The sequence below is a fragment of the Petaurus breviceps genome, unplaced genomic scaffold (assembly GCF_028583685.1).
Source record: "Petaurus breviceps papuanus isolate PSGF00001 unplaced genomic scaffold, PetGlider_PUasm1.0 174, whole genome shotgun sequence".
NCBI classification, from domain to species: Eukaryota; Metazoa; Chordata; class Mammalia; order Diprotodontia; family Petauridae; genus Petaurus; species Petaurus breviceps.
Genome location: NW_027185761.1, coordinates 46,142,260 through 46,214,348, shown reverse-complemented (window position 1 = coordinate 46,214,348; position 72,089 = coordinate 46,142,260). Strand labels below are relative to the sequence as shown.

Here is a 72,089-nt window from a genome sequence, read left to right as displayed (position 1 = left end):
CCTAAGACCTCCTGCCCACTGTATCGTGTAACAATAAACTTTTACCAACTTGACTCAGAATGCTCAAGCTTGTGAATTGATTCCAGACTGCCCACCAAGGGACTTTGGTCATTGGGGTCCCTGAAACACCTATCACTCCCTCATCAACTGGATTGTTGTAGGGATCAAATGAGATAATAATTGTAAAGCCTTAGCACAGTGCCTGGTATGTAATAAGCATTACACAAATGTCAGTTGGTATTATTATTAGAGATAGAAAGAGAAAGAGGTAGAGATACATGAGAAAGAGAGAGGTAATTGTTAAAGATAGAGAGATGATATAGGTCAGTGGGTCTATAGGTTAATATACATACTTATATGTCTATGCACATATATGTATATAAATGTTAATAAAATTATATTGATAAAATGAAATTGGCTTTGATGTCCTTCTGGGAAGTAATTCCAAGGAATCAGTCAACAAAAATTTATTAAGTAACCACTATATACCAAGGACTGTGCTGAACATGAAGGATCCCATGAAGGAACCTTGAAGGAATCCAATCCAACCTCACTTTACAAATGTGGGAACTGAGGCCTGAAAAGTTTGAGTCACTTGATCAGTCATACAGCTGACCAATCATTGCATCCAGTCCAACACCCCTACCTGACCAAAAATACCTTCTATAATACCCTTCGAGATACTCTCATCACTGCCTGAAACCCTCCTGTGATGAAGAATTTACTAGCTACAAGGGTAATTCCAGTTGTTAGGAAATTCTTCTTTAATTAAACCCAAATCTGCCTTTCTGTTAATTCTACAACTCCGTCCTCAGCACATACTTTTTAAATACTTACTATATGCAATGTGGAGCCTGTTCATGTTCCTGAGGGAGATATAAAGACCGAGGATACAGGTGTTCTCTGCCCTACCTACCCCTCCATTCCAGAGCTTCCAATGAGGGGAATGTCACATTAGGTCTCACACACCAAAGGTCAACAGTTCTCCTAAATCATGGCCAATGAATCACCTGCTCAAACAGCTGAAATTGCTGTTACACTTCATTTAAAAAGGGGAAGAAAGTATTTATTCATCTGGGCAAGAAATCTGTTAGGACGTTGCAACATTACAATGCAGTTTGTGTAACCTCATTTAGCTGATAAGAACTCGCACATAACCTTTGGTCCTTCACTCCTACAAGGCAAGCATCCATCCTTGCCCTCCTCCTCCCCTCTCCTCTAAAAGAGGACTGAAAATTAGGGGAGAGTCAGCAGTTTGAAAGTCTACATGAAGGGGCAAAGGTTTAACCTGTTTTCTTTTATAATATTTGTTTTTCTCACTGTCATTTCATGATTCTTTACTGAATAAAGAACTAGATACATTACAGAATACAAAATGCCACTGTAGGCAAGTTACCAAGAGAAGGCCTCCATCCTGTTGGGTTGGGCCGACACAGAAGATGTATGGGAGGCCATAGACAAGATCAGGACAGAAAGGAGAGCAGGTACTGCAAACTGCACCGTCGGGGAGGGGGCGCCCACATCGATGAGATCATCACTACATCCCAATAGCATATGTACAATACATTACAGAAATGAAGGGGTCCCACATTTCACAAAATAGAAAATTAGGGCCATGTCCTACTTCTGTGCTTTTGAAAAGCTGGTCTTTTCCTGTGTTGGCCATGATCTTCCTCTCACATCAGTCTCTTGGAATTCCTCACTACTGTCCAAGGTTAACTAAAATACCAGTTGGCAACAAACATTTAAGTGTATACTGTGTGCAAGACCTGGTACATCTCCAGCACAAGTCTTTTACACCAGCTGTTAGCCCTTTCTGTCTTCCTAAATATTTTGTATTTACTCACCTTGGTATGTACTGTATTCCCCAGGTAGAATATAAACTCCATTAGCACAGGGCTAGATTCCATATTTATATTTGTATCATTTTGTACCTATTACAATGCCTGGGTCCTAGGAAGCACTGGATAAGTCCTTACTGGATTGAATTGATTGATGGATAGACAAGAAAAAGGGAATGAGTAACTAGTTTGGGCTTAAAAGTATTGCTGATGAATGTAGAGTACGGTTATCCAAATCATTGCCAACCCAAGCCTATGCAACAGAATTCTACCTACAGAAAATAGTCCTCTTAATGTAGTTCCTATCAGGGATCAACTTATGTGTGGCTTACTGTGCACCCCCAACATACTCTATTTGGTGCTGGAGGCAATGGGTTTAGGACAGCACCGAACGGGCCTTCTCATAACCTTTCTCAAGGTAAAAGCTAGTTGCTCTATTTGGGAGCAAAAGACTACATTGCCATATAGGGATAGCAGGGCTATCCTGATTTACAGAAAGTCCTCTGTAGCAAAGTTGAAGGGAGTTGCTGTATTTAGCCTAGAGAAGAGGACTGTGAAAGATTACATATCAGAGAGCTAGCTCAAAGTAGAACAGGCCACCTTAAGAGGGGGATGAATGGATTCCCCTTCATCTGGTGTCCTAGCAAAGTCTGTAGGACTGTCTACTCTTTGTAGATGCTGGGGCAAATTCATGTTCAGTTAATAGTTGCACTAAACAACCTCTGAAGTCCCTCTAGACTGAGATTCTCTGATGAAATCATAAAGCACTGAAGAAAGAATAGAAAGGGAAGACTGTATTAGACAAGATTTACAGAGTACAAAGGGTACCATGAAAAGAGTACTATACCAGCAACCAGACACCTGGTTTCAGATTTGACCTTGTTACCCCTATGACCTTGTACAAATCACTTCTCTGGTCTCAGTTGCTATTTTCACTGAAATTAAGGGGTTGGACCAAACAACCACTAAGGCCTCTTCAAGCCTAAAATCTATGATACCAGAATGTTTACAATGAATTTGATAAAAATAAGAGTTGAGAAAGAATAGAGTTTGTTGGGAAATCCCTTCCCACTGAAAGCTTTAAGACAAGGTTAGTCAAGTATTTTCATGCCAGCTGGAAGATGAAAGTTTTAGATGGTTCCATAAAGCACATCCCAGCCCTACAACAATAGTAACAATAGCTACCACTGAGAGATTAAGAAACTCTGGCAAGGGTCTTATAGCTAGTATGTGTCAAAGGTGAGACTTGAACCCAGGCCTTCCTAATTGCCATAACTGATTCTGCTACACCACTCTGTTCTACTACAAAGAACTATTTTTGCCTTCCTTTCCCACACTGACTTCTATCCCTTATTTCCCCGTTTTAGCAGCACAGTCAATCAAACCATTGCTTTTCTTCTTTTCAGAGGTGATCTACAATTGATTCGTCCATTTCTTTTCCTCTCATTCTCTTCTTAGATCCCTGCAGTCTGGCTTCTGACCATCATTCAACAGAAACTGCTCTTTCCAAAGTCATTGATGCTTTCTTCATTGACAAACTGAATGGCCTTTTCTCAGTCCTCATTCTCCTTGACCTCTCTTCAGCTTCTGACACTGTGACCCACCCTTTTCTTGATAGTCTCTTCCTGGCAGGTTTTCATGACACTGTTCTTTCCTAGTTCCTCTCCTGCCTCGATGCCCACTTTGTCTTAGTCTCTTTTTCTAGTTCTTCATTCAGATCATTTTTCACCTGGCTGCACCACTCTGGGACTCCTCGATTGTCCCAGGGAGTTCACTATTGGGAAAACCTCCTCATTCTGGAAGATCCCATCTGCCTTGTTACTCTGGCTCCTCATCACCTGCTGCCCCTCTGATTGAAGGTTGGAGCTATGAACTCCCATCTGCCATTTGAGGATGGAACTTGCTCAGAGATCTCGTCTCTCACCTGGCTGCACTACTGTGGGACTTTTCTGATTTCTCCACTTCATCACTTTGATTACTTTGAGTACCTTCCCCCTCTTTATTTTTCACAGTTCTATACCAGGGCTTAGAACAGTGCATGTACATAATAGGTACATAATAAATGTTGATTTATTGTTTGGGCTCATAGGGCAAAGTCATGGATCCTTTTCCTTTACATTGTATTTGGAGCATATATGCAGCTTCAGAAACGTCCTAGCTGTGTGACACTGGGCAAGTCACTTAACCTTGTTTGCCTCAGTTTCTTTATCTGTAAAAATGAGTCGGAGAAGGAAATGGTAAACTACTCTAGTATCTTTGCCAAGAAAACCCTAAATGAGATCATGAAAAGTCAGATACAACTAAAAAATGACCGAATGACAAGGTATTTAATAAATACTTATTGATTGACAGATTGAATAACTACTTTTTAAAGTGAATTTGTGCAACATGTTTTTCATTCAGAATTTTTCTTATCTTTCTTCCCAACTTTTCTTCTGGGTCTACACAGGAACAATCAATCATCATGATGGACATAAATCAGAGTACCGAGATGGAAATGGTATATCAATCTTGTGTTTCTGCAATGTCCTCTTAACTTTGAGCACAGGATCACTTTAATTGTTCCCAACATTGAACTTTACCCAACTTTAGCTGAAAATAACTCTCCACAATTCAATTCAAACGAACAAAGCTTTATTGAGCAATTCCTAAACTCACGTCTGAGTCAGGTTATATACTAAACACAAAAAAGGGGCAATATATTCCCCCTGCCCACATGGAGCTTACAATCTCATAAGCAAGTACACCAATAGCTTTGTATCTTTCTTGTAAACCCCCCCCCCCATTTCCAGAATATCCACATGTCTCAGCTTTCCTTTTTATATCACCCACTCAAATCTATTTTAACCATTAGAAATGCAGTTGCTAATTTTTGTAAAGATTAAATAATGAATAGCATTTGATCACCTGAAAGTATTCTTCTTACTTTATTACAATAGTTATCAGCAATTTTAATTAGATGAGAAACTCCATCCTTTTTATGCATCCCACCTTACTGTCATAGGTATAGTAATAAGTATGATCACTTCTCAAATTTACATTTATTTAAAAAAAAAACAGAAAAGCAGTAAGGAGGGGGTGCTTGCAGATGTCATAATTAGCTAAAACTAAAAGCAACTCAAAAATCATTAGCAGTTCCTTTTTAATTTTCTTAAAAACCATAATGTGCATATCCTGCTTAAAATTGCATGAGTACTAATTCTGCACTCATTAATTAGCAATGAGACTGGGCAAGGACATTTCTCTGATCTGCTGGAGTCACCCACTGTCCTGTCTTTAGAATAAAGACAAAGGAAAAAACACATTTCTTCCCTCCTTCATCAATCAATAAGTGAACTCTGAATCCCAACCCTTCCTGCTCCTACCCACAGGCTTCTGTAAACTACGTGGCCTGTGGAAAGTGAAACTACCTAGGAGTCAGCCTCGAGCAGCACTTGGCTTCTGCCCGCTGTCTCTTTCTCAGCGCTTCCCGGATCTGCCAAGCTAGCCAAGTTTAGCGGCAGTGGCAGGGGCCGGGGCAGGAATCCCATCCCTCCATCCCTCGCCCCGTTATAACCAGAGCACCTTTCCTCACGATAACAGATTCCGCGCTGCAGGGGAGTTCTAAGCCCGTCCAGTCGAAGCCCTCATTTTGCAGGGGAATAAAGTGACTCTGGGCAGGGGTCCAGGGCTTGGCGACCAGGTCCGAGGATGGGCAGCCCTTCGGCTCGCTCTGCCCCTGGCGCCTCCAGGGTCCGTTTTAGGAACACGTGTCTGCTAAGTGGGTGGTTAGCTCGCCCGGCCGGCCGGTGCCCGCCAGCCTCGGGGGCAGCGGGTCCCTTCCGGGCCAGCCCAAGTGCGGGTGTGAACTGGGGCGCTCAGGAGTGCAGACGGGGCGAGGGTGCCCACCCCAGGGTCCCCAGGCCTCCCGAGCTCCGGGGCACCCCGCGGCGGCCAGCGGAGGGAGAGAAAGGAGGGGTGCGATGGGGCGGGATGGAGCGGGTAGGACTAGGGGAGGGGGGCAGGGGCAGCCCCACAGGCACGAAGCAGGAGGATCGGGGGCCGCGCTGCGAGGCCGGATCCCCACTCACCTGGGTCTGACCCAAGGGGAGGCACGGTCGGAGCGCCCACGCCGCCCGCAGAAGTTTCCCGGCCTGAGCTGCCATGGGGGACGCCATCTTAGACAGGAAAGTAGGCGGAGGGCCACTGGACTAGGGCTGGTCCCCGGGGGCAGGAGGGAGGAGGGAGGGGGAGGAGAAAGAGGAGGAGGAGGAGGAGGAGGAGGGGAAAAGAGGGAGGAGGGGAAAAGAGGGAGGAGGAGGAGGGAAAAGAAGAAAAAAGGGGGGAGGAGGAGGGAGGAAAGAGGAGGGGGAAAGGGGAAGAGAGGAGGGAGGAAAGAAGAAGGGAAAAGGGGAGGGGGAGAAGGGAAAGGAGAAAAAAAGAGGGAATGGGAAGGAGTGGAGAGGGAAAAGGGGGAGGAGGAGATGGGAAAGTCCATCATTTACTGGCATCCTTCAAGACCCAGCCTGAGCATCAGGATATGCGGCCTTCCTTGATCTCCACTAGTATTCACTACCATTTGTACTTTGTCTCTCTTGAAATTACTTTATATTACTTTGTGTGTGTTTTTTTTCCTGGTTCCTGTTGTATCCATCCAGAAGAGTAATTCTTTGGTGTTCAGAAGGATTTCCTTTTGTCTTAAATCCCTATGGCACCTCACAGGAGCCTTGCCTATGATGGGTCTTAATGGAATGAACAATGCCATATTTGGTTCCAAGGAATGAATGAATGAATGAAGTATCCAGTATACTCTTGGCTCACTATCCCATACTGGCTGCTATATCATCCCTACCTCAAGATTCTAGGGGTATCTAGAGGGGCTGTTTTCTTTTTTCTCTAGTCCTATTTTCTCAAACCCTCATTCTGTGTTACGCTCCATTGTAAACCACCAGTGAAGAGTACTTCAATTCTACTTCACTAAGTATTATCAATTAGCTTTATTTGAAGTATTTGCCTTAAAACAATAACAAGAACAGATGTGCAAATATTTCCCATCTCCACATACTTTTAGGGCACATATACCTCTATACCTCCTTGGTCTTTGGGGAAAGGAGGATCAGATTTAGCATAGTTTGTACATATCATTAATCACATCAAGTTTATGCCCAAATTCAGCATAACCACCTGTGGATGAAGCTTAGCCTCAGCTACCTGCTGTGCAAGTCCCTAAGGTCTCTGCTCTTGAGGGCATTGATTCTGGGCTGACTGCAAAGCTTGGTATAGAATTGATGCCTGCACACCTAGATCCTCAGATGTTTGGAGGATGTTTGCTCACTCTCCTATCCTTTCAAAACTACAAGGTCATAGCTGCTAACTTAACCTTCTTCATCTAAAACAAAAGAGTAGATGGTGGGGCAATGAACAGAGGCCCATTTGCTCAGGGTGACATGCCAGCCTCAGGTAGGGAGAGGACCCAAAGTCTTTACCCTTTCATCATCACCTCTCACTGAAACATCAAGCCAAGATGCCAAGATTACTCCCTCAAAGCCAAGCTTATTACCTCAAATAATAGCCCAAACAAAAGAGAGAAACAGAGGGTGATTGAGACATTTTGAAATATCCATTTCATTTGATTTCCAATTCCAGTTCTGTGGCTACAGCCAACCAAAGAGGTTGCCTTTCACCATATGGTTAGCAGCCTGGAAACTTACATTATGTCTACACATTCTCCAAAGTCACTTCAGGGTACTTATTTTAGACATCATCACAACTCTACTGAAAGCAGTCTCTCCAGCCTCTCTGCTGTGGGGAACCACAACATTGATGTGCTCTGTCCAAGATTTTAAGCACTTGGCTTGTTCACTGATCCCCCACTGTATTGTCCTCCCTATTTCTCTCACCACATGAGTAGACAACCAAAACCAGTTATAGAATGTCTATACTGGCTCCAAGGAACTTCCTTTAGACCTCATCACAACTGCTGCAGAAGTAGGTTCTCCAGACTCTTACATGTGGGGAACTTCACCACTGACACTCTGATCATGCTCAGAGAGACTGGACTTAATGAATGAACTTATCATATGCCAAGCGCTGTCTGTGTTAAGCATTGGAGACACACACAAAAAGAGCACTTGCCCTCAGGGATTATACATTCTCATATAGGGAGACAGCATATATAAGGGAGTAACGGCTAGATAAGATATTTTGGTCTAGAAGTCATGGATTCTTGAGTGAAGCAATAGGGCAATTGATTGGCAAGCCCTTTTTAAAAGTAAAAGTAAGGTTGATTTGATTATTGTTCCCAAAGCAAAAGGTAAAGGGTGGGATAACTTAAAGGGCAGATGACTGCCACAAAGCATGGAGTTCTGTTACTACCTTAGAAATAATAGATTCTCATGAATCAAGAAAGCTTGGGCCTTGGCCTCACCAAGACTTCTTGCATGCTGTACCTCTGTCCATTCTTGATTTCAGACCACTCTTGGCAGTCAAGGCAAACAGCTTCCTCTCTGACTATTGCTCTCCTCTGTCCATAACTTAGGTCATTTATCCTCCTTTGGTCCCTCCCTATTGCCAGGGTTCTTTCAACTTTGTGGGCATTCCTTTCCTCTTGTTTTCCTTATGCTCAGGAACGTCTCAGTACTCTTTGTGTACTCTTCCCCATCAGAGACCTGTAGTATTTTACCTTTTCTCACATAACCCTTTTGAATACAAAGTCCATTCTTTTCAGGTAGGCATCCCTGGTCTCTGTTTCAAGGAGGAGCCTTAAAACTTGGCAAGTCTTAATTTGTATGTAATGCATGACTCAAACAGACCCATGTGGAGACATGAGCCAATATATGGCACCTGTTACATATACCTCACAACAGATGTTTTTGGAATGCAAGCTCTTTGCAAGTAGGAATTGTTTCTTTCATTGTATTTGTATCCTCAGGTCCTGGCACATAGTAGGCACTTAAGATATAATCGTGGACTAAGTGTTTTTTTTATTTTTCTTTTTTTTAAAGTGTTTATATGGACAAGATTTCAACATACATATATCATCCTATTGCTGATATAATCTATGAATAATTTGCTTATGGCATATATAGGTTTCCACCACCATAATTTATATGGACTACATGTTTGAAATTAATGCTAAGACAATTTAAGAATTATTTTTAAGTAGAGGGGAGGAGTCAAAATGGACTTACTTTTACTACCTTAGAAGTAAATTAAATTCTTCATATGGGCTATCACACATAGTAACAATACATCAGAGCTTTATTATCTATTGGAAGAGAAGAGGAGATTTTTCTGAGGATGATGGGGATAATGCTGATTATTTAAATACTGGGTTCATTATTGGACTTGAGCAAGACCAGAGTTTGTCAGGACAGAAGCACCCCTTTTTTGTATTAAACAAAATCATGAAGCAAATATTTTGATCAGTATCTGATGATAAGCTCATGGGTACAGAGTATGTTTTGTTTTTGTCTTTGGATCCCCGACATCTCCTTCCCCTACAAACTCCTGTCTGAGGTCTAATTCTTTGTGTAATGGAGTTGCCCCTAGGTTCTGAAACCCAGGGCTAAGCACTGGTGAAACAATAGCTCCAGCATCATCTATCATGCAGGAACAGCTTTCAATTCCTGCAATACAGAGTGTGTCTGCTTTCTGAGGACCAGTCTATGTGAGTACAGAAAGTCACATTGCCATGATGCTGACCTTTTGATATCGAATTCTTTATCTATGGACACCTATGAAGCAAAGAAAAAAAATTGGAAAAAAAATCAATCTTGTGTGGCCTCTTTCCTCACTTGTAGTACCAGTGCTGTGTAAGAAAAAAGAACATAAAGTGCTAAAAAATAATACAGCTTTTACATCACTTGCAAATCTGAACTTAGCTTTTGGCACTTTAAATGTGATCCATGGTCAATTGGATTTAATCATGGAGGACTTTTCTCAGGTTAATCTTGATATTCTTATTATAACTAAATTCAGAAGAAAAAAATGAGGTGGCAACTAATGGAACACATGACTCAAGTGTTCATTGGAGAGAAAAACAAAAACAAACAAGAATGTTTTAAATCATGCACACAAGCAATAAAGAAACAGGATTTCATGAACATCTGGTCACCTTGGATTTAAATGCTCATGTTTAGCATTTACAAAAGGCCACCCTGGAAATAATTGAAGCTTATTCACCAACATCTTATGGAATTGGAGTTAGAGGCATTTAGGGTTAGAGTTGGAGGCACATTTAGGGTTAGAATTATAGAGGATGGAGATGTAGAAGATATTTTGCAAAGAATTCAATGATGAATTCTAAATTAAATTAATATCTACTTAGGTACTTGGTGATTTTGATAGAAACACTGTAATAGATAAGGCTAATGAGAAAAACATTAGGATATATGAAATAGGAACAAGAGAGATAAAATTCTAGCAGACCATGCCAAAGGATCATTAGAACTTTCTATGAGAAAAGACTTGGTAGGTTGTGGAAATGGCAAACAACCAATAATATCATGCAAAAAAAGAATCTGATTGATTATCTTTTTACAGATAGGAAATGACTTAGTGTCATGTGAGAATCATTCTTCTTTTTTTTTTAAAGCAATCGGGGTTAAGTAACTTGCTCAAGGTTACACAGCCAGTTATTTCTGGGTGTGGTGCTAAGTATCTGAGCCCGGATTTGATCCCCACGTCATCCCGACACTGGAGCCAGTGTTTTTACTTGCTGAGCCACCTGGCCGCCCCTGAGAATCATTCTTGAATCAACTTTTTAGGAAAAGAATCAAAATTAATACAAAGGTAGTAAAATAATAAAAAAATGAGAAAAAATATGACTTTTGAGTGAAAGCTTAATATTGACTTATTTAAATAATAGTAAAAATGAGATGAATGGAGAAAAGGATATAGATACATAATTCCCTAAAGAAATTTAATTCCCTAAAAAAATTAAATGCTTTCTGATACAAAATAGACTAAAAAGTAAAAAAAAGAGCCACTTCATTCAGCAACCACTTGAGTTTCAGCTTGAGCCAAGCAGAAAGATCTGCCAAGACAAAGGCAATGCCTATTTGAAATACAAATTCATTTGTAAAATTTTATGAAGAAGGATAATGGAAGATTGTGAGCAACATTGCCTCATTACATGGAGAGGAGCAGTAGAGAGTAAAAAAAAAATTAAAGAAACCAACAGAGCAAAGCAGTCAGCCTGAGATCATTTAACGATGAAGGACAAAAGATAGAAGAAAAATAGAAAAGATCTGTAAAGATTTATATAACATGCTTGCCTTACCATTGCAGAAATTAGAGTTGCTGGTCTAATGCCAAAGTCTTGGATGTGCTTTTTGAGGATGTAGGAATGGAATTCAATGGGGAGAACAGCTGGATTATATTGCATGAATGTACAGAAGCCATCTGGATAGGAGGCAACACAATTGTGAGGATGTTGAGGGATTGATTCAAAAGGTGTATGAAGAAAGGAAATTAAAAAATGGGAAAAACCTCTGACCATACCAATGCTGCCTCCCTTCCCATGACAACCTAGGAAATCATCAATGATTACTTATGTATGGGCCAAATTTGCCATAATGGTTCTGATAATGAACTATACCCACATCAACAAGGCAAGGACATGCTCAGTGAGACTGTTAAAAAGAGTAGGCAGAATCTTGTAACAATGTTCCATAATATCACATGATTGAAACTTGGAGACTACTGTCACATTGTGCTAACTTTTCAACTTCCATCTGAGGCTCTGCTTGCATTGGGTTTCACACAAGATAAGCTGATCATCTGAAATCATCATCACTGCTGAATGACCAGTTGGCTCCTCTCTGTTCCTCTCCTGCTTTTAAGCTTCCTTTTATGTGTTGTCTTTCCTCATTAGGCCTAAACTCCTTGAGGACAGAGACTGTATTTCATTTTTTTAAAATTTGCATTAGTCTAGCACATAATCAGTACTTAATAAATGTTTATTGAATTGAATAATTGATCATAGGAAAGTATTTGATTCAACATGACCTTAAAGGCTGTCTTCTGACAAGGTACCTCCAATCCATGCATTAGATAATTTGAGATTTCGGGAAAGAAATAAGAGAGGCAACATGGACTCTCTTATCGGAAATATCAGGAGAGGTATAAAACAGGGAAATGTATGCTTGCCAATGGTGGTATGTTATAAAGGAATCTATATTAGACAACAAATTAAAGAATGATTCTACTAATTCTTGAAATTTAAATTCTTTAAAAAATAGAGGGATTCTCTATAGATGACACCCTTTAGACATACCAATTTGTGGATTGTATTATGATGATTACAACAAGCCTTGGAATAATGCAAAACTACCTAGAAGAGATGTATAGCTATTCGACATTTGCTCTAACCATCTAAATAGGAAAAATCCAGAAATGAAGAATGCCAATTATCCAGCTTACATTGTGTAATTTGATGGACACATTCTAAATCTATGTCTTCTGCACATGTATCTTGGAGTGATGGAAGAGAGGAGGAAAATAAACATTTGTATAATGCCTACTAGTGCCAGGCATGATGCTAAGTGCATTTTACAAATATTATCTCATTTGATCCTTACAACAATCCTGTGAGGTAGTTGTTTTTACTATCCCCATTTTACAGTTGAGGAAACTGGGACAAACAGAAGTTAATTGACTTGTCTGACGTTACATAGCTAGAAAGTATCTAAGCCATTATTCAAGCATAAGCCTTCTTGTCTCCAGGCTTAGCACTCTGTTCATTGCATCATCAGTTGCCAATAGTAGAAATAGTAGTAGATAGTAGAAATGGACAGTGAGTTGGGCCCAAAATCATATAGTAAGAGAATGCCTTGCTTGCCTTTGGGGAATTGGAAAGTTCCTTTCTTTATCCCAAAGATCTCTCTGAAATAAAGACTCATATTTCTAATACTCATATTCCACAGGGATCATCATAGATTTGTGAATCATGAAATATGGCCATCTCCAAAGAATTATAAATGAATATCACAAGAAGACAAAGGGCAGGTGCTTTGGGCTTTGCACAGGCAGAAAAAAATATAAGAAATAATTGTCTTTGAAGAAGAGCTGGAGTAATTGATGCCATTAAATGAAGCAAGGTAACACCATACATGCCATCAAAGAAAAGTATACTTGAAGAATAAGATGAACTGATTATCTGAGAGGAACTATAGATGACAAAGAGGAAGACCATGTGTCCCAGTAATATCCTTGTGATGCAAAGAGAAAGCAAGAAAGACTCCCAATATATTCAGTGGATCCTCTGTGCCAATGTTATAGGAAAACATCAACAAGAATCCCAGAAGATGGTCAGTCATGGATAAATGTTATTCTGCCTTCTAAGAGGGAACACCCACACTGAAGGGATCAGAATCCATTCTTGTAATCTCAAGAACAAAGACATTGACTTGTACAGATAGTAGATACTTAAAAAATGTTGACTGAGTTTAATTGAGAAAACATTTTGAATTTTAAAATATGCCAACTGAGATTTTGTAATGAAAATCTCTTGAAATGGCAAAGGACCCATGTATAAAATGTTTATTAGTTGGAAAATGTCTTGTGAAGTCATTTTTTAAATTGCTTTTCCATTTGCTACCAGCAAGAAACCACATTGACAACAATAACATCAAAGAAATGACAGTGGTTGGCAACTGTCCTCTGTCTGGAATTCTTTGGATGGACTGATAGTGTGAAATAAATAGCAAGAATAATCAGACTGAGAAAACTGTTGCAATGGAGCAGATGAGCAGAAAGTTGAAAGGGAATGAGTCAACCTTACTCTCATTGGATTTGGCTTAAGGAGGGAATAACATACACACTCAATTGGCTATTTTACCCTACAGGAAAGTAAAGGGGAAAAGGGATACGAAGGGGGATGAAAGAAGGGAGGGCAGATTGGGGAAGAGGGTAGTTAGAAGCAAACACTCTGTAAAGGGACAGGGTCAAAGGAGAAAATAGAATTAATGGGGGTGGGATAGGATGGAGGGAAATATAGTCTTTTATGTTTTGGGTAGCTACACATGTACAACCCATATTGAATTGCTTGTCTTCACAGTGGGGTGGGTGAAGAGAGAAGAAGGGAAAGAACCTGGGAATCCAAGTTTTAAAAGGAAATGTTAATTTGTTTTTTACATGCAACCGGGAAATAAGACATACAGGCAATGGGATATAGAAATCCATCTTGGACTACAAGAAAATAAGGGGAGGGATGGGGGATGACATAAAAAAGAACATATTGGGGGAAGGAGTATTCAGTATGCTTGCTGTTTTGGGGTGGGGGATAGGGATAGGGAGAGACAGGGAGAAAATTTGTAACTCAAAATCTTGTAGAAATGAATGTTGAAAACTAAAAAGTAAATAAATAAATTCGTGTATAAAAAAGAATAATCAGACTGGTTGTCTTCACTTTCTGAATGTTTCAATATTATGTCTGTATTATATAGTATTTATGCATTATAAATATGTAAATATACTTAAATATATAATAATATTGATAAAAATATATGATACATATGTAAATATACTTACCATTAAGTATAATTTAGTAATTTGAATTGATCTTACTGTCATTAAAAATAATAAATGAGGGCAGAGACATTCTCTCTTGTTATTTAGGGGAAAAAATAATTCCAGAAGTTTCAGTTGTTTTTGCCAGTTTGGGTATCTCCTTCCACCAATATTTATGATTTAGTAATTAAGATCTATAAAAGGCACACAGAGGGTAAGTGACTTGGCTAGGGTAACACAGATAGTCTGAAGCTAGATTTCAAACCATTCCTTCCTGATTCCAAGTCCTGCACCACATTGAACCTCTCTATAATATATATATATATCCTATATGATTTTTGACATATTGATATTTTACATATTTGCATATGTAATATATATTACATATATTATGTTTGAAATATTACATTTTTGTTATATTACATTTGATACATTTCACAGAGTTAAAAATGGGAAAATAATGTTGTAGTTTGAAGTTAGTTCATTTGGATGATACAAAATATTTCAACCTTAACATGGCAACATACAAAATTCAAACTTGAGGGTTTGACTGTTATATGTTGCAACAGAATAGTTAGAAAATGCGAACACTCTCTTGGTCTCTTACAGACTCTTTCTTCCTCTCCAGCCCTGAATGCGTTTCATAGAAAAATGTCCATTAGTGCACATCTATGAGAAGACCCTGTCCCAGAATCCCTTAACCGTAAAGCATTGAGTCCCACAGTATAATGTCGATCCTATACGAGAAAGGCCAATGTGGTTTATCTATTCTGTTGCCAAAGTCTTGTGCCTATAACTTTGCATAATTATACACTTGGACCAGATAGTATGGCTGCACAATTTGAAATCCATTCCCACTACTGAAAAATATAAAAGCACTAGCCCTACTTATGGGAGATCAAATCACAAATCTCATCAGTTTTGACTTGTGAAGATATCTTAATACTCACTTTAAGGGTCTATGAGTTCTTTGGTATGAACTTCTTCCACAACAATGCAGATTGTAATTTCTCTACAACTTAACACATGATCTTTGAGTATATCTGTAGCTGAACAATTTGTCACCAAAATAAGTCACCAGAGTCTTCCCAAACATAGCAAGCTTGGTCTTTATCAAATTTGAATATAATATATTACTTGACCCATACTCAATCTCTTCCCAGATTAGCGGGATCTCTCCAAGGCTATAATATCAATGCCTGTACAAGCCCAATGTCACCTCCATGCCATGAAGAGGCAACAGAGTAGAATTTTAGTTAAGGGGAGTAAAGTAATCTTGGCCGATATACTTAATTTCCCCAAACTTCAGTTTCTTCAAGTCAAAAATGAAGAGATTAAACTAGATGGCTTCTGAGGCCTCATTCAGGAAAGTTGTGATCAGATTCTTGAAGGCCTTGATTATACTAGACTCTGAATTTTATTTGATTGGTTGTAAGAAACCATCTTCTTAGTACTCAAAGTTAGTGAAACATAGGCTAGACCAAAATGGGAAAATTGAAATCTGGAAAGTAAATATACCTCTTGGATCTGGAAGGCTTTAGGCAATGGAATGGTTTTGAAAGGAGAAGAAACCAGAGTGGGTGATGAATTAGTTGTACCAGGTAAAAAGGCAGTGAGGCCTTGTTAGGTCACTGGTAGTGATCTTGGGAAATTCACGTGATGATAGTGACAAATTCAAAATATATTGCAGATATCTTGGTGGTTCATTAGATATGGAGGATGAGAAAGAGATGAGTAAAGGATATATTTGAAGTTCTGAACCTTGATCACTTAGTGTTTCCATTAATAGAAAAAAGAGAATCTGAGAGAGAAATTGGTTTGAAGTAATGATGTATTTGGTTTTGATATAATAAATTTAAAATAGGTAGCCAAAGTGATCCATTGGTATTCAAATGATGTTGGAAGAAAGCAAGAAAGAACTCCAGCTTTTTAGGTGGAATCCTATTGGCATGCTTTTGGAAGGACATGGACAAGAGTTACATAGGAAGGACAGGTATGGATGGGATACAATCTGCATGATGTAAGGGAACTTGCAAACCAATGAGATCATAGATCCATTTTAGTATTTAAGTTTAAGCAGATAGTAGATGCTTAATAAGTATTTATTGAGTGAGTGACAGATATATGGAGATGTCTAATAGGTAGCTGACAATATGGATGACACTTTAGGAGAGAGACTGAAACTGATGATTGACAAACAGGTCATGATTGAAACTGAGAGTAGATGAGGTCACGAAAGGAGAATCATAGTGAAATAAGGGAAGGTTGAAAACACAGTCTTAGAAAATACCTAAATTTATGTAGTAAAGGATGAAGGTAGAGGAGGAATAGTTAAAAATCAGAAAAGAACAATGAGTGCATTGTCATAGAAATGAAAGCAGGAGTTGAAAGAAGCCAGTGTGACCAACATCATCAAATCCTGAAGTGTTAGACCCTGGGGATATCTGCCAGGGATGAGAGGAGTGGTAAGAACCACTTGATGTCCCAGACATTATGGGCATCTGTAATGTAATGCCAAAAGAAAGGCAACTTCCCAGGTTCAAAATACCAGCATAGGTGCTCTCCATTTTATTCAGTGACAAACCAAGAACAGAGAAGATCAAAACATGACATCATTCAAAATACAGCATTTACTAAGTGTGATTAAATAATCTCCAAGTACTACCCCACCCCAGGACCTTCCAATCATTCAATCAATTACAAAGTCCCTGTTCTAAAGACTTCTCCACCCCTAGGCTATACCTTAATTAAGTCCACCACAAAGCCCCTCTTCTCAAATGGAGATTAGTTTCCAAACATAAGGTCAAAAGTTCCCCACCCCTGGATCACAATTGAATCTACCCCAGAGTTACATCAAGTTTAAACACAGCACTTAATACCCAAATGGAGGTCTTTTCTTCATCTTGACACGAGGCAAGTTCTCAGCAATCTTAGTTCCTGGGGAGACAAGGCTTAGCAAGGCCATAAGATACATTGCCAGTCCCTTCATGAATTTATCCTCTGTCTGTAGAACAGTCCTAGAACCCCTGAACACATTAGCAAAGCCCTCTCCCAGGATTTCTGTAAACATACAACAAGAAAATCCTTCTTCAGGGCTTCGGAACCAACAGAAAGGCTCCCAGACCCCTGCAACAACAGCACTGTCCTTCACCAGTGGACAGTATTCATTCTGTCTGCAGGACAGTCTCCAGACCCCTGCAACAACAGCACTGTCCCTCACCAGTGGACAGTATTCACTCTCTGTCTGCAGGACAGTCTCAGGGCTTCTTAGCGAACAGCCAGGTTCCAGGACTTCTTCAACAAAAGGACTGTCTTTCACCAGTGGACAAATCTGGCAAAACAACATCAAAACAGACAGACAAAGTACCAGCAAAACAGCCATGTCTCCTCAGTCCTTGGCAGCTCAGGGGGCAGGTCTCAAAAGTCCAGGGCAATTCAAAGCGGCCACCAGCAATTCTCTCAGTCTCTCTCTCTCTCCACGAGGTGCTGCTTCCAAAAAGGTCTTCCACCTCTCTCTTGTCTCTCCAAATCTACGTCACCAGCTCCTCCCAGTTCAGGACTTTCTTTTCACATCAAAAAGTCCATCCCACAGGTGGGATTAACAAGCTCTGGGTTTTAACACAATCAATTTGAAAACCAAGCTAATACAGGGGAATCTTTAATTGCCATTACTATCACAGCATCTGACTGCACACACTTGTCAAGACCTCCTCAGACTCGTTTAGGAAGCAGTGAGAGAAGTCTTAATTCAGGTGAATCTTGCTGGTGCAATCTATCCTGGTTGAAGTCAGACCCTGGAATATGAAATCAGTGGGTAGGACAAAGGGACTTTGGTTTTAGTGAATAGTTAAGATGTAGAAATGTTGGTGAGAAGGAAAAGAGTGTGAGTGGGTATCAGTGAATACTGTGTTCAGAGCTTAGTTGTGTATACAGAATCAGTCAGTAAGTGTGACTGAATGTAGGAGGGGGAATGAGTAGTCCACAGGATTTGGGGTGATTATACAAGAGATTTGAGGATATCTTATTTTGGGAATTTGGTCTGTGTTTAAGGTCTTAGAGATCCTCTCCCATGCAACACAACTAGTATTGGAAACCATGATAGGAAATTCTGATCAGATGTTTTATATATATAAATGGTAAATATATGGAGTCATTTCATGGGAAGAGAGTTTGGTTGGGTGAGGAGATGTGACCCAGGAGGTAGAATTGGACCCAGATCTCAAGGGAGTGAGTACCATTGAGTCATTGACATATTTATGTCCAGGAGTAGGAAGACTAAAGACACATTATGAGGTATGCTAATTAGATAATCATTGTTAAACTTTTATAAGTTTCAGTGCGAGGTATAAGACTCAGTAGTTGATGAAGTATTTGACTCAACATAAAAAAATCTTTCAAGAAGTCCAACAGTGAAAAATCATTCTGATCCTCATACTTATGTTTCAAAATGTTTAATGTAAATTTCATTTTAACTAACAAGTAAATGCCCATTAAGCATCTGTTGTATTCAAGGTTCTATAATATACATGGACAAAGACAAAAAGGAGGCAGTCATTGCCCTCAAAGAGCTTATATTCTTATGTAAATTTCAGAAATCTTGTGAGGATAAAAAATATTGACAAAAATCAGTCTGTTTATATATATATACATATATATATATATAAACATATATATATATAATCAAGGATACCTAGGATATATATATATATATATATATAAATCATTCATATTAAGATTCTTTTTTAGAGAAGGTAGATAGGCATAGAGGTTAAATATATTTTCCTGCTAATAATTTTTTTAAACATAATACTATTACTGATTCTCTTCCCATTCATTTGTTAATCTTCTACTCTTTGATATCATGTATAGTAGAAATAGCATGAATAATACTACCCAGGAAATATCTGGTTAGAAAAGAAAGTAGACTGGTCATGAAACAAGAATGAAAGAAAATAGAAAAGCTGAGTGCTACATGTGAAATACCGAAACCCACAAAATATTTTCGACATACATACATAGGTACACACATACATAAACAAATGCAAACATGCATCATATATTATATGTAATGTTTGGGGGGGATCCATTATCAGGAAGTCAGTAGATTTAGGAAACACATTTTCATGAGAAGGAAGAGAGTGTGAATGGGTATCCAAACTTTTTATTGTTGTTCAATTACGTCTGACTCTTTGTGACCCCATTTAGGATTTCTTTGACAGGAATACTGGAGTGGTTTGCCATTTTATTCTCCAGGTCATTTTACAAATGAGGAAATAAGGTAAACATGGTTAAGTGACTTGCCCAAGGTCACACAGTTAGTAAGTATCTGAGGCCAAAACTGAACTCAAGAAGAAAAGTCTCCCTGACTCCTGGTCTGTACTCACTACTCTATTCACCGCACCACCTGGTTGCTCCCTGTATGCAAATACACATATACATATATGCTCGCATGTATACATACTTATACAAACATATATATAGACACATATATATACATACATATCTATCTTTCCATCTATGTATTTATCTATATCATAAGTAGCAAGCTCACTGATCACTGCCTCCAAGTGGCCATGTATTTTGAATCAGAGTAAAATATAATTGAGAAATATTTAGCAAAATAACTAAAAATAGGATAGAGCATAGATATTAATTTGTGGTTTTCTAAGTAAATATGATGGCCACCAGGATACATTTCTGTCTAGGTTTGACACCAATGCCCCAGAGGAAGGCCTCTAGTGATTTATGGCAGTTCTTGGGCAAAATCATACAGCATAGGAAGGCATGGGAAGTTTGTGATCTACACTGTTGAAGGGAACATCCCCATCAAGATGACCAAGTCCTTTAAATAGTGTGGAAGGATAAAAGTACAGCTTGAGGGGAGAGGTGGCTTACATGATTACCAAATAGTGCTGGTCAGTACCTCAGATTGAGGAATTTCTTAAACACTGTTGGGATTTGTATGTGAGGATATAGATTGAGTGTTTGTTTACATTTAATTCAACAATCATTTAGGTATGACATCACATGGTCACCCCAGGACTAGAACAAGTCTTATACTCCCCCTCCTGAACAACAACGGACTTCTTTTCCCATCAGCCTTTCTGGTGGTTTAATGTATAGTTACAGAAGTGGTTGTCTTTTGGTTGCTGCTGTTGTTTTAATAAGTCTAGAAGAAAGCATATAAGTGGGTAGGTCTAGGGAAACTGAGATGAAGGAAAATCTGACCTCCCTTTAACTGAAATGGAATCAGTTTGTAAGATGGAGTTACTCATGCCAAAAAAGGGAAGGATACAGGGCCCCTCTCTTTTTGCCTCCACAACAACTAAGATTAGAATTAATTGACTGAGTCGATAGTGTTCCTTGGATGCATTGTAACCTTATACAAATATTAAAAAAATTCAAGCCTTTGTTTCCCAATCTGGACAGCAAAAATCTCATTTGGATTGAGTGATGATTAAAGGGAACATGTATCACTTACTCAATCAATCAAGCATTTATTAAAATACCTAGCATTTTTGCAAGATGACAGTTTAATAAACATTTGAAGGATTGTTGTGTACTATCTGACTCAGTGGTGAAACATTTGACTTTAAAGACTTTGATAAACTTTTTCAATGATTAGATACCAAAAAAACCCCTAGAATTAATAAGAAGGGCTAGGGAAAACAAACAAACAAAAATCAGTGTTCTCCCATGCTTTCTCTGTCATCTTGGCAGTTCATGTTTACGGTGAAATAATGTCCTCATTTTCATATCCACGTAGATTCCCTCAGGGGCCATTGTTTGCTAAAGATGGATGTCATGTAACCCAGCACATGGATGGTGGGTGCATTGAGCAGTTCAGAAAGCTTGTTTATCATTAACTTTTCATCTAAGCATAAACCCATTTGACAAATACAAACTCATTATAAGCAGCAGCGCTGAATAGAATTTGAAAGAACAACCCTAATTTTCATGAATAACATATTTGAATTCTTGCTGATATATGTCAAGAATGAAATCCCTATTACTTCAATGAAACAAAGAACATTTATAGTTTTTATGGATAACACAGTTCTCTAATTTACAAGGAAAGTGACTTGGTCCTTTCATTTTGCTTATGGGTCATATTATGGTCCTTGTTTCTTGTAACAGCTTTTAGCCCATGCCTCCATTGTGCTTTTGGGGAACAGAACTCCAATTATCCTATAATTACCTCTTTCCCCAATAACACAACACTAAAAAGGATTAATTTCAATAGTATTGCTGGGCATTGATGTCTACATGATACAGTGCAGAGGAGAAAAGAAGAAGACATTCAAAAATCCCTCTAGCAGGCCTGCAGCACACTCTGCAAGGACTCACTCAATCACCGAGAGATTCAAGGGAGGCAAGGTTAGCACAGTAATGACATAACAGGTCAAAGTCAGGATGAAAAAGTAAGAAGAGGAAGGAGCATCATTAACACAAGGAAGGAGCAGTCAGTAACAAGGGCAGCTGAATAGGCTGAAAGTGGAAAACAAGATTTCCTGGGAATGGCAGGCATTAAAGATACAAGGACATAGGTATTCTGTCAAGTGGAAACAAGTTGGGTACAGCCAAGGGGAGACGGATAAAGAAAATGGGAGAAGACAAGGGAAGATCATTTATAATAAAGACAATGGAGGGAAAGGGAATGAAAAGGAAGAAAGATAACTTGGGAGGGATTTGGGAAAAGGAGATTTTCTTTAAAACAGTTGTATAAAATAAAATTAAAATGCCTGTTCCAATTGGGAATAATGCTACCTATCCAACCAAATATAACCAATATATCTTATGGTTGTTTTCAAGTCAGCTGCCAATACTGCTCCCAAATTTTAAAAATAAAAACTATGATGCACGTTATACATCTCTCTCTCTCTCTCTCTCTCTCTCTCTCTCTCTCTCTCTCTCTCTCTCTCTCTCTCTCTCTCTCTCTCTCTCTCTCTCTCTCTCTCTCTCTCTCCATACACATACACACACTATATTATATATATTATGTGTGTGTTTCATTAATATTTCCTGGTCACATTTTTCAAAATTTTAACATTTGCTTACAAAATTGAATTTCAAATTCTGTCCCTTCCTCCTACCCCTATGCCACCCTTTGAGAAGGCAAGCCAGCAGCTAGGAGGCAAAGTGGATAGAGTATGGGACCTGAAGTCAGGAAGACCCAGTTTCCTGAGTTCAAATCTGGCTTCAGATGCTTCTTAGTTGTGAGACTCTTGGCAAGTCACTTTACCCTGTTTGTTGAAGTTCTTTATCTGTAAAATGAGCTAGAGAAGGAAATGGCAAACCACTACAGTATCTGCCAAGAAAACCTAAAATGGAGTCATGAAGAGTTGGCTATGACCGAAGCCATTAAAGAAATTTCTTTAGAATGCAAACATCTGGAAAAGAGGTTCTTATCTTGGGATCTACATCCTCCAAAGGGTCTATGGATAGGAGCCAGATGTGAAGGTGGGGGGGGGGGCCGAAAGCTGATATCTTTATATTCAATAATCTCTTATAGAAACTATTTTGTTCAGTTATAATTAAAAATAAATACATGCCACATTATTCTGAGAAGGGATCTATGAGTTTCACCAGACTGCCAAAGGGATCCATGACATAGATATAAATAGGTTAAATACCCTTAATGTAAGGGGAAGAGAAGGGAATGAGTTATCATTATCTTTATTGTTATTATTATTTGGTGTGAACAGGAGGATGGAACAAGGGAATATAAAATCCACGTCCCCCACTTTCAAGTGGATGCCTATCCAACAACAGCACTATTAACTCAATAATAAAATGCTGTCATTTAAGAAGCACTGAAATAATAATAGCCTCAGGACAAATGTTATTAACCCTATGTCACAGGAGAGGACCCTGAGGCATCCTGTTTTGGTAGATACTTGTTCATGGTCACATGGCTAGTATTCAAATTGGGCTGTCATTACCCCAAGTCTGCCCTTCCCATATTCTCTTACCACGTTTTTTTTTTTTTTGCCTTTACCTCACATTTTGTCTCCTTTTCTTCATTTTCCCCTATCCTATTTATCTTCCCCCTATCCTATTCATCTTTCCTCTTCCCTTTTCTAAACCTAAAATATCATATAAGGAGAGTCAAGAGCTAAGGGCATAAGCAAGTTTGGGGCAAAGGGACAACATTTAATTCCTTTCTTCCAAACCACTGACCCCACCCAACCACTCTGCAGCATCTTGCTGAAAGGGGAAAAAGCATTGGCTTTGATAGGAGAAGCTGGGGTCAAATCCTGGCTCTAAATATGACCCCATTGTTCTCACATATACAATGGGGGGTTTGGGCTAAATGAGCTCTGAGGGCCCTTCTGGCTCTAATTGTATCATCTCATTATCTTTCCATGCACCATATATCTTCCAGCATAGTAGACGTTAAAAAAATGAAGTATCCTTCATTAGGCCACTGTCATTTGCAAAGGAATAGCGCCAACAGTAGATATTATTTATAGGAATAATGAGAAATAAAATATATATATAACAATTTTTTATAAAAGGAAAATATGAAAAATAACAAGAGAGAGCTTGTTTCTTCCAAGGTCTTCCTTCTTAATCCAGTTGCCGATATCTTCTCTAAGCTTGCCTTATATGCTTTCTGCATGTTTCTCATATGAGACTGTGCAAGTAAATGTTTTAACAATTCATTCTCTTAAAAGTGTATGTATGGCATCTGTTTAAGTTTCATCTTCATTATTCACATTTTTCCATCACTTTCTCAAGTCTGAACCATTAGCAAAACAAAAAATCCAGTCCTGCTTTATAACATTTGCTGATTTCTCACACTCACACTGAAAATTTAACAAATGACTCTTTCCAGTGGGTTCAAACTGGCCCCAGCATACCTCTAGTTTTAACTAGTTCTAATGAGTTTTGTTATACTTGTATGTGTACATGTGGTCTCTTCTCTGAGAGTTGAGCTCATGAGGACAGCGACCTCTTTTGTCTTTGAGGTCCCAGAACTCAGTGCTCTAAGGATCAAAAGACACTTTTGTCTTTGAGGTCCCAGAACTCAGTGCTCTAAGGATCTAGGAACCTAATAAATAGGAAATAGGAACCTAATAAATCTTTGCTTGTTTGTATGGTATTGATTTAAGCCATACTTTAAATTTAAAAAAATAAGGTTAAAGCAGAAAAAGATCAAATTAATGATTCCTCACTCCTTCTTCCTCTACTCAGTTCCAGGAAAAACAAACATGGAATTAGGAGAGAACTGAATTGACTAGAGACAGAAATGAAGATCAACCACTGATGATGCACTTGCTTTGGCAAAGAAAAATAATAAAGCAGGATGAATAGCACTGGCTCCTCCTTGACAGAGATCAGCTGCTGGTCTCTGTAACCTTGAGTTACAAGAATGAAAAGAAATCTTGATATTGCCAGCAGAGAGAAGGTTATCGAAATCCTGTCAGAGACAATAGTTGCCCATGAATGCTGTTAAGAGTTTAACTGCAGCAAAGGACAATGCCCACAGAAAAGTGAGCCACATTGAAAATACAAAAACACTCAAATTTCCTTTTACCAGTTGAAGGAAAGGACAGTCATCTAGAGGAAGGAAAGTTATTTCTCAAAGGTAACCCTGAGAATAATACGAGGTGAAAAAACGGAGTCCAAAGGAAAACTATAACAGTCCATGGATGGATGCATTCATTCATTCATTCATTCGTTCATTCATTCATTCAATATTTCTTTGAGGTGCCACCATGCAGGCATTAGCTGAAGAAGCAAACAACTAGGGAATTGGTGTTATCTTCTGTCTTTTCTTCACCATCATTCCATATAGATTTAACTTCTACAAGAGAATAACTACAAGATTTTCTCTTTGCCCTTTCAGTCTATCTCTTGCTACTTGATAATTCACCAGGTGATTTAAAGGGAACTGACTGTGAAATATTACAGAGGACCATAGATTCTAAGAGGGCACAGGGGGCAGATTTTATAAAAACAACTAAAAAGTATAACATTTTGAAAGTTGCAAAGATTATTGGAATTTAAATCTGGTCCTTAGCACCAAGCACTGGATACTTGTTCTTTTCTTAAAAAATGTATTCAAAGTCCTACAAAAAATTAATATTTTATTTAAAAAAACATGAAAATCAATAGAAGCAACTAAATTTCCTAAGGAATTATGTTATTTAAATTAATTAATTTCCAAAAGGTATAATTTTTTGAAGCAAATTCCTTAAATACCCACTAGGATTGCTTGTCCATTTATTTTCTTTTGAATTTTTAAATTCCTTATCAATTTAACAAACATCAAAAAACATAAACATTTCAACATATAAAGAACAGGAAAATATTTCCTAGTTATTTATATGAAACTGAATTTATGTAATCTTTTAAAATGTATAATGAATTTAAGTAGCTTAGGAGGCATGGTAGATAGAATACAGATTGTTTTGTTGCTTAGTCATGTCCAACTTTCATGCCATACCTTCTCCAGCTCATTTTACAGATGAGGAGAGTGAAACAAGCAGGATTATGTGACTTAACCAAGATCAGACAGCTTATAAGTGACTCAGATTATATTTGAATTCAGGACCTCCTGATTCCAGAGCCAGCATTTTATTCATTGCGCCACCTAGCAACTTTTAGTTTGACTGCAGTACCTAGAGTCAAAAATAACTGAGTTCAAATCCAGCCTCCTCACCAAGTGTAAGAATTGGATATTGGAGTAGGAATTTTTGGAGAAGTAGTTATTTCTTTCTAGAGTTTGTGATAATAAAATAGAGAAAAAGAAGGCACAATTTGGTTTTTATGCACCCTAGATTTGGGGAGAGGAGATTTAAGAGTGTTCAGATGAAGGTTAGGTGGGATCCAATAGACTAAGATTCTTTGGGAGAAGTCATGCCAGGAGACAGAAAACTTAAGAAATTCTGAGGAAAATTATTCCAAAGGAAGAAGAAATGTGACAATTTTCTCTAGAGACCAATGTGAAGGAATAGAAAACTTAACAAATAATATATATATTTTTTTAGTGACAGAGGCTATGAAAGCAAAGGAAAATAACAAACTGACTGCAAAGGGTAGCATAATTATACAAGAATAATGTAGGTATGGTAAAGAAGTAAACTGGTTAGTTTATTCTTAACCTTAATCATCATCTTTATCTTTTTATTATGATTATGCTGCTTCTGCTATTCCAATACTGGGGAAGAGGAAGATCAAAGAAAGGACAGGACTAAAGTAGAGAATGGAAGGGACAATGATAACTGATCAGAGACAGAAAGAACAGATGTTCATTTTTTTCTTTCTAGCCAAAGAGAATTACTATTGGCCTGAAAAAAAAAACAGAACAAATGTGGGTGAGAAGGAGTTAATGCCCAAAATAATTAGGGAGATTGAAATCACCTAGTTGCTTCCAAATTTTCTAATTCAAGTCTTCTGACTCAACTAAGCTACTTCCTCACATACTGAAAGAACTGGCTGATGGGATTGCTTAAATATTCCCCTACTGTAGGAAAAATCATCATTTGGAAAGATATCACAGTACTGGAGAAGGGAGTGAGTTTCCTTTTTTTTTGTTCTCTATGGGCAAAATCTGTCATTGAGATTAAGTTGGATGTGGCAACTTTTATTTTTGGTTCTCTTTACGTAAAACATTGTAGTCGTGCACTTTGCTGATTCCGCTAACTTCACTTTGCATTAACTCATGCAGGTACTATAGTTGTCAATTCCCCATGTTTAAGACTAGCAAGTAGCTCTTATAATTACTAATTTGTTTAAGATAATTAGCAATTGCTTAAAATTTTAGAGATAGGGAAGAAATAGCAGTGGGCTTGGTTTCTCTGGAAGCTCTCCTTAATTGACTTTATATATACATATACAAACATATGTTGTATGTATGTATATACATACTTATATTTTATTGCTACCTTTTCTTTTTATATCACATTTACCCCCAAGGAAAGAAACAACTTTATGAAGAAAAAACCCCAATTTTATCAATTAATAACCATTTATTTCCTATCCTTTCTCTTCCCCCACTGAACAACAAAAGAAAAATAAAACCCTCATAACCAATATTCATAGTTAAACAAATTGAATTCTTTCATTGATTGTGTCCCCATAAATGTATGTCTCATTCTGTATTTTGAGTCTATCAACTCTGTTATGGTTGTATACTTCATCATTGGTCCTCTGGAATTGTTTGTCATTGTCTAGATTAGTATTCTACAATTTTTGAAAGTAAAAAGTGATTTAAAAATGTTCTTATTAGAGAAAATGTTCTTTTTCTGTTCATTCCACTCTGCATTATTTCATAGAGGTCAATCAGGCAGTTAATGAACACTTATTAAGTACTTACTATGTAACAGACAATCAAGTAAGTCCTGGGAGTATAAACACAAAGAAAGATAGTCCCTACCCTCAAAGAATTTACCATTCAGAGGAGACAGTCCATGAAAGGAAGTTAAAATAAAAGGAATAGGGAAAAAGTACCTAGCTTGGGGACATGACGGAGCAGTACAAAGAAATCCAAAAGCAATTTTGCTCTTGGAAAATGAGAAACTAATTCATGTTGCCCCCAACCCCCATTAAATGGAAGTTTTGGAGTTCATGGCTCTGTCCTGGAATTACAGGACCTATTAGAGAAGAGGGTACTAATTAGAAGTGAGTACTAAGGTAGAGTTGGTCTTGAAGGATGATGAGATTTCTCAGTGATAAGTTTCCAGGGATAAGAAGAAAGTCTAAAAGCAGTATACCTAATGGAAAATGAGAAGCTGACTCTCCTCGACCCCCTCCTTCCTAGTCTCCTCTGAAATTATCCATTTAGTGATTTTTTCATACCATAATGATTAGTGTTCTCAAAGTATTTTTATTTCTTTTTATATATTTGAGGCTCAATCAAGTAAATCAATCTCCCCACTCCAAAAAAGTATTTAGCAAGATGCTACACCTGATGCCTTTGTCAGGCATCTTCAATGAGTCAATTAATCAATGAGAGGTATGACCCATATATCAAAAACATCCTCAATATCTCTCTCAAATCAATCCATAACACTTCAATAGCTTCCACAGACAGCATATTAGCATTGGTTAGTCGAGAAGACTTGGCCATATCCTGAAGATCTTCTGTAAAACAGCAGGCCAGTTTGGAATAGATCATCATTCCGGTTTCTGACTGATAAATGTAGAAGTGATCCCAGCTAAGTCTCTGAAGAAGGAACCATTTGGAAGGGGAGGGAATATCTCTGTCTTATTATCTCCTTTTCCAAAGGACATCTTTGTGAGTTTTGGAGGTTTGGAAGATTATAACTTCTCATGGGCATTCTAGCAGTATCTCTGCGAGAATGATATCTGCATGTAGAGATGAGGACAAGCCAGAAGCCGATGAAAAGCAGTTTAAATATCTTACAATAAACTTAGCAGAAAGCTGAAATATGGATGCCAGGGGGAATCTTGAGGACTTTAGCAAAAGGATTCAAGGAACAGTGAGTTATCTACTTTTTCACAAATGCTTTAATGTTGAGCCCACTTTTCCCTGGCCTATGGATGTAATTGTGAGAGAGTGTTTTAGGGTTTTGAGTTTTTTTTTGGTGTGGAATATTTTACATCAATATCCCTTTATAAAAATTAATTACAGACTTATTTTAATAGTAGTGTCATTCCCTAAGTTACTCACTAGAAAAATGAAACGTTGCCTTCCTCCTCTCCTCCATTAGCTATGAACTTTTGACAATGTTTCTCAGTGGTTGTTTTTTTCGGGGGTGGGGTGGGGAGTGGGGGGGGAAGGTGATGATTCAGAATGAGATAGAGTCCTACTCTAGGAAAGCCACAACTTTCATTCAGTGCTACACAATGGAACGAGTGTGGTGTTATCATGAGTAATATATTTGAAGTTAGAGGACCTGGTTTCAATTACATAATTGACTTTTGGCAAGTCACTTATCCTCCCTTGGCTTCATTTTCATCATTTGTAAAATGAAAGCACTGGGTGAGATAGACTCTAAGGTTCTGTCTAGTGCTTTATCTATGATCCTATGAACCAGCTAACAAAGCAGCAATATACTAGTGCTTTTTAATTCTTTTTTTGGGTGAAGCTCTAATTTAATCCTCATAATATCCCTGGGAGCTATGTAGTGTTGGTATTGTTATTGTCATTTCCCAGATGAGAACCCAGAGGTTTATAAACTCATGATCACACTGTGAGTATTCAATGAAGAATTCAACCATTGTTTCTCTTGACTTTGTTTTTATTGTCCACAAAAAATACATCAATTTGAGTATAAACCTAAAATATAGGTAAAATCGTAGGATTATAGGTCTTGATCTCAAAGGACACGAACAAGTGAATCTAACTTCTCATATTATAGATGAAGAAACTGAAGTGAGGAGAACTGAGATGATTGGCCTAAGGTCACAAAGTCCAGAAGTGACTGAATTGGGTTTTGAATGTAGGTCCTCTGACTCCAAATTCAAAATAACAGACCATGAAACTTTGAACTAAGAAGAAAGGCCAAACATACATGAATTCTCTTATCCCCTAAAATTCCTTGAAGGGGAGGGGACAATGCCTATTTGCCTAGGGGAGTTGGTTTTTTAAATAACCAGATAATATAAGACAATGTATATCTTCCTCTTATGTTTCCTATGGATAATAATCAAGATTTTTCCCTTCCATGCTATTAGATAGTACCATTGCAAGTAACTTATTTGTGGTTATTAATATTTATCCTGCAACCCAACATGGAAAGAACTTGTTCATCTCTGTTATTGTTCCAGGAATTCTCAGTCATTAATCCATCAAGGAACAAGAATTTATTAAGTGCCTACTAAATGATATGCACGTTAGGTGTTGGAGATTCAAAGACAAAAATAAAGCAATGCCTTCAGGAAACTCATGTGTTATTTGCAGAGAGGTTTAGCAGGTACAGAAATGAACATACACAAAATGTTGAAAGCATTAATTAAAGGTAAGGAGTGAGGTGTAGTCCTAGCAGTAGAATCAGGAAAGGCTGGTTGCAGAAAGTGGTGCTTTGAAAGATCCTATGATCCATTATACATTTAGAGCCAGAAGGTCCTGGAGTCTACCCTCTTTGTGTTACAAATGAGTGAATCAAAGCACATAAAATTATGTGAGTTGCCTGAGCTGTCACAATCACTAAATATTTGAGTAAATATTTAAAGACCAGTCTTTCTGACCTTTATCTCAATTAGTCTTTTCTACATGACATCATCACTTTTATAGGATCGACCTCATTTCCAATAGTTTCCTACTCATCACTCTGTAATTAATTTCCATTAACTGATGTGAATGATAAGGAACAGGTAGCTGCACTCTCTGGGTTTAGATATTCCTCTTTCATTCCCTTCCATATATTGGCATTGACCCATAAATACCCCCATACATCTCTTTTAAAAAAGTATGCTTTTTGAAGATGCAAAAAAACAAGCCTAAACCAAGTCTAGAAACAAAATAGACTTATTGGGGAATGACAAAAACATGTGGCATATGAATGTAATTGAACATTATAATGCCAAGAAAGAATAAGTATTAGAAATTCTTAGAACCACTTGCATGAATGTATGCACAATGAAGTCAGCAGAGTCAGGAAACACTATGCACAATGATTAAAATGATCTAAAGGAAAATATATCTGAAAAGTATCCAAATTCTAATTAATTATATTGCTCAGTCTTGGTCCCAGATGATGGAACATAACTTCCTAAAGTTGGTAGAAAGGTGAAGGACTATGAGTTCAATATGTTAGTAGTTGTGCTAGTTTGTGTAGTGGTTTAACTCTTTTTCTTCATTACAAGGAAGGGTTCAATGTATGTGGGTAGTGGGGGATGGGGAAGGAAATTGGAAATGATTTCTCAAAACAAAAGGTACCAATATAACTTTTGAAATCTCCCAAACATACTAAAAGTAGAGCTACAATAATGGTGGAGTTAATCTTAAAGCCATTCTTTTAATCTTGAAAGATTCTTTCTTATTTTGATTCCTAGTCAAACACAGCCCATTTTCTTAAAAATGCACCAAAGACTATATTAGTCTTGAGTAAACTGAGAAATGATGAGTTGGCTGCCCTGGGCACCCTCCTTAAATGGAGGCTATGGGAGAAGCTCTCTGATGTCTATTCTTCACCCTCCCTAATCAGAGTTAGGAAGGAATCCCTGGGGTAGGAGGTAGGGAACATGTGATCTAGAAAGGTGCTGGATTTCTGGAGACCATAGAGAAGTCCAAGAGAACAGATGAGAGGGAAATGAACAAGTGATCCCATTCTATCATATTTTCACCATTAGATTGATTGCCCCTTCTATCATCCCTATACACTCATCTTCAATCTCTTTTTTTTTGATCCACCCAGAGGATCTTTTTTATTTTTTTATTAATTTGTTTGTTTACTTTTAATTTACAAGATTCAATTCCACAATTCCTTGAGTTTCAGATTTTGTCCCACTCTCTCCTCTCCCCTCCCCCCATGGTGGCATACAATCCAGTATAGGATCTGAAAACACCTTCACATTAGACATTAGTCAGATTATAAAGACAGATTGCATCAGATGGAATGAAAAATGGGAAAGAGGAAACAAAACCAAATAAGAAAAAGAAAAGATCAGATGGTTTGCTTCAATCTGGATTGAAACTCAATTCTTTCTAGCTCTTTCTCTGGATGTAGACATCTCTCTCCATCAAGAGTGTTTTGGGATTGACATATCATTGCATTGCTGAGAAGAGCCCAGTCTATTAAAGTTGGTCATCACACATATGTTGTGTCTGTAATTGTGTACAAATTTCTCCTGGCTCTACTCCTCTCACTCAGCATCAGTTCATATAAGCCTCTCCGGGTAAATATGAAGTCCATCAGCTCCCCGTTTCTTATAGCACAATAGTATTCCATTACATGCACATACCACAAATTGTTCAGCCATTCCCCAATTGATGGGCACCTCCTTTATTTCCAATTCTTTGCCACCACAAAAAGAGCTGCTATAAATATTTTTGTACATATTGGTCTTCCTCCCACTTCCATGATCTCTTTGGGATATAACCCTAGAAGTTGTATTGCTGGGTCAAAGGGTATGAAATTATTTATAGCCCTTTGGGCATAATTCCAGATTGTTCTCGAGAAAGGTTGGATCAGTTCACAACTCCACCTGTAACGCATTAGTGTTCCACTTTGCCCACATCCTCTCCAGCATTTGTCATTTTTCTGATTTGTCATCTTAGCCAGTCTGACTGGTGAGATGTGGTACCTCAGAGTTGCTTTGATTTGCATTTCTCTAATCAATAGTGATTTGGAACATTTCTTCATATGCTTATAGATATTTTTAATTTTTTTCTCTGAAAACTGCCTGTTCACATCCTTTGACCATTTATCAATTGAGGAATGACTTGTATTCTTATAGATTTAACTCAGTTTTCTGCATATTTTAGAAATGAGTCCTTTATCAGAGACTTAGGTTGTAAATATTCTTTCCCAATTTCTTGCCTCCCTCTTAATTTTGGTTATATTGTCTTTGTTTGTACAGAAGGTTTTCAATTTAATGCAATCAACATTATCCATTTTGCATTTTATAATGCTCTCTAATTCTTGTTTAATCATAAAGTCTTTCCCTCTCCACAAATCTGACAGGTAAGCTATTCCTTGCTTTCTGAGATTACTTATAGTATCAAACTTTATACCTAGATCATGCACCCATTTAGACTTGATTTTGGTATATGGTGTTAGATAATGGTGTATGCCCAGTTCCTGCCATACAATATTCCAGTTTTCCCAGCAGTTTTTGTCAAATAGTGTGTTCTTATCTCCAAAACTGGGGTCTTTGCGTTTATCAAACTATACTAGATTACTATAGTCATTGATTGCTGAGTCTCGTGCGCCCAATCTATTCCATTGATCCACTACTCTATTCCTCAGCCAGTACTAAGTAGTTTTGATGACTACTGCTTTATAATACAGATTGAAATCTGGTATAGCTAGTTTACCTTCCCTAGCATTTCTTTTCATTAATTCCCTTGATATTCTGGACCGTTTGTTCTTCCCAATTAATTTTGTTATGATTTTTTCTAGCTCTAAAGTAGTTTTTTGGTAAATTGATTGGTATGGCACTAAAAATATAATTTAATTTGGGTAAAATTGTCATTTTATTATGTTAGCTTGACCCAGCCACAAGCAATTGATATTTTTCCAATTAGTTAGATCTGACTTTATTTGTGTGAAAAGTGTTTGGTAGTTGCGGTCATATAGGTCCTGGGTTTGTTTTGCCAGGTAGATACCCAACTATTTTATAATGTCTACAGTAACTTTAAATGGGATTTCTCTTTCTATCTCTTTCTGTTGAATTTCATTAGAAATATACAAGAATGCCAAGGATTTATGTGGGTTTATTTTATATCCTGCAATTTTGCCAAATTTATTTATTGTCTCAAGTACCTTTTTACTTGATTCTTTAGGATTCTTTAAGTATGTTATCATATCATCTGCAAAGAGTGATAGCTTGGTCTCTTTTTTGCCTAACTTGATTCCTTTGATTTCTTTTTCTTCTCTATTTGCTACTACTAACATTTCTAGTACCAGATTGAATAAGAGGGGTGATAGTGGATTGTAATGGGAATGTAAATTTTTAAGATCTTCCCTGCCCCTAGGCTAAAGTGCACCTGGAGCCTAGGGTGGGAGGCTTGTTTTTCAGTAGATACTTTTTGATTGGCCAGTGGGTCCAGAAGATGAACATTCTCTGATCCAGGAGAAGGCTATATAAACCCTGATTTGAGGCTTTGTTTTGGGGCTCACTTTGAGAAGTGTTCTGTGATTTGATCAGATGAGACTCTGGGAAGCCATTGTTGAGAGCCCCCCCTCAGCTTTGAAAAACCCAGATGTTGATTTGGTATGGATGTAATGGTTGCACAGTTTGGAAACCTGTCTACTTGATCTGTTTCTCTGTCTTGATAATTCTGTCTGTATACTCTGAAGTTTGGGATGCTGACCTTTTTCCCCTGAACTAGGTAAAAGATACATATTTGACTGATTAAAGTAAGCTTGTTAACCCATTTTGAGTTGCTTTCCTTTATCAAAGCAGATCCAGTAACCTGTGTTGGCAGCCACCCTGGGGATTCTGGGGTGCTTGCTGCTACATGGACACCGTTGTTTCACCCCTAATCTTATTGGAAATGCTTCCAGCTTATCCCCATTACATATAACACTTGCTGATGGTTTTAAATAGATGCTACCTATTATTTTAAGGAAGGCTCCATTAATTCTTATACTTCCTAGTGTTTTTAATAGGAATGGATGTTGTATTTTGTCAAAAGCCTTTTCTGCATCTATTGAGATAATCATGTGGTTTCTGCTAGTTTTATTGTTGATATCATCAATTATATTGATGGTTTTCCTAATATGAAACCATCCTTACATTCCTGGAATAAATCCTACCTGATCAAAATGTATTATTCTAAAGATAAGTTGCTATAGTCTTTTAGCTAATATTTTATTTAAAATTTTTGCATCTATATTCATGAGGGAAATTGGTCTATAATTTTCTTTCTCTGATTTATCTCTTCCTGGTTTAGGTTTCAGTACCACATTTGTGTCATAAAAAGAATTTGGTAGGACTCCTTCTTCACTAATTTTCCCAAATAGTTTGTAGCATATTAGAATCAATTGTTCTTTAAATGTTTGATAGAGTTCACTAGTAAATCCATCTGGTCCTGGAGATTTTTTTCCTAGGGAGTTCATTGATGGCTTGTTCAATTTCTTTTTCTGAGATGGGCTTATTTAAGTAATTTACTTCTACTTCACTTAATCTGGGCAACTTGTATTTTTGTAAATATTCATCCATTTCCCCAAGATTGTCAAATTTATGTGCATATAATTGGGAAAAATAATTCCTTATTATTGTTTTGATTTCCTCTTCATTGGAGGTAGATTCACCCTTTTCATTTTTGATACTCATAATTTGGTTTTCTTCTTTATATTTTTATCATATTGACTAAGGGTCTATCAATTTTATCGTTTTATTTTTCATAAAACCAGCTCTTAGTTTTACTTATTAATTCAATAGTTTTCTTAATTTCAGTTTTATTAATCTCTCCTTTGGTTTTCAATATTTCTAATTTATTATTTGTTTGGGGATTTTGAATTTGTTCTTTTTCTAGGTTTTTCAATTGCATGCCCAATTTGTTGACCTCCTTTTTCTCTAATTTAATTATGTATGCATGATTAGAACTAAGAACTGTCTTTAATGCATCCCACAGATTTTGGTATGTTGTCTCATTTTTATCATTCTCTTGAATGAAATTACTGATTGTTTCTATAATTTCTTGTTTGACCCTCTCATTCTTTAGGATTAAGTTGTTTAATTTCCAATTAGTTTTTAATCTATCTTTCATGGCTCTTTATTGCATATAATTTTTATTGCATCATGATCTCAGAAGGATGCATTTAATATTTCTGCCTTTCTGCACTGAATTGTAAGGTTTTTATGCCCTAGAATATTGTCAATTTTTTGAGTATGTGCCATAAACTGCTGAGAAGAGAATATATTCCTTTTAATCCCCATTCAGTTTTCTCCAGAGATCTATCATTTCTAGCCTCTCTAAAATTCTATTCGCCACCTTAACTTCTTTCTTGATTATTTTGAGATTAGATTTATCAAGTCCAGATAGAGGGAGATTAAGGTCTCCCACTAGTATAGTTTTGCTATTTCTATTTCTTCCTCTAATTCCCTTAACTTCTCCTCTAGGAATTTGGACACTATACAAGTTGGTGCATGTATGTTAAGTAATGGTATTGCTTCATTCTTGATGGTGACTTTTAGCAGGATATAGTTTCCTTCCTTATCTCTTTTAATTAAATCTATTTTTGCTTTATCTGAGAAAAGGATTTCTACCCCTGCTTTTTTTTTTACTTTAGCTGAGGCATATCATCTTCAATCTCTTATTGTGTCCAGGATGTTTCCCTTCTGCCTCACATCACTCCCATATATCTCCATCCTCAGAACAACCTTCACTTGATTCATCTATCCCTGATACCTATCATGTTACAATCATCTTACGTCTTTTGTCTCTTCTCTGGCTAAATTCTTGTTCAGAAAGCTATCTTCAATTCTTTCCCCATATTCTTTCTTCTCATTTCCTTCTTAACACTGTATTCTGATTTTTGATCTCATAATTCAACTGAAATTATCAGTGATCTCAATTATTAAATCAAATGGCAAGTTCTCATCCTTCTTGGCTTCTCTTCAGCTTTTGACACGATCACATCTCAACAAAAGTCCAACCTTCTGCAAGAATCATTTTTTTTCTGATCTTCCTTAATGCTAATTTGTTCCCTTTGTTGATATATATTCTTCTTGTTCATATTCTCTAATCATTTATCTTTTGGAGAATAGCTATTTTGATGTTTAATTATTTCAAACATCAAACATTTATCAAAGAAATTTGACACAAAGATTTTTTTTATATTCAACTACTTCCCTTATTATTTTAAGTGAATTTGTTTTGTCTGTTCAGAAACTTTTCATTTTCACACAATCAAAGATATGTTTTATCTTTTGTAATACCATTTATCCCTTGTGGTTTAGTATAACTCCTTCTCATAGCTGTGAGAGGCAGATTATCTGCTTCTCTATTTTGTTATAATATGGTCTTTAATATCCATTTAGAATGTATTGTGAAATGGCATAAGCTGTTGGTCAAGCCTAATTCCTGCCAGACTGCTTTCCAGGTTTCTCAGAAAGTTTTTATAAAATAGGGGACCTTTTTTGTAGATAATTTATGTTTCATTTTATCAAACAATTTGTGATTGAGTTTCACTATTTCTTATTCTCCCTTGTGTAGTCTGTTCCATTGATTTATCTCTTTGTTTTGTAACCAATACTTGATAATTTTCATCATTGCTGCTTTAAAGTATAACTTGCAGTTTGGTACTATTATTCTATTTTCATTATTTCATTTGATAGCATAGTTCTTTAATTTTTAAATGAATTTTATTTTTATCAAGTTTCATAAAGTATCCCATTGATAACTTTATTAGTATATAAAAATGTACATTAACTTAATAGTATTGTCACTTTTATTACATTGGCATGTCCCAGGCATGAGCAATGAAAATTCTGCCAGTTATTTAAGCACTTCTTACTGTTGTTAAATAGTACATTTTACAAATTTTAAAAAATATTTTTGGTGCTTTGTTAATCTGATCTCCAGATTCTTTATGCATTTTATGGTTATATGGAATAAAGCTTCTACTTTCTATTATGGCCACTTGAATTTTCTTATAATAAAAAAGCAATAAAAATATTGAGGCTTATTTTTAGCCAGCAATTTTGCTAAATGTATTGTCTCAATTAGTATTTTTGATGATTCTCTAGCATTTTCCAAGTATACATTTGTATTATCAGCAAATAAGTATCTTATTTACTCTTTACCTATCTTTATGCTTTTAATTTCCTTCTCTTATCTTATTGCTGTTATTTGAATTTCCATAAATATATAAAATATAGTGGGAAGAGTATGTTGAGTCCCAGGTATTTTATCCATTTTTTGGTTATTTGGGATGGAATTTTCCTTTTTTTTTCTCATTTATTGTGATTTGTTATTACTACATACAATGCTGTTAATTTTTGAGGATTTGATGGCTTATAATTTTGTTAATGCTATAGTCTCGTATAGTATTTTTGCAGATTCCCTAAAATTTTCCAGGTAAATCATCATACCACCAACAAATAGATTATCTACTCTTTATCTCTTTTTATGCCTTTCATTTCTTTCTATGTCTTACTACTGTTGCTAGCATTTTTGGAATTATTGCAAATAATAGAGTGGAGACTAGACATCCTAACTTCACTAAAACATTTACTGAAAAAGACTCAAATATTTTTCCATTGTCCATGATACTTGCTTTTATTTTTATTTATTTTTGCTTTTTGGAGGGCAATTGGGGTTAAGTGACTTGTCCAAGGTCACATGGCTATTTTCTGTGTTGTGTCTGAGGCCAGATCTGAACCCAGGTCCTCCTGACTCCAGGGCCAGTGCTCTATTCACTGCAGCACCTGGCCTCCCCCATGATACTTGATGTTAGATGCTTTTAAAATCATATTAAAAACATTTATCTTTTCATATACTTTGGAAGATTTGTATTATGAAAGAATTCTGTACTTTGTCAGAGACTTTTTCTGCTTCAATTAAAATCATTATGTGGTCTTGGATTTTTGTTTAAATAGGATTGATTCTATTGATTATATTCCTAATGTTGAACCATCCTTGAATACCTGATATAAATACAACTTGGCAATAATGAATGATTTCTTGGATAAATTACTATAACTAGTTTGATAAGATTTTGTTTAAAATTTTTCAATCAATGTTCATTCCCTTCTGTGTTTTATTTTTCCTTGGGTTTGGTATTTGAACTCTGCCTCAGAAAAAGGATTCTGGTAGTGTCTTTTCTTTTTAAATTTTAGAGACTGATTTGTACAGCATGAGTGATAATTTTTCTTTAAAACTTTGATAGAATTCTCCTATGAAGCCCTTAGAGCCAGGAGATTTTTTCTTTAGTAGTTCCTTTACAACTAATCCTATTTTTTGTTCTTAAATTTAGTTATTTAAAAGCTCTATTTGCTTTTCCTTAAGTATGGATATTTTACATTTTGAATATAATCCTCTTTTTCTTTTGTATTTTTGTTTTGCTTGCATATAACTGTGTATAATATGTTCTTATTATTTTTATTTCTTGTTTTGTCATAATTTTATTTTGCTTATTTGCTGTTTTGTTTTATTTTCTGCCCTCTTTTAAAACATATTAGCCCAAAAGTTTACCAATTTTATTAGGCTCTTCAAAGAAACAGCTATTAGCTTTATAATTTCTGATTTTTATTTCCACTTTAATTTTTCTCCTCTAATTTTTAATATCTTTTCCTTGTGTTTACTTTATGGTTTTTATATTTTAGTGTCTAATAAATACATGTGTAGATAATTAATCCAATATTTTCTCCTTTTTGCTAATTTATATTTGTAGGAATATAGATTTTTTTCCCATGAGGACAGCTTTAGCTGCATCCAAGAAATTTGGTAATTCATTTTATTGTTCTTATTTTCTTTCACATACTTATTATTACTAAGAATTTTGCTTTGACCTACTCATTATTTTGAAATTCATTATTAAGTTTTCATTTAGCTCTGTTTATTTTGTTTTTGTTCCCTAAACTAATATCTTATTTTTTAATTATGGTCTGTAAAGAATGCATTTACTACTTCTGCCCTTTGAAATTTGTTTGAAATATCTATATGGTATTTTTTTCTTGGTAAAACTTCCATGTGGTGTTGAGAAATACATGTATTCTTTTGTATTCTTACTTGAATGATATAATCTGTCTTTAAATTCTACTTTTGCCAGCAATTTGTATAGTTCTGTGCTTTACATTTTTTTCTCTTTCTCTTTGACTTATCCAGAACTGAGAGAGTGAAATTCAAATTTCATGTTACTATCATGTCATTGTCCATGTATTTTTCTAGTTCAGTTAGTGTTAATTTTCGTGCTAAGGCATTTTAAGCTTATGCTTTTAATAATGATATTGGTTTGTTGTGTTTAATTCCTTTCACCATAATTTAGTTTCCTTGTTTATCTCTTTTAATGTTTTAAGAGTTTGATTTTGCTTTGCCTTGGCTTCACTCGATGCATAGTAAAGATTTTTTTTTTCCAGTTCCTCATTTTTATTCTGGGTATTATTTTAAATATGCTTCTTATAAATAACAGGTTGCAAGGCTTTTTATTCCTATCTGTTTTTCCTTCTTTTTCATGTTACTGAATTAATTAGTCCATACACGTTTAAAGTTATAAGAATTAGGTTTATATATTCCTCCATTTATCTATATTAGCATTTCCCCCAAGTTATGTATTTCTCCTCTTTCACTATAAACATGGTACTGTCGGGTATGTTAGCTTTATCTTTTTTTAGATTGTCTTATTCTCACTGGCTTTCTTCCCCTCACCTTCAAGCCCCCTCCCATTTATTATTTCTTTCTCTAGTTTTGGTTATTGTTCCTTTTTCTCCCTTGATTTTTATCTGTGCATTCATTCCCTGCTTCGTTTTTTTCTCTGTGAAATATTAAAGTAGAATCCCTTGTTCTCCTTTCTTTCAATTTCTTTTGTTCATTAATTTTCAAAAGTTCATCTTCCTTGTTTTTTTTTTCTAGAAGGGATTCCTTTCTCTTGTTCCCTTCATTATTTATCTTGCCAATCTATTGTAGGCTTTTCTTCATTGGTACATGATCTTCATACTTACTTATTCTTTTATTTTCTCCTTTATTCATGGAATTTTAATTTTGAGGTCTTTATTTTGGGTACTCTTTTCTAAAGAGTTTCTGTTATTGCCTTGGATGATTTTCCTCTAGCCTCATTTTTTTTAAAATTTTGTGTCTCACTCTTACAAAAATGCCACTTCCTACAATCAATGGAGAGATTGCCTCATGGAAGGATTCTTTTTATATTCCTGATTGTGTAGTTCATTATTCCTTTATTTTTTTACTTTAAACTTAAATTCATAAAGACAAAAAAGAGAACATCTCCATGTATTCAGCATAACCAAAAAAGAAGATTGAATATAAAACCATAAATTTCCATTTCACATTGTTTAAATTTTTTAAAACTATGTACCAAGTACTATATATTGTTTTCAAAGCTACCCTGCTTTTCTGCGCTTCCTTCTAAGTTTTCTTTCCTTTTCTGCACTATACATTTTATTTTTTCTCCATCCCTTGCCACCCTGGTCTAGAGGAGAATGCCATTAGACATAAATATGTAAATATGTAAACACAAACTATATATACTTCTATTTATCAGTTCTTTCTCTAGATATGGATGGCATCTTACAGGTCCTTTGTAGTTGATTTGAGTATTTATAATATTCCTTAACCTTTGTTTTTATTCTTGCTGTTATGAAAAGAATATATTAAAAAAAAGTTACATCAAGGGAGTAGTCATGGGTCAATTACCATATAATGTAATGAAAATAAAGAAGAGGATCTAAACCCCAAAAGTGCAACTACCTGTTACCATTGACTTCAGCTAATGGAAATAAGTCTTAAAGGGATGGATAGTTAGTTAATGGCAATGAAGTCAATCCTACAGAGATGATGATATCAGGTAAAAAAGACTCATCAAAAGATAAAATAATTTCTGTCATAGTGGTCTTCACATCTGTAAATGGGTGTGTGTGTGGTGCTTACACAAGACCAAATTTGTTCATACCCAAGTGGGACACACAAGCTGGTGGTTTTGCAGCTCCAAAGTTTGCTTAGAGTCCTCACAAAGTGCTTTTTAGCATAGTAAATATTTAATAAATATTTGTTCATTGACTGGGTGACACCAAAGTTAGCTTGGATATAATGATTTATTCTTAGAGCAGATAGTCATTGGCTCTGGTCATCATTCTGCTCAGGACATGATTATACCAGAAAAGTGGGTTAAAAAAACAAACAAACTAGTTTTGGAATCAAGAACACTGAGGCCAGGGGGCGGAGCCAAGATGGCAGAGTAGAAGCACGACCTTCCCGCAGCTCCAGCTCCCAACCTCTCCAATCCATGTAAAAAGGGGACTCTAAACAAACTTTGGGGCTGCAGAACCCACAAAATGACACAGAGAAGCTAACCTCCCGCTGAGGACTGCCCGGCAGGCTGGCAGGAATCCAGCACAGTGCTTTGGGAGCCAAGCCCAGCCCCACAGGAGTCTTTAGCCCCAGGGCGCGCCTGACTAGCCCCTGGCCAGAGGGACTCCAGATCAGCAGCAGCTGTGGCCTTTCCAGAATTATCAACACATAGACACAAAGGACAAAGTGAGAGGTCAGTACAGTCTGGACTTTGGGACCAATAAGTGGGAATGCATGGCTTTTACCCCCAGGGCGAAAAGCTGCTGAGATGCCGGCACAGCCAGCCAGCGCAAGGTGGAGGTTTCAGCTCTTGGCATGCAGAGTGTAGGGGGACCAAGCCCAGTCTGAGGGGTAATCGCTCTTGCTTTAACCTGCTTGGATCTGGATTGCAGTGTAGGGTGGAGGTTCTGGGGTGTGTGTCCAGCTTGCCAGAGCATTTGGAAACCTCTGAGAGGGCACTCATCTAATACCTCCAGCAGCTGAGAAAACCCCAGCGTTTGGGACAAAAGCACCCCTGTCTGGTGGCAGAGTCCTACTGTGGCAAAAAGCCCCAAAGTCAAATCATTGAGTGGCAAAATGAGCATGCAAAGGAAACAAAGCAGACAGAAGATTCCAACAATACACTCCTATTTTGGGGACAAAAAGGAGCAAAGCATGGAACAGGAGGAAAGCAGTGAAGTCAGAACTCCTGCACCAAAAGGTTCAAAGGAAAATAAAAGCTGGTTACAGGCCATAGAGGACCTTAAGAAGCAGGTAAGAGAAGTGCAAGAAAAATTGGGAAGAGAAATGAGAACAATGTAAGAAAATTATGAAATGAGAGTCAACAGCCTAACTGAGGAAAATACCATGTTTCCCCGATAATAAGACACTGTCTTATTATTTTTTTGGACAGATAAACACCAAAGGGCTTATTTTCAGGGGAGGGCTTATTTTAATGAACATTGACAGCAATTTTAATAAACAGGTAAATGTGAACAAAAAAATGTACCTTTATTCAATAAGCAAATCACTGGGGAAGAACAGGATGACACGCTCACTGCTGCAGCTCTGAGCGCGGCATGCGTTTCCCGGGGGGGGGGAAATGATGCATACAGAGGGTACTGTAATGTAGCACAGGGGATCACCTTCACTACAGTAGCAATCTCAATAGGGCTTATTTTGGGGTGAGGGCTTATTTTAGAGGAATCTTACACAGTAAGGGGAGGGCTTATTTTCGGGATAGGTCTTATTATTGCTGAAACACGGTAATACCTTAAAAAACAGACTGACTCAAATGGCAAAGGACGCCCAAAAAGGCAATGAGGAGAAGAATGCCTTAAAAAGCCAAATTTGCCTGATAGAAAAAGAATCTCAAAAACTCAATGAGGAGAATCATTGCTTCAGAATTAGATTGGAGCAAAGGGAAGCTAATGACTTTATGAGAAATCAAGATGCTGTTAAACAGATCCAAACAAATGCAAGAATAGAAGGCAATGTGAAATATCTCATGGGAAAAACCACTGACCTGGAAAATAGATCCAGGAGGGATAATTTAAAAATTATTGGACTGCCTGAAAGCCATGACCAAAGTAAGAACCTAGAAATCATCCTCCAGGAAGTTCTCAAAGAAAACTGCCCTGATGTTTTAGTACCAGAGGGCAAAATAGAGGTTGAAAGAATCCACCGATCACCTCCTGAAAAAGATCCCAAAAAGAAAACTCCTAGGAATATTATAGCCAGGTTCTGGAATTCCCAGATTAAGGAGAGAATATTACAAGCAGCCAGGAAGAAATTGAATATTGTGGAAACACAATCAGGATAACCCAGAATCTGGCAGCTTCTACAGTGAGGGATCGAAGGGCTTGGAATATGATATTCCGAAGCGCAAAGGAGCTGGGATTAAAGCCAAGAGTCACCTACCCAGCAAAACTGAGTATCATGTTTCAGGGGAAAATATGGTCATTCAGTGGAATAGAGGACTTTCAAGCATTCTTGCTGAAAAAACCAGAATTGAATAGAAAATTTGACATTCAGGTACAAGAAGCAAGAGAAGCATGAGAAGGTGAACAGGGAAAAGGAATCATAAGGAACTTATCAAAGTTGAACTATTAACATTCCTACTTGGAAAAACAATAATTGTAACTTATGAAACTTTTCTCAGTAGTTGAAGGGATTAGAAATATATATATATATATATTTTTTTTTTCTATATATGAGGGTATATGGGCATATTAATACATATGTGAATATGTGTATATATGTTTACAGGTATATATAGATAGAGGGCACAGGTCCAATTTATCAGGAAGGAATGATACTTAAAAAGTGAAATTAAGAGGTGAGAGGAATATAATGAGAGGAGATGGGGAGAGACAGATTGGGGTAAACTATCTCATATAGAAGAGGCAAGGGAAAATGGTTACAATGGAGGGGAAGAATAGGAAGGCAAAAGGAAATGGGTCAACCTTATTCCCATTGAATTTGGCTTGAGGAGGGAGTTAAATACACACTAAATAGGGTATCTCACCCTCCAGGAGAATGGGGGGAAGGGTATGAGAAGGGGAATGATAGAAGGGAGGGTAGGCTGGGGGGGAGGGAGGTTGGAAGCACCCATTTTTAAAATAGATGGGATCAAAGTGGAGAGTAGAGCAGTTGGAAGGTGCGATGGGAGGGAGGGAAGTGTAATCAGTCTTTTCCAATGTATCTACTGTGTTATTGTTTTGCATTAGCCACACATGTGCAACCTATACTGAAATGCGTATCTTCCCAGTAGGGGTGGGTGACAGGGAAGGGGGGGAATGAATCTGGAATTGAAAGTTTTGAAATTAAATATTCAAATATGTGTGTACATATATGTATATGTGTGTGTATATATATGTTTATGTATATATATATATATATATACACTATAATTAATACCATCTTACATGTAATTGGGAAATGGGATGTGCAGGCATTGAGGCATAGAGATCCACTGGAAAAGTGGAAAGGGTTATGGGGGAAAATGTGGGAGAGAACAGATTGGAGGAGGGGATATCCTGTGGGACTGCTATTTTGGGGTGGTGGGTGGGGGAGAAATGGGGAGGAAATTTGTAACTCAAAATCTGGCGGAAACGGATGATGTAAATCAGAAGTTAATAAAGCATTAAAAAAAGAATTAACTAAAAAAAATAAATAAAATGATGAAAAAAATAAAATTAAAAAAAGAAACAACAACACCGAGGCCAGGTCCTACTATGGCCTATGCTGATTAGGTGATCCTTGGAAAGTTACTTAACCTTTCAGTGACCAAGAATATGCACTAACATCCTTTGATTAAGGGAGTTTCCTCAACCCAGAATTCCCTACACTAATGAAATAAGAGTTCTAGAAAAAAATCCATTACCTATCATTTATCATCCATCTTTCTATTTTTATAATTTCTATTATCTATCTATCATATAAGAACTTAGATTGCAAAAATTAGCATGCAAATCCAAAATTCTTTCAAGTTATACCTTAAAAAAATCCTGTGGAAGCATTTTAATGTCAATTTGCCTGACATCATTGAATGGGTTAAACAGAGAGAAACAATCAGGGAGAAAAAAAAATTCAAGTCATCATGCAATTATTAAATGAATTAAAATGGTAATTCTCATGCCATTAGTCTGAATTTAGTAAAGCTTAGAAAATTCCATTCGAACATTCTGCATGAAATAGCAATTTTGAGTTAAAAAATTCTCTGAGCAGTTAATGGTTCTGCTATCAGTCTGATTTAGTAAAGGTTCAGAGCTCTTGTGAGCTAAACTTTCTTGGGAAGTCATTTTCATACCATCAGCTTTAGTCTGTGCCATTAAGATCATTTTTCCTTGATAAAGTGAATTTTTGTGTTATTGTTCTGGGTTTTGGGGGAAAAAGTATAATTTTTTTTCATGGGATAAAAGTAAGATTAAATTCAAAATCCCTGCATTATATTTTCAGATCATCAGTCTATGCTAAAGGAAAGATAGATTTTTTTCCCAAGGAAAGTCAATGAACTCCAGGTTATTAAACCATTGCCCTGGGAGAGTGTCTTGTTCTTGAGAGTCATTTATGTGGAACTCAAATTGCAAAGTATGTTTAACATTTATGAATGACAGTGAAATCTACTGTGGGCCCTAATTTTGAAAGGCCATAATGACCTTGATCTTGCCTTTTCATAATGGACAACAGAACCAGTGACAGACAGGGCTGTGATGATTTGTTAGGATCACACCTCATGTCAAGGATCAGAAGGCCCCAGTGCCATCGCTCACATTGACCAAACCTCATGTCAAGGATAAGAAGGCCCCAGTGCCATGGCACATCTGCCCCCAGTGCATTGGATTAGCCAGATATCATCCTATTCTCTTGGAGCCATATGATTCTCTAGAGTTATAAGCAATTCCATTAGTTTCTTTTCCTGGTTAATATTGTTTGGAGTGTGCCCAGACCCAGAATATTATCAAGCTTCTCCAGTGAGGGGGAAGGGAAAGGAATAGACATTTATATAGCATTTACTATGTGCTAGGTATTTTGCTAATCCCTTTTTACAGGTATTATCTTACTGAGCTTCACTACAACTTTATAAGACTCATGCTCTTATTTTCTCTATTTTATAGTTAAGGAAAGTGAGACAAACAGATTTAAGTGACTTGTCCTGGGTCACACATAGCTAGTAAAAATCTGAGGTTAGATTTGAACTGATGTTTTTTCTGACTCCTGGCCCAGCACTCCACCCATTTTAACATAAGCTGCCTCTCAATGAGATCCGTGGTCATTTAAAACAGATTGATCCAATAATCTACATAGAGGAAAAGAAATCAAATAAAGTATGCGTATTGCCTATGTTAGACTATAACATGTAGTTGGGTGAGCTATCCATTGACTTAGTAAGCATCTTATAAATGCCTGTTGGCTTGACTTGATTTGATCAACAGACTATGTGCCAAACAGTGAGTTGAGTATTTAGAAGATAAAGGCAAACACATTCATTCTTCTCAAGGAACATATATTTTAGTGTGAGAGATAACTTGCAAACAATGATATACATATCAATATACACAGTGTAAATTGGATGCAATCTAAAAGGGAAAGCATGGGGTAGAGGTGGGGAGTCATTCTTAAGTATTGAAGGAAACCAGAAAGCAAAGACCAGCAGGAAGAAGAATTCTAGGCATGAGGGCAAACTAATGAAAAGAACTGAAGTTAAGAAATGGAGGGTCATGTGTAGAGAACAGCAAGAAAATTTCCCAAAAATGAACAATGAGCCAGGCCTTAAACCCAATGGAAGGAACAGTATAATCAGGATTGAATTAGGGAATTGGGAAGCATCTTCAGTGATCTCACAGTGTTTCCTTTCACAAATCCTCATTTTAAAAATGTTCCATTCTTGGGGTGGCTAGGTGGCACAGTGAATGGCCCTGGAGTCAGGAGGACCTGAGTTCAAATCCAGTCTCAGACAGACACTTAACACTTACTAGCCATGTGACCTCAGGCAAGTCACGTAACCCCAATTGCCCTGCCCTTCCCCCTCCACAAAGCAAAAAAAAAAATGTCCCTTTCTCCACGTGATGCTATGAGACTTTTAAAAATGGAATACAGTTATCCTTTTCACATCATGACTTTCCCCATCACGGTTTCAATATATCATGAGTCAGAATATGAAGTTGAATGGGAATTTTGTGGAGATTTCACAGAAGCTGCAGATGACGAGAGACCAGTAGATGACACAGAGCCTATGACCAAATTCCTAACCCAAATTTTGCAATAAGGTACTGTAAACACCCCCTAAAAGAAAAGAAAAATTAATTCAGAATTCTTCTTTGGTGTGAAAGGAAGGCCAGAAATCTTCCACACATTTCCATATCTCAGGGGCACTGTTTCCCTAATGCCCTCAATGTACAAAGAATATTTGTGTTATAATTTCTAAAGAATCGTGATTATGAGTGACCCAAAGGGCAAGAAAGAGATGCATAGTGAGTGTAAGAATACTGTACCATATTACTAACAATGACTTACACACAAGTGTTTGCAATGGTGCCACCTAAGAAATTTATGATCACAAGAGGAGGGGAATGAACCATGTCATGGTGCACAAGATAACAGTGATGCACTGGTAACTTGTGGAGTGTTTGAAAAGAATTTGAAGAAGGCCATAAGTGTGTGTAGTGGAGCCTTTTGGGAAGATTTGTGGGAGAATGTGGGCTAAGATTCCTATGGAATAAGAAGGAATATGGGTGATGATCTGCATTTTGAGAGATGGTTCTCAGATCAGTGATATCATGCAGCCACTGAGGTGTTCACATACTGTATTTCCCACTTTCTAGATTTTATCATATTGACAAACCTAGACAATGGGTACCTCCAGCAACTCATAGGCTAAACCTGGATGTCCCAGCTAGAAGAACCAAAGCAAAATGTTCTGCACTTAAGTCTAGCATTCGTTGTTGTTGAGTCAATTCACTCAAGTCCAAATCTTTAGAACTTGTTTTGGGTTTTCTTTTTTTTCATACGTTGGCATTTATTATTTAAGCTGAAGAACAGGTTATGAGGGGAGTGGGGCAAAGGAGGAGCCAGGGACCAGAGAGCCTCTCATCTGTGTCTGCTCCAAAGGGGGTTGTTCCTGATTTCTGAGCCTTGTTCCAGGGCACACAAGGAAGCACACGCTAAGATGAGGTTCCAGGGGTATGGGTTAAGGAAAACAGCGGGGGGAGAGGGGGTGGTGGTGGCCAGAGTTATACATCCAGCCAGAGGTGGGGGCTGGGATTCTCCTTAGGTCAGCAGCACCGCTTCCTTTTGGGAACTGAAGCCTAGCAATGAGTCCCATCCCACATATTTCTTATAAAACGTTCTTGTCATTTAAATCTTTGTGCTAAAGAATTCTTTCATCGCCTCTCTAACTTCTTGTACTTTGCTTCTAGTTTCTTTGAATATGCGTCCAACTTGTAAGCTGCCTGCTGGAGAGCAGCTACCTGCTCCTCAATTAAAGTGACCTGATCCAGATAAGGCTGAAGGGCGGCATATTTCTGGTTTAAGTCCTTTAGGTTTCTACTTATGTTTACTGCAATATCTTTCATTTCTAGATACTTCAAGCTAGTCAGTTTGTTCATATTTTCCAGAAGTTTATAATCTTCACTGGTGGCTGTCAGCTCACCCATCAGGTACGTGGCCATTTTGGAGAACATGTCCTGGCACAGCCCCATGATGTTTGCCTCGGTGGGCTCTGTGGCCTCCTCGGCTGTCTCGACCACAGCATCGTCTAAGCTGGGGAAGGGAGGAAGGAGAAAGGATAGGGAGGGGGAGGGGAAGAGGCACAGGGAAGGGAAAGGAGACAAGGAAGGGGGAAAAGGGGAAGGGTGAGCAATGGGAGAGGGAGATGAGGGGAAGGGGCGAGGAGGGGGCAGCAGATCCTATTTTGGGTTTTCTTGGCAAAGATATTGAAGTGTTTTGCTATTTCCTTCTCTAACTCATTTTTATATATGAGGAACTGATGCAAACAGGGTAAAAGTGACTTGCCTAGGGTCACACAGCTAGTAAGTGTCTGAGGTCAGATTTGAACTCAGATACTCTTGACTCCAGGGCCAGTGCTCTATCCACTGTACCACTTGCATAACCTCCTATATAAACATATAAATGAATGTATACATACACACACACACACATGCACGCACACACACACATATATTCCCTTCAACTATTCTCATACTGAGAAAAGTCTCCTGAGTTAAAATTATCATTTTTCCATGTAGGTATGTAAATAGTTCAGCTTTAATAAGTTCCTTATGATTACTTTTTCCTATTTACCTTCTCATGCTTCTCTTGATTCTTGTATTTGAGAGTCAAATTTTCTGTTCAGCTCTGGTTTTTTCATCAAGAATATTTGAAAGTGGCGGGGCAGGGCCAAGATGGCAGTGTAAAAGAAGGTAAACTCCCTGCACTCCCCCCATACCCACCTCATATACCTATAAAAATGACTCTAAACAAACTTTAGGGCTACAGAACCCACAATGTGACAGAAAGAAACAAATCTCCCACTGAAGACAGTCTGGCCAGTGGACAGGAAGGGCTCATCACAGCTCACTGGGAGCAGAGCCCAGCACCTAGTGAGCTTGTGGTTTTAGCCTCAGGGGTGCCCGACCAGCTGCAGCTAGAGGGATATGGTGAGAGTAGATCACCAGCAGCTATGGTGGTTTCAGAATTATAAACCCATAAATGCCAAACACAAAGTAAGAGGTCTGTGTAGACTTTGAGAACAGGGAGTCTGGGAGTGCGGTCCAGCCTCTGACCCGAGAGGGAGAAGCAGCTGAGGTGCAGCGACCACAGCCGCATGGCTGCTTCAGAGTTCCTGGCCTACAGATTGTGGAGGAACCAAGCAACCATTCTGAGGGGTAATTGCTCTTGCTTTAACCTGCTTTAATCTAGATTACTGTCTAGAGTGGAGGTCCTGGGGTGTGTGAGAAGTGAGCCAGAGAGTGTGGAGGTTTCAGAGAGGGTAGCCAACTAATAGCTCCAGCAGCTGGGAAAACCCCAGCAATATGGGACAAAGCTCTCTTCTACTGTGGCAAAAAGCTCAAAAGTCAAGTAACTGACTGGCAACAAGAGCCATCAAAGGAAGCAAAGCAAGCACACACTTTTGAAAAGGAACAGGGTCAAAGTAGAGAATAAAACAAATGGGGGGCTGGGATAGGATGGAGGAAAATATAGTCAGTCTTTCACAATATATCCACTATGGAAATATTTTGTGTAACTACACATGTATAGCCTATATTGAATTACTTATCTTCCCAGTAATGGTGGGTGATGAGGGAGAAAGGCAGAGAATCTAGAATTTAAAGTTTTGGAATCAAATGTTTAAAAAAAATAATATCATTATTATTTTTCATGCAACTAGGAAGTAAGATGTACAGGTGCTGAGCTATGGGGGTCCCTCTTGCCATTCTGGAAAGTTAGAGGGGGCATGGGGGAGAATATAGGAGAGAACAGATTGGAGGAGGGGGTATACAGTGGGATCACTGGTTTGAGGTGGTGGGTAGGGGAGGGATGGGGAGAATTTGTAACCCAAAATCTTGTGGAAATGAATGATGTAAACTAAAAATAAACATAAAACTTAAATTAAAAAAAGAATACTTGAATGTCCTCTATTTCATTGAATGACCATATTTTTCCCTGAAACATTATACTTAATTTTGCTGGGTAGGTAATTCTTGGTTTTAATCCTAGCTCCTTTGACCTCTAGGATATCTTATTCTAAGCCCTTCAACCCCTAATGTGAAAGCTTCTAGATCTTGTGTTATCCTGATTGTGTTTCCACAATACTCAAATTGTTTTTTCCTGGCTGCTTGTAATATTTTTTCCTCGATCTGGGAACTCTGGAATTTTGCTATGATATTCCTAAGACTTTTCTTTTTGGGATCTTTTCAAGAGGTGATTTGTGAATTCTTTCAATTTCTATTTTACCCTCTGGTTCTAAAATGTCAGGGTAATTTTCCTTGAGAATTTCTTGAAGCATGATTTCTATGCTCTTTTTTTGATCATGGCTTTCAAGTAGTTCAGTAATTTTTGAATTATCTCTCCTGGATCTATTTTCCAGGTCAGTGGTTTTCCCAATGAGATATTTCACATTGCCTTCTATTTTTTCCTTTGTTTGTATCATTTCGATTTCTCACAAAGTCATTAGCTTTCATTTGCTCCAATCTAATGTTGAAGGAGTTATTCTCTTCAGTGAGTTTTTGAAATTCCTTTTCCATCTGGCAAATTTGGCTTTTGAAAACCTTCTTCTCATTGGCTTTTTGGGCTTCTTTTGCCATTTGAGTCAGTCTGTTTTTTAAGGTGTTATGTTCTTCAGTGTATTTTGGGGTCTCCTTTAGCAGGCTGTTGTTTTGTTTTTCTTCATTTTCTTGCATTATTCTCATTTCTCCTCCCAATTTTTCTTCCACTTCTCTTACTTGATTTTCAAAATCCTTCTTGAGCTCCTCTATGGCCTGTAAGCAGTACATATTTTTCTTGGAAGCTTTGGATGCAGGAGTTTTGCCTTTTTGACTTCTTTTGCTTCCATGTTTTGATCCCTTTTTGTCCCCCAAAAAGGATTCTATGGTTTGTTTGTGCTTCCTCTGCTTGCTCATCTCTCCAGCCAATTACTTGATTTTTGAACTCTTTGCCATGGTAGAACTCTGCTTCCAAAGTGGATAACTTTGTCCCAAAATGCTGGGGCTTTTGCAAATGCTGTCAAATGTCTGAGGAGGGTGCCCTCTCTACAGCCACCACAAGGTCTAGCACACTGCCACTCACACTAGGACCACCACTAAAGACAGAGACCCAGATCCAAGCAGGTTAAAGCAAGAGAGATTACCCTCTGAATGCTCACTTGGTCCCCCTATGATCTGTAGGCCAGTAACTCTGAAGGCAGCCACATGACAGCTGTACCTCTACCACCTCTTTTCCTGGTGGCAGGGGCTGGACCACTCTCTTCTGTTACCTATTTTTAACAGAGTTCCCCACTAACCTTTTACTTTGCCTTTAGTGTATATGGCTTAAGAAGACTGGAAACTGCCAGAGCTGCTGGTGATTTACTCTCCTGAAGTCTTTTCTGGGCAGTCTAGGCTGCTGGTGGGGCCACCTCACTCCAGCCTGCATGGCTCATGCAGAACTGTGCTCAACTCCGAGCTTGATATGATAGACTCTTCCTGTGAGCCTACCAGGGTGCCTTCAGTGGGAGATTTGTTTTTCTCTGTTACTTTGTGGGCTTTATAGCTGTAAAATTTGTTTAGAGTCCTATTTTGCAGGTATTGGAGGTGGTTGGGGTGGGAGCTCATGGAGTTTCCTGCTTCTACTCCACCATCTTGGCTCCTCCAGTGACACAATATTTTTAAAACACTAAATCCAGTGTCTGACACAAAATAGATGCATAACAAATTCTTGTTTCCTTCTTTCTAGCTGTAGGATTGTTTCTATGCAGGATCCTTAAGAAAACTCCTCTCAAAATATTTGTCTTCCTTCCAAGCTTAGCTCAGGTATTGCACCTTCAAGGAAGTCTTCTCTGATCCCCTGAATTGATAATTTGAATGTGTTATATCCCTTTACACTTCCTTCCCTTCACACCTACAGAATGCCCTGGGATCATAGGATCATAGAACTTGAGATGGTAGGGACCGTAGCGTCCATATCATCCAAACCCCTCATTTTCCAGTTGAACATATTGAGGACTATGAAGAAAAAGTAAATTGGACAAGGTTACAGATCTAGCAAGCTCCTTGAGGGCAGGGATTGCTCCAACATATAGAACCATGCTGGAACTTAGACTAGAGACTTGACTTTGATTTCTTTCATGTAGAGGACTTTTGTGTGAGGAAATCACCTCTATTAATGCAGGTCAGTAGCTGATATCCAGCTTCATTTTGTAAAGAATCACCTAGAACACTGAAATCTTAGTGACTTGTTCAGGGTAACACAGTCAATGTATATCAGGAGTAGAACTGGAACATAGGTATTTTTGGCTTTAAGACTAGCACTTTTTTCACCCTGACATCCTGCCCTTCATGTAGTAGGATCTTATTAAAGATTGACTGATTTACCTTGAATTGAACTGAATTTGGGAACTATTATCTGAATCTTAGTCCCTTTAGTAGTGTCAAAGTTAAAGTGAGTCCTACCCTCAGGTAGCTGGAATTGAATTGCTGGGTACCCAGTACTTAACTTTGGACAGAAATCTGAGATGTTACTTAGTTTCACCCCAACCCTATCATTGGGCACACATTGGGTACATAATAATTGCTCACTGAATGTAGTTTTCTAATCATTTTCTTTGGTTATTTATCTGAGTCACCACTATGAAACTGACATGCTTCTTAAAATGTATATTGTGCATTCTAGTTATGATTTCCAGAATAATAGTAAAATGATAGCCCATTCATGTCCCTGCAAGAAAAATGCTGGCTATTTATTCTGGGTCTCATTTATAGGACACCAATTCCTGGAATCTCCACTCTGGGCCTATTTGTTGTGGAGGGAGCAAAACTCGGGAGTTCTTGATGCATTCTGGTGTTTTTCTTTTTTAATACAATAAAACACTGTTTTCCTTGTCCTTGAACAAATGCAATTTATCTATCAGGGCCAGTTATGTTCCTTATTCACTTGCATTCATTCTCTGCCCATCTCAATGCAGGAGAAAAGGAATTTTAATCACATAAGCACCATTTTTACAATAACAGTGATCTTTACATTTCCTCCAGTGAAGAGCATGAATAAATGATCTGTACATTTTTAATGCAAGTCTCCAAATAGGAGTTCTCATTCGTACCGAAGTTACAATAAATTGTTTTGTGTCCCTAAAGACTAGCCAAGGCCTCATGGGATACTGGGTAAAATATTCCATTTTGAATGTAATTTTGCTTATGAGTAATTTGTTCTTAGTCCTTCTCTTCTCCCTGTTTACTCTTAAGGGCATTGTATAAAAAATTGTGCTGCTTTTTCTTTCCATAGAATACTGTGCATAACAACATACACCTCTGTCCTATAGGCAGATTATATAGAAGAAAATATTGGGCTAGATTTGGAGACAGAAAATCATTTTAAGCCTTAACTTGGTCACTGTATGATATTAAACAAAACACTTAACCTTTCTGAATTTCTCTTTTAAAATAAGAAATAGGAAGCAACATGATATAAGTCATGGATGGCTCACGTTACAATCTTAAAAAGACATAGAAAGATCTAAATCCAACTCCTGACTCTGACAGCTATTCCCTATTTCACCCTGAGTCAGTCATTGAAGGTATAGTGCCTCAGAGCTTTGTTTCCCCAAAATGTTTTATGGGTTACAGAAAAGAAGAAAGGAAGGAAGGAAGTCACTGTGCTAAACACTTTATAAATATTACCTTACTTGATCTTCACAGCAATCCTAGGATGTAGGTGCTATTGTGATCCATACTTTACAGATAAGGAAACTGAGACTGACAGATGTTATGTGATTTGATGAGAATCACACAGTTGGGAAATATCTCAGGTTAGATTTGAACTCAGGTCTTCCTGACTCTAGGTTCAGTTCTTTATTCACTGCTACACCTAGCTGACATATATTAATTGCAGATCTGCATTGTTGGATGGAGTTTCCATACTTGAAGTTCCCCACACAGGTTAAAGCATAGATTAAGAAAATAAAAAGAAATAATTGCTGCATGACCAATTCACAGAATTGTTGTGAAGATCAAATGAGATTCAAAGTTCTTTGAAGGCCCCAAATACTATGTGGATATAAGATCTTATGAAGGAATAGTCTCCTATACCATGTAACTCTTTGAGGGATGCCCCTCTAAACTGCATCTGCTGTCTCCCACTTCATGCATCCCCTATGATGCAATTTAGTTACATAACATGCATTAATTCATCTGTAGATGGGGGTCACCATGTTTAAAGCATGGTGTTTAAGATCTGGGGCAGGAAGGTAGAGCAGTGGATAGAATGCTGGGCCTAGAGCCAGGAAGACCCATCTTCCTGAGTTCATATGTGGCCTCAGACAAGTCATTTAACCCTCTTTGCCTCAGTTTCCTCATTTGTAAAATGAACTAGAGAAGGAAAATGGCAAGTTTCCTCATTTGTAAAATGAACTAGAGAAGGAAATGGCAAGTATCTTTGCTAAGAAAATCTTGGGGAATAACACCTTAAAAACAGACTTGACTAAATGGAAAAGGAGGTTCAAAACCTCACTGAAGAAAATAATTCCTTAAAAATTAGGATGGAACAAATGGAAATCAATTAGACTTTATGAGAAATCATGAAATGATAAAAACAAAACCAAAAGAATGAAAAATGTGAAATATCTCATTGGAAAAACACTGACTTGGAAAATAGATCCAGGAGAAATACTTTGAAAATGATTGGACTAGGGGCGGCCAGGTGGCTCAGCGAGTAAGAGCACCGGCTCTAGTGTTGGGAGGACCTGGATCAAATCTGGGCTCAGATACTCAGCACCACACCCAGAAATAATAACTGGCCATGTAACCTTGAGCAAGTTACTTAACCCCGATTGCTTAAAAAAAATAAAAAAGAAAATGATTGGACTACCTGAAAGGCATGATCAAAAAAAGTCTATATATCACCTTTCAAGAAATTATCAAGGAACACTGCCCCAATATTCTAGGTCCAGAGGGTAAAATAGAAATGGAAAGAATCCATTTATCACCTCCTCAAAGAGAACCCAAAGTGAAATCTTCCAGGAATATTACATCCAAATTTGAGAGTTCCCAGGTCAAGGAGAAAATGTTGCAAGCAGTCAGAAAGAAAGAATTCAAGTATCGTGGAGCCACAGTCAGGATAATGGAAGATTTAGCTGCTTCTAAATTAAAGGATCAGAGGGCTTGGAATATGATATTCAGATGGCAAAGGAGCTAGGGTTACAACCAAGAATCGCCTACCCAGCAAAACTGTGCATAATGCTTTGGGAGGACAAAATTGATATTCAACGAGATAGAGGACTTTCAAGCATTTTTGATGAAAAGACCAGAGCTGAATAGAAAATTTGATTTTCAAATACAAGACTCAAGAGTAGGATAAAAAAATGAACAGGAAAGGGAAATCATAAGGAACTTAATAATTTTAAAGATGATATTTGTAACTGATAAGATCTTTCTAATTATTAGGGTAGTTAGGAGTACATAGACCAAGGGAGCATGTAAATTGAGTGAATTGAGTATGAAGGGATGGCATCTAAAAAATAAAATTAAGGGATGAGAGAGAAGTGCATTGGGAGAAAGAGAAATGGAGAAGTAGAATGGCGTAAATTATCTCACATAAAAGGGGCAAGAAAAAACTTTTACAGTGGAGGGGAGAGGCAAGAGGGAGGGAGTGAACCTTATTCTCATTAGAATTGGCTCAAAGAAAGAATAGCATACACACTCAATTGGGTATAGAAATCTATCTTACCCTACAGGAAAGTAGGAGGGGAAGGGTGTAAGAGACAGATGGAGTGATAGAAGGGAGGGCAGATTGGGGGAAGGAATAATCAGAAGCAAAACACTTAAGGAGAAAGAGAGTGAAAGGAGAGAGAGTAGAATGAATTGGGGTGGGGGAATAGGATGGAGGGAAATACAGTTAGCAGTAGTAATTGTGAAAAAATTTTGAAGCAAGTTTCTCTGATAAAGTCCTCATTTCTCAACCATATAGAGAACTAAGCCAAATTTATAAAAATAAGAGCTACTCCCTGATTGATAAAAATCAATAGATATAATCCGTTTTCAGATGAAGTAATCAAAGCTATCTATAGCCATGTTAAAAATATTCTAACTCAATACTGATTGGAGAAATGTAAATTAAAGCAATTCTGATGTACTACCTCATACCTATTAGATTTTCTAATAGGACAGAAAAGCTAAATGAGAAATGTTGAAGGCGATGTGGGAAAAATAAGACATTAATTCACTGCTGGCAGAGTTGTGAACTGTTTCAAACATTAAGTATAGCAATTTGTAACTATGCCCAAAAGGCTATAAAGCCCTTTGATCCATCAATACCACTGCTAGGTCTATATTCCAAAAGAGATAAAGAACAAAAATGAATAGGAACTGTATGTACAAAAATATTTATAGCAGCTCTTTTCTGGTAGTAAAGAATTAGAAGTTGAGGGAAAGCTCATCAACTGGGTAATGGCTCAGTGAGTTATGGTATATGATTGTGATGGAATACTATCATACCATAAGAAATAATGAACATTGTAGTCTCAGAAAAAAAACAGGAAAGACTTGCATGAAATGATACAAAGTGAAAAGTACTGTATACAAGTAAGAGCAATATTGTTAAAATGATCAGTTGTGAATGACTTGGATATTCTCAGCAATACAACAATCCAAGAAACTATGAAGGGGCAGCTGGGTGGTGCAGTGAATAGAGCACCGGCCCTGGAGTCAGGAGGACCAGAGTTCAAATGTGGCCTCAGATACTTAACACTAGCTGTGTGACCTTGGGCAAGTCACTTAACTCTAACTGCCCTGTCTTACCCCCTCCAAAAAGATAACCCCCAAAACTATGAAGGATTTATTAAAAAAATGCTATTCCTCCACAGGGAAAGAACTGTATCTGAATACAGACTGAAGCATGCTTTTGTTACTTTATTTTTCTTGAGTTTGTCTATGTTTCATTTCACATGACTATTGTCGATATGTTTTGCATAACTATACATATATCAAATTGTTTGCCTTCTCAAGGGGGTGTGGGGTCTGAGGAGGATAAAAAGGTGATAATTTGGAACTCAAAGTTTAAAAAACAAATGTAAAATATTGTTTTTACATGTAATTGGGGGAAAATAAAATACTGAATTAAATAAACACCCCTGGAGTTACAGAGAGTTAGACATAAGTAAAATGATCGAACAACAACAAAAATTTTAAGGCCTGCTCCTCTTCCATCACTTCTATTACTTTTTTAAAATTATGCTTTCATATTTGTCTTCTTATGTATTTTTAGAAATAAATCAATTAATGCTGACACTGATAATGTTTGGGTGGATTACTTTTGAGCTGGAAAGAGATCTTTTTGTTTCTAGTTTTTGTTCTTTTAATAGTCTATAAAGATGAAGCAACTAACTTCATCGTCTTTCCTTTTTAATTTTATTTGCTTAACTTTTCTGTATTTCTGTTGTTTGGTGTGGTTATAAATTGAACCATGTGCTCACATTTGCTTTTATCTTGCAGAAATGCTTCAAATGCCTCTATTTTATTGAAATCCTTCTCATTGATGGTTAGGTTCAAGTTTGTAGAGTATGTCATATTACATCTTGAGCTTCTTTGATTTTATTTTCTTGTAGAAGTCAAATAATTGTTTTGTTGTTGCTGTTATTTGAATCCCTATTCCTTTATATTTTCCTGGCTACTTACAGATTATTTTTTTTTTTATTATTGAAATTGTTGGACTTTACCCTTACGTGTCTTGGAGTCTGAGCCATAGAGATGCTAATTTTTCCCTACTTTTGAGATGATGTATGGATTATTTCAATTAGTGATTTATTTCCTATACTCACAAACTGTAGGGAATTTTCTTTTATTATTTTTTGCATTATGATGTTTAGGTTTTTTTTTTTTCATGTTCTTCTATGAAGTCTGTGACCCATCAGCTATCTCTATGTGTTTTGTTTCCAGAATCCATATGTTTTGCTTTTATAGTGATCATGTATTCTTTTAAAGCAATTGCTTTCTGCTTTTCTTCTTCTAGACTTTTTCTCATTGAAGTATATTTGTATTCCTGTTCTCTTGATTTCTCACCTTTTTCGGAGAGACTTGCCACTATGGAGTCAAGTAATGTTTTAAATTCTGCTAAATATTTCTATTTTACAAGGCATGAGTTTCACAATTGTCTCTCTTCCAACACCTCTCAAGACTCTTATTTTTCTTTTAAACAATTTTGGAACATGCTACAGCAGTTCCATACACTCTTGGAAATCAACAGGATTCTGTATTTTATTAGGTGTTGATTCAATTTTCTTTGTCTTGCAATATTTAAAGGTTTTGTAATCGCTTGGGTATTTTGGTAGTCATTTCCCCTTCTAATTTTGAAAACTTTTTTGTTGATTTATCTGCTTGTACTTTGATTTCTTAACTGAATTGAATCTTTTGGGAAAATATGGGAAATGGATAAACAATTTTTTGTGCATGGATATAATAAAATATTACTGTACCATAAGAAAAAAAAACAAATATGAAGAATTCAGAGAACTGTGGGGAAATTTAAGTTAATAGTGTGAGGTAAATTAGCCTAGAACAAAATATTATGATTACCACATTGTACATGGAAAAATACTATTGAAACCTGAATGTTTTAAATTATAATGAGCAAATCTGTCTCAGAGGAGGAGATGACAAAATGAATCTCCTTCATTTTTTTTATAGAGGAGGGGTTACAGGTCTGAGTATTAAATGTAATGATTATTAAATATTGCATGTGCTGAAGATAAAACTGATATGTTTTCTGGGTTTGCTGGAATGCTTTTCTCTTAAAAGAACAAAAACAAAAATTAAAAAGAATTTTGTCATTAGAGGTAGTTCACTGGGCAAAGGAGAGAGAGGACATATTTGGAAAAGAAGGTATGCAAAAATAAAATGTATTCAGAAATAAGATAAAAGGGATGGATGGGGATTACATGACTTTTAAGGTTCATTCCAGTCCCAAATTAAAATGATCCCATGGTTAGGCCACCATTCATTCATTCAACCAGACTAGATTCAACAAGCATTTATTTAATACCTCCTACACATCAGGCCCTACACTAAGTGCTGGGGATACAAATACAAAATCAAAACTATCTCAGGCCTCAAAGAACTTCTGTTTACTTACATGGACATAGATAAGTAAATATAAAGTGAAATCTGGATGTCCGTGGTGACAGGACACTAAAAAGCCTTTATTTCATTTTCTAGCGATATAGAAAATGCTGATGTGTATTTCACAGTCTGAAGAGGTGAAACCTGATGGTTCCCAGATTATCCAGTAGCATCAAAACATCTCTGAGTTGGTAAGACATTGGAAACCATCCAGTCCAACCTGTACCTGCACAATGATTCCCTCTCTTCCTTATCCCTTCACTCTAATGATAGGAAAGCTCTTACCTTTCTAGTTAGCTATTCCACTTTGTATAGCTTTGTTAAGAAGTGCTTTTTCGTTTGTTTCCATATTTGATTAGTTGTTTTTATTTTTATTGTTTTGTTGTTTTTTCCCATGGCATCAAGCCCAAACCTACCTTTCTGGAACATCTATCTAACCCTTTGAAGACAAAGAGAATATGTGTAATCACTTTTCAACAAAAAAGGCTCTTCAAATACTTAGAAAGAGAGAGGAAATCCCTTTCCCCTCCCCCCTCATACTCCATGTCCTCTTTTTTCATTTTGGATAAACATTCCCAGGTCCTTGAATTGTTCAAATGGCAAGATCTTGAGGTCTTTTATCAACATGTCTATTTTCTTCCAGATTTCTGGAAGTTTATTAGTTTGTTAGTGTTCTTAGGAAATTATAGAGCCAAGAACTGAATGCTATATCTGACCAAGAGTAGAGAGGGCCTATACTTTCTCTAGTCTTGGATACCCTGGCTCTAAATGAAGCATACAGCCACTCTATCTATTTTGACTACTGTATCATATCATTGAAGACAGTTAGGTTGCACAGTGGATATAGTGCCAGTCCTGGAGTCCGGAAGATGTATCTTCCTAGGTTCCAATCTGTCCTCAGATTATTATTATTAGTTTTGTGATCCTGGGAAAGTCATTTATCCCTGTTCTCCCCAGTTTTATCTTCTATAAAATGAGCTGGAAAAGGAAATGGCAAAACGCTCCAATATTCTTTCCAAGAAAATCCCAAATAGTTCATAAAGAGATGGACCCAACTGAAACGACTGAACAAGAAAATCATACCATAACTTAACATTTTGCTCTAGAACAGTAACAATCCTACAATTTTTCTTCACATTACTCTGTAGCCAGGGCTCCCCATTCCTTCAATTGTGAAGTTAGATTTTGGTCCCCAAGTATAGCACTTGACATTTATCTCTACTATATTTAATCTTATTAAAAATTAAATAGCATTTGATTTTTAGTTATTAAATATGTTCATGACACTTTTTCTGAGAAGAAATGAATATAGACTAATAATTTTTGTGTCCTGTCAATTGATTTTTTACCTCAAAACCCAGATTACAATTTCAATATTTTATAGGACATTTTAGGAGTTATTTTGATGGGCACTTTAGTGAACTACTTGAATTATAGTGTAAAGATCGTGAGATAGAATCTAGAGGCTGACTTTCATATCTTGTTTCTGATATGTATTATGTTGTAAGACCCTGAGAAGTGAGATAACTTAGGCATCTTGGTGGCAAAATGAATAGAATGCTGGACCTGGAGTCTGAATTCAAATTTGGCCTCAGACTCTTACTAGTTGTATAGCCTTGGGAAAGTAATTTTATCGTTGCTTCAGTTTCTTAAACTATAAAATGGTAACAAAAATAGGATTTACCTCACAGAGTTGTTCTAAGGATCACTTGTGAAAATGTTATTAAAGGGCTTGACATAGTTCCTGGCACACTGTAGGTATTTAATAATGTTTGTTCACTCCATGCTTTTCACATAACTAGACCTCAGTTTCCTTATTTGTAAAATAAGAGGGCTGGATTAAAGGTCCTCTAAGATTCTTTGTTGCTCTAAATTGATAACCATGTGATTCTATGAGACGTGTAAAAAGTGAAACTGGTCAATCTGTTTATCCTAGCAGAGTGTCAGCCACGTCTAAAAATTTCCGAGAAGGTGACAATCTGCACTGGTAAAAGGAATTTCCTTATCCTGGAGTTCCCTATGTTAATAGGAGAAGAGATTTCATTTGTAGCCCCTTGATATATTGAAGTACACTTGTGAAAAAAAATAATAGCACCAAGTATTAAAATGAAAATTAAAAATTTAAAAGCAAAATATTAATTTCATGCAAAATGTTAATTAATAATTATGAAAATAGCTGACATGTTTGCAAATCACTTTATATACATTGTCTCATTTAAACCCAACAACAACTTTATGAAGTATGTATTAAAATATTATTGTCCTTTTTTTATAGATGGAGAAACTGAGGTTCAAAGAGGGTTAAGAGATTTTGACAGGATGATTCAGCTAACAAGTGGTGTGTTTGAACCCTCATGTTCTAAATCAAAGTCCAGCATTCTATTCATGCCACAACCAGTCTCCTAATTTGGTCTTGTCAAATGAGGTATAGAGAATCCATTGGATTTGTATATATTATTCAGATTGATCCTTCTTTAAAAAAAGAATACGTATATTGCTAGGTGCATTCCTGGGATTTATGCATTAATGTTGAACACATTAATGTTGGATCATGTGCCTGATATTATTCTGGCAGATAAGCAATCGTTGAAAGGCAGCTTGGATGTCGACAGTGGGAAAATATTAGAGCAACACTCCCTATTTAACAAATTCAATTCTATTTTTGTGAAATATCAGACTGAACATTTTCCTCTGGTGATGTTATTCTCTCAGCAACATGTATCCAAGGGGAAAAAGTTAACTGGAATGTGGAAAATTCAATAGCAACTTAGAATAGGGACTAAAACACATAGTGTTCTTTATCACCATTCTCTTCTCTGATGGTTGATTGCCTTCTGGAAGCTCTGAAAAAAAGGCCCACATGATCAATAAGCTGAAAAATTCTTTTTGAGCATTGCTTGAAATTTTATCATCCATATCCTGTTAACAGAAGGCAAATAGAAGATACTCTGTATGGACTTACATAAAAGAAACCAGCATTGAGAGGAGACATTTAGGTTAAGATAAAATTCACTTAGTGAAGGAGGGATATTCCTTCAAAGTCTCTATCTCCTCTGCTTTATCTTCCCTCTTCCGTCCCATGGGAAGAAAGAAAGGGAGGGGAATTTCTAGCCAGACTCACAATTACTTCTGGCCAGAAGAAATCCAGAGGACTTAGTGGTTTCTCTGCCTGATTACTGTTAAATTAAGTATGTGGTACTCCCTCCTCCATTTGAGATGGTGAGTAATGTTCAAAAGCTCCAGAGATGATAATGACTGTTGGAGTCTGAACCAAAGCATCATAGATAGATGTGCTGAAACAACAGAGTGAGGAATGTCCCAAAGCATGGAGACAGTGAGAGATGTGTACAAGCAAATTGGTGTAAGTGGCTTGGCAAATATAAAACCAAAACTCAAACAAACCCAAACAAAATCCATTAAAAAAACTTCCCTGCAAAATGATTGGTAGCTAGTAAGCAAAATACTTGCTCACTTCACAAATTCAGAATGCTTCTCTGAGCTAGTGTCTTCACAGAATCTTCTTCATAAGTACAAGATTTGGACACAGGAACCAGTTGAAAAAAAATCTGGGGGTTTCAGTGGCTTGCAAGCTTAATTTGATTTAATGGTGTCATATGACATCCAAAAAAGCTGTTAAGATCTTGAGCTGAATTAAGAGAGGTATGGTTTCTAAGAATAAGAAGATGGTAGTCAATCGGCATGTATAAAGCATCTTAGCTACCCCATGTATCTATTCCCTCTGTTTGGAGGGATGAAAGGTGGAGCATTAAACTCTTCCTAAAGCTTTCCTTTATAGAGACTTCAGAACTTTCCAAATAACTCTCCCTCCTCTGTCAGGGATTCTGTTTGATTCTGGTTCCACAGAATATCACACCTGTGCCAGATATCCCTTGATGCCACACCTCCCTTTTCACTTTCCCTTTCTTGTTTTCTTCCCCCATTAGATTGTAAGATCCTTGAGGGAAGAAACTCCTTTTTCCTTGTATCTATAATGCTTAAGACAGTTCCTGGCACATAGTAGGTACTTAATACTTGATTGCTGAATATTGACCTACGGTGTCCTAGGCAGTATGCTAAGTATTGAATATAGCCTCTGCTAGCAAGAGGATCACATTCTGATGGTGGGTGTGGGGTGGGAGGGACATACAAATAACCATGTAGTCCCTCTGTGTTCTGGCCTGATCAGACAACATCTGGAACAGTCTGTTCAGTTTTGAGGGCCACAGTTTAGAAAAATGGCATGAACAAGCTAGGATGTTCCAGAGGAGGGAAATTGGAATGATGAAGGACCTTGGGCCCAGGCCACACACAAAGATTCATTGAAGGAACTAAGGTTGATTGACCTGGAGAAGAAAAGTCTTAGGAAATAGTGTGATAAATGCCTTCAAATACTAGAAAGTATGTCACAGGGAAGAGGGATTTGAGTTGTTCAGAATGAGGAATAAGAAGAAAGCTAAAAAGAGAAAATTTAGGCTCAATATAAATAAAAACATCCTAATAACTATTGAGAAATGGAATGGACAACCTCAGGGGTTCATGGGCTTCTGTTCACTGGAGGTCTTTGAACACAGGCTAATTGAAATCTTTTGGACATGTAGTAATGATGATTCTCTTTGAGGTATGGTTGGGTAAGATGGCCGCTGAAATTCCCTCCAATTCTGAAATTTTGTGATAATGTGACCTCTTTCCGTATAGTAGAGAAAGAGAGGACTATGGATATGCTCCTATATATGACAAATTTGGGAGCTTGTTTGAGGTGAGCCTTTGTCTTTGTTACCATTCATTGGGGTAAAACATGTGGAGAAGTGACTATCAATTGAAATGAAAGGGATCTTATTTAAGAGAATAATAGTGACTTTAGCCCACTGGTGGGGAAACACTTTTTCCATCTCTTGACAGAAAGTGATAGACTAGAAATGCAGAATGACATAGCCTTCTCAGACACCGCCAGTGGTTCTGATAGACTAGAAATATTTGTTATGCACAGGGGTTTCGACTGGAGTGGGAATGCTTACTTAATATATAGTAGTAGGTGCACAAAAAAACGGCATCAATAAAAACATTTTAAAAATTCACCAAAACCCCCCAAACAATGTAGAAAGCAACATAAATAGAGCAGTTCTGTTACTCTTTAAAATTACATATATGTATATGCATAACGTATACAGAATATGCATATATCTCTATGTGTATATAGATATATGTCCATTTATATATGCATGTTAGTAAATACATACATACATACATACATATATGTTGCTATCATTTATATAGCACTTCAAGGCTTGCAAAATTCTGGGCAAATATCTCACTGAGGCAGCTAGGTGGTGCAGTAAATAGAGCACGGGCCCTGGAGTCAGGAAGACCTGAGTTCAAATGTGGCCTCAGACACTTGACACACTTACTAGCCATGTGACTTTGGGCAAGTCACTTAGTCCCAATTGCCCTCCAAAAAAGCAATAAAACAAAAAAAAAAGAAAATTCTCATTGTAATCTCACACCAACCATGAAAGATCAATACTATTTTTGCCCTCATTTTACAGACAAGGAAACTGAGTCAGACAGAATGACTTTTCCAGGGTTATCTACCTAGTAAGTGTCTGAACTCAGATCTTCCTCACTCTAGGGTGAATAGTTAGCACTCTATCCATTGTGCCACCAAGTTGTCTCTTATATGTACATGTGCACGGGTGTATTTTGTGCATGTACAATCAATCCACAACTTTCATGGAGGTAATGTTCCTAGAAAAATGTGTGAAAGTTAAAAACAAAAAGAAAAAACAAACAAACCATGAATGATGGTACATTGAATCTGTGGGAAATAGGGGTTATGTTTCTAAGACCACCAGAAGCTGTCACTTTTGCCTCTTTTCTGCATATAATTCTTTTAAAATTTTTTCCTAATTTATTCAATTATTTATTTTTAGTTTTCTACATTCATTTCGATAAGTTTTAGGTTTTCTCCTTTTCCCTCCACAAGATGGCTTGCCATCTGACATGGGCTTTACACATACATTCCTATTAAACACATTTTCACATTAGTCATGTTGAATAGAAGAATTAAAATGAACAGGAAAAACCATGAGAAAGAGAAAAAACAAAACAAAACAAAAAAGAAAATATTCTGCTTCACTCTGCATTCCGACTCCATAATTCTTTCTCTGGAGGTGGCTGGCATTTTCCAACACGTGTCCTTTGGAATTGTTTTAGGTCTCTGCATTGCTGAGAATGGTTAAGTCTATCAAAATCAGTCCTTGCAAACTGTAGCTATCACTGTGTACAATGTTCTCCTGATTCTGCTCCCCTCACTCAGCATTAGTTCATACAAGTTTTTCCAGGTTTCTCTGAAGTCTATCTGTTCATCACTTCATATAGCATAATAGTATTCCATTACATTCATATACCACAATTTGTTTAGCCATTGCCAATTGAGGGGCATCCTCTCATTTTCCAGTTCTTGGCCATCACAAAGAGAGCAGCTATACATATTTTTGTACAAGTGGTTCCTTTTCCCACTTCTGGGATCTCTTTGGGATACAGCCCTAGAAGTGGTATTGCTGGGTCAAAGGGTATGCACATTTTTATAGCCCTTTGAGCATAATTCCAAATTGCTCTCCAGAATGGTTGGATCAGCTCAGACCTCCACCAACAATGAATCAGTGTTCCAACTTTCCCACATCCTCTCCAACATATATCATTTTCCTGTTTTGCCACGTTAGGCAATCTGATAGGTGTGATGCGGTACCTCAGAATTCTTTTGATTTGTATCTCTCTAATCACTAGTAATTTAGAAAATTTTTTCATATGACTATAGAAACCTTTAATTTCTTCCTCTGGAAACTACCTGTTCATATCCTTTGATAACTTATCAGTTGGGAATGACTTGTATTCTTGTAAATATGATTGAGTTTTCTATGTATTTTAGAAATGATACCATTATCAGAGACACTAGTTGTAAAAAGAAAATCCCATTTTCTGCTTCGCTCCTAATCTTGGTTGCATTGGTCTTGTTTGTGCAAAAAAATTTCAATTTAATGTAATCAAAATTATCCATTTTTCATTTCATAATATTCTATCTCTTGCTGGGTCATAAGTTCCTCCATTCTCCATAAATCTGACAGATAAACTATTCCTTGCTCCCCCAATTTGTTTACCATATCAGCCTTTATGCCTAGATGGTGTACCCATTTAGATTATATTCTGGTATACTGTGTCAGATGGTGGTCTATGCCCAGTTTATGCCATAGTGTTTTTCCAGTTTTCCCAGCAGTTTTTGTCAAACAGTGAATTCATTTCCCAGCAGTTGAGGTCTTTGGGTTTCTGAAACAGTAGATTACTATAATCATTGACTACTGTGTCATGTGTCCTTAACATATTACACTGATCTACTCCTCTGTTTCTTAGCCAGTACCAAGTGGCTTTGATGCTGCTTTATAATACAATTTAACATCTGGTATGGATAGGCTACCTTTCCTAGCATTTCTTTTCATTAATTCCCTTGTTATTCTGGATCTTTTGTTCTTCCAAATGAATTTTGATATTATTTTTTCTAACCCTATGTAGCAGCAAGCACCCCAGTGTCCCCAGGGTGTCTACCAATACAGGTTCTTAGATCCTCTTTGCTCAAGGAAAGCAACTCAAAATGGGTTAACAAGCTTACTTTAATCAATCAAACATACACATTTACTTAGTTCAGGGGAAAAAGGTCAGTGCCCCGAATCAGAGTATACAGAGGTTATAAGCATAAGTTACAAGAACATTTCAGCAGACAGGCCTCCAAACTGTCCAACCATTACATGCATCTATACCTAATCCCAGTTACCAGAGAGGGAAGCATCAACATCTGGGTTTTCAAAGCCAGGGGGCTCAATGGCTGCCCAGAGTCTCATCTGGTCAAATCACACAACACTTCTCAAAGTGAGCCCCAAAACAAAACCTCAAATCAGGGTTTATATAGGCTTTTCCTGGCTCAGAAGGTAACAACCTTCTTCAGCCACTACCCAATCACAAAGTATCTCCTGAGAAATAAGCCTCTCCCCACAGGCTCCAGGTGCAATTAAGCCTAGGGGCAGGGAAGATCTTAAAAATTTATATTCCTCTAACACTCTATAAAATATGTTTTTGGTAGTTTGGCTGGTATGGCACTGAATAAGTAAATTAACTTAGGTAGAATAATCATATTTATTATATTAGAATGGCCTGCCTATGAGCAACTGTTGTTTTTCCAATTATTTAGATCTGATTTCATTCGTGTAAAAGTGTTTTGTAATTGTGTTCATATAGTCCCTTGGTTTGTTTAGGCAGGTAGACTACCAAATATTTTATAATATCTACAGTAACTTTAAATGAAATTTCTCTTTCTATTTGTTGTTGGACTTTGTTAGATATAAAAATGCAGGTAATTTATGTGGGTTTATTTCATATCCTGCAAATTTTCTGAAGTTTATTTTTTCAAGTAGTTTCTTTTTTACTTGATTCTCTAGGATTCTCTAAGTATATCATCATATCAACTGCAAAGGGTGATAACTTAATCTCTTCTTTGCCTATTTTAATTCCTTCCATTTCTTTTTCTTCTCTGATTGCTAAAACTAACATTCTTGTAGTATATTGACTAACAGTGGTGATAATCGATATTCTTATTTAACCCCTGATCTTATTGGAAATACATCTAGCTTATCTCCATTACATACAGTGTTTGCTGATGGTTTTAGGTAGATGCTACTTATGATTTTAAGAAAGGCTCCATTTATTCCTGTGCTCTCCTGTGTTTTTGATAGAAATGGGTGTTTTATTTTGTCAAAAGCTTTTGCTGCATTTATTGACATAATCATATGGTTTCTATTAGTTTTTTTATTGATATGATCAATTATGCTGATGGTTTTCTCAATATTGAACCAGCCCTGCATTCCTGGTATTAATCCTACCTGGTCAACATCTATTATTTTCATGATAAGTTGCTGTAATCTTTTGCCAATATTTTATTTAAAAATTTTGCATCTATTTTCCGTAGGGAAATCGATCTATAATTTTCTTTCTCTGTTTTGATTCTTCCTGATTTAAGTATCAATACCATATTTGTATCATAAAAAGAATCGGTAAGATGCATATAGTTCTTCATAACAAAACATTAATTCTAATAATATCCACTCTTCCTAACATAGAAGCCACGAAATAACCCATAAAGTACAGTATACAAAATAAAATTGATAATGTGCAAAACATTTTATCACTAATAATTCCCTAGAATTCTGTTGCCATTTGTGCTAATATCTCAATAAAACCCATTGATTTCAGACTATATTCAATTTTCATAATGCCTGAAATCTATAGTATTGTAAATGCTATATACTAACTAAAATTCTTAGAGCTAAAACATTTTTTAAAAGCAAAAAGGGAGTTTTATTACTTTCTCATGAGAAAGAACACACCCAGTAGCACCCAAAAGGACAAAGGCAAGGGAGAGTAAGTGCATATAGCTCAAAGCAAGTTTATATAAACCCCAGCTCAGAAAGGCCACTCACCCACTAACTCCTCCTATTGGCTGGGATTTGGAGCTCACAATGTAAACATGGGAACTCCTCCCCAAGAACAAAGGATAAAAGGGCATGAACTTAGTTTCCCAAGAACAAAGGGTAAGAGGCCAAAACTATAGGAGAGATCGGTCCTTATCTAATACTGAGGGGACTTCATTATTTCAGCATTCCACTTAGTCCCTCCTCTTTTCTTTTCTTTTTTTTTTTAGCACCATCAGTTGAACTAATCCTTCTTTCTTCCCTACTAGTCTAATCAATTTGGATAATGGATTTTGTCCTACTCTAGCAATTAGCTGCATCATGCATGGGAAACATACAGGGAGGATAATGACTCCACTGATGTTTATCCGGAGAAACCAGGGGGCTTGCTTCCACCAACTGCCTCCAAACCAGAACCACCAAGAGGAACTAAAAGGGGAGTTCTAAGTCCTCACTGGGACATGGGCAATTTTTCTACTGTTATTTGCTATATTCTTTACAACCTGTCCATTGTCATGAATTTGCACATAACATGTGGATAAATTTAGCTTCCCACATACTCCCCCTTCTTCTGCCAGCAAATAGTCTAACGCTAATCTGCGCTGCAAGTCTGCTTCTCTTGCTTAAGTGACCTGATCAGCTAACGGGTCTAAAACTCTGGCAGTTTGGTTGGCGATAACCTCTATTAATCCTGTAATCCTAACTCACACCTCCCTTTCGGTGAGATCAGCACATTGACAAATGACAAGGGGGCAGTCCCCTTTATGAGTACAGATACAGAGACTCTAAATAAATGATAACAATCAGTTGTCCCTTCAACTTCCAGAAGGCTCTTCTCACACAGCTGCCTGGGAGGGACACCATCTGCCAGACATTCTCTGGTTCTTATGTCCTGTAGCCATCTTCAGTAGCACATCTCAGCACCTCTTCATCCTCCTGTAGGAAACTGCTTTCCTATGTCCGTTCTCCTTTCTGGTTACATTCCACTAGGCAAAATCTTCTCACTTTGGGTGAGGCAGGAAACGGTTAAATGCTGGTTGGCCTGCTTTTCTTTGTCTTTTCTTTCTTTGCCTCCATGCTCCAAACCTGGCCAGACCTGGGTCGGTGCACACAGTCTTACATAACTTCCTTTGTTCAATTTCTCTCTTCTGTGTTGGCTTGGCTAGCATGGAGGAGCTCAGTTCTACTTCTGTTTTGTCTTGTTTTAGATAATCTCCCCTCGGGTCCTTGTCTAATCAGGGGAAAATCCCAGACATCCAATCCTTGGGCTACCTGGAATTCACTGGCAGGCACCTGCCCTGAGATTGGTATAGAGAGATCTTTCCTGAAAAGGGGGAATCCCAGAACAAGCCCCAACACTGTGTGGGGTGTTTGTGATGCCTTTAAAATAATCAGTTATACAAATCTCACCAGTCAGATTGGCTAAGATGACAAAACAGGAAAATGATAAATGCTGGAGAAGATGTGGAAAAATTGGAACACCAGTGCATTGTTGATGGAGTTGTGAACTGATTCAGTTATTCTGGAGAGCAATCTTGAACCATGCCCAAAGGGCTACAAATAATTGCATACCCTTTGACCCAGTAATACCACTTCTAGGGTTGTATCCCAAAGAGATCACAGAAATAGGAGGAAGACCCGAATGTACAAAAATATTTGTTGCAGCTCTTTTTGTGGTGGCAAAGAATTGGAAATTTAGGGGATGACCATCAATTGGGGAATGGCTAAACAAGTTGTGGTATATGAATGTAATGGAATAGTATAATGCTATAAGAAAGGATGAACAGATAGACTTTAGGGAAACCTGGAAAGACTTGTATGAACTGATGCTGAGTGAGAAGAGCAGAACCAGGAGAAATTTGTAAGCAATTACAGACACAACACATGTGTGACAACTGACTTTGATAGACTGGACTCTTCTCAGCAATGCAAAGTTATAAGACAACTCCAAAAGACTCACAATAGAAGGAGATGTCTACATTCAGAGAAAGAACTAGAGAGAAATAGAAAGAACAGAGCTTGAATGCAGATTGAAGCAAACTACCTGTTCTCTTTCTTTTTTGTTTGGTTTTGTTTCCTCTTTCCCATTGTTTATTCCATTGGTTACAGTCCTTTACAACCTGACTAATGTCTAATGTGAAAGCATTTGCAGATCCTATACTTGATTGCATGCCTCAGTGGAGGGGGAGAGGGAAGGTAAGAAAATTTGAAATTCAAGGGATTGTGTAACTGAATCTTGTAAAGTAAAGGTAAACAAGCAAATTAATAAAGACAAAATAAATAAATAAATAAAATAATCAGTTAGAGACTTTTCTTAAGAAAGGCAAAAAGGGAGTTGTATTACTTTCTCATG

At 37.2% G+C, this 72,089-nt stretch overlaps 2 protein-coding genes across 3 annotated transcripts in view; both read right to left on the bottom strand.

Moving 5' to 3' along the window:
* The window catches only part of SUCLG2 (succinate-CoA ligase GDP-forming subunit beta), a 332,626-nt gene extending 326,563 nt beyond the window's left edge, over positions 1–6,063 (bottom strand). For both annotated transcript variants that reach the window (XM_069084157.1, XM_069084158.1), the window contains exon 1: positions 5,912–6,063. In XM_069084157.1, the coding sequence (XP_068940258.1) occupies positions 5,912–5,998 (87 nt within the window). In that variant the 5' untranslated portion in view covers positions 5,999–6,063. The remainder of the gene's footprint in view (positions 1–5,911) is intronic.
* Positions 6,064–48,806: 42,743 nt separating this feature from the next.
* LOC138158440 (biogenesis of lysosome-related organelles complex 1 subunit 2-like) lies at positions 48,807–49,139 on the bottom strand. Its single transcript, XM_069084538.1, has one exon. The coding sequence runs from the start codon at positions 49,122–49,124 to the stop codon at positions 48,807–48,809; it is 318 nt and encodes a 105-aa protein (XP_068940639.1). The 5' UTR covers positions 49,125–49,139.
* Between the last annotated feature and the right edge of the window lie 22,950 nt (positions 49,140–72,089).

Excerpts from the sequence above, each read along its gene's own strand:
- LOC138158440 (XM_069084538.1), bottom strand. The coding sequence starts at position 49,124 with ATGGGGCTGTGCCAGGACATGTTCTCCAAAATGGCCACGTACCTGATG.